Source organism: Malania oleifera, chromosome 4, assembly GCF_029873635.1.
Source record: "Malania oleifera isolate guangnan ecotype guangnan chromosome 4, ASM2987363v1, whole genome shotgun sequence".
In the NCBI taxonomy this organism is placed as follows: Eukaryota; Viridiplantae; Streptophyta; class Magnoliopsida; order Santalales; family Ximeniaceae; genus Malania; species Malania oleifera.
Genome location: NC_080420.1, coordinates 111195368 through 111267456, shown reverse-complemented (window position 1 = coordinate 111267456; position 72089 = coordinate 111195368). Strand labels below are relative to the sequence as shown.

General features: G+C 37.6%; 2 protein-coding genes across 4 annotated transcripts; one reads left to right on the top strand and one right to left on the bottom strand.

Annotated features, from left to right (window-relative positions):
- Window positions 1-34911: 34911 nt before the first annotated feature.
- Window positions 34912-38055, top strand: LOC131152928 (cytokinin dehydrogenase 1-like). Its single transcript, XM_058104891.1, has 5 exons — window positions 34912-35694; window positions 36060-36187; window positions 36298-36552; window positions 36635-36897; window positions 36985-38055. The coding sequence occupies exons 1-5, from the start codon at window positions 35037-35039 to the stop codon at window positions 37304-37306; spliced, it is 1626 nt and encodes a 541-aa protein (XP_057960874.1). The 5' UTR covers window positions 34912-35036; the 3' UTR covers window positions 37307-38055.
- Window positions 37598-64435, bottom strand: LOC131152929 (uncharacterized). 3 transcript variants are annotated; one of them, XM_058104892.1, is made up of 4 exons: window positions 64148-64384; window positions 40553-40649; window positions 38632-38700; window positions 37598-38137 (listed from the first exon to the last, which is right to left on the bottom strand). In XM_058104892.1, the coding sequence occupies exons 3-4, from the start codon at window positions 38654-38656 to the stop codon at window positions 37746-37748; spliced, it is 417 nt and encodes a 138-aa protein (XP_057960875.1). In that variant the 5' UTR covers window positions 38657-38700; window positions 40553-40649; window positions 64148-64384; the 3' UTR covers window positions 37598-37745. The 3 variants fall into 3 exon arrangements, with proteins under 3 accessions (XP_057960875.1, XP_057960876.1, XP_057960877.1); XM_058104893.1 differs by lacking the exon at window positions 38632-38700 and having other exon boundaries at window positions 64148-64435; XM_058104894.1 differs by lacking the exons at window positions 38632-38700; window positions 40553-40649 and having other exon boundaries at window positions 64148-64379.
- Between the last annotated feature and the right edge of the window lie 7654 nt (window positions 64436-72089).

Below are 72089 nucleotides of genomic sequence, written 5' to 3'. Positions count from 1 at the left end.
TAGAAGTACCTATGTACGTAGAACATGTTATGATTGGGCGGGGCATACTTTTCGCCAAAGGGCTTGCTGAGATAGGCGAGTGCACTAGTAGCTTCAGATGTGACAGTAGCTGCATAACGTAATAGGGCATAGGGAACCTACTTGTATGGACGAGTAGATTTCCTTATCTTTAGGGCCTGTGCCAATAAGCTATTGTTGAACGATGTGAGTACGAGATCAATCTAACACTTTAGGGCTTACTGAATAAGGTAAGTGCCCTGGTATGCTTTAGTAGTGACCTTAGGGTTACCTAAATATCAGAGCAGAGAGGTGCTACTTATATAGGCGGGTAATCACCCCTATCCTTGGATAATCTCGTGGGTTAAATCTTTGCATGTGATTGATTAGGTTTAGAGAATGATTTCAGTGTTATGTTAATGATTTGAAAAATGTTATTAAAATAATATTTATATACCTCATATTAGTCACACGTTGTTTTAATATATTGTTTGTTCCCTTACTGAGATGTGTCTCACCCGAATATGAATTTATCTTTTTCAGGATTTCCTTGAAATCGAGCTTAGAGAGCTTGAGGTTTTATAGCATTTTTGGGAAATAGAAAAAGAAAAGGGAATATTTTTATGTTAATTTTGAGGTGTATATTTTATGTTTTATGTTTTGTGTATTAAAGTCTTCAGATAGATGAATAGTTGTGAATACTGGTATTTGTGGATAATGTTTGGAGACATGTTTATATGTGAGTACAATTGGTGAATAGTTAATTTGGATTATAGATAGGAATAGTAAACTCTGGTATTATATAATTGGAGATTATATTTATGTTTTCCGCAGTGTACATGATATTAGTATGTGGATTATCAGGTAAATGAATAAACTATTAGCACTCCAGGCCCACGTAGGGGGCCGGGGTATTACAATGTTATTTCAGGGGATGGTATTTCAGTGGATCCCAGCAAGATTGAGACAGTGTTGAATTGGGAAAGGCCGAAGAATGTTTAGGAAATTAGGAGTTTCTTGGGACTGGTGGGTTATTACCGTTGGTTTGTAGAGGTTTTCAGCCTTATCAGGACCTCTCACTCGGCTGACCAAGAAGAATGTTAGTTTTGAATGGGATGAGGATTGTGAGCAGAGTTTTCAGGAACTAAAATAGAGGCTTGTCACTGCACTAGTGCTGATCATTCCATCTAGGAGTGATGGTTATGTCATTTACAGTGACGCGTTTTGAAAGGGCTCGGCTATGTATTGATGCAGCACAGTAAGGTTGTAGCTTATGTCTCCTGACAGTTGAAGAAGTATGAAAAGAACTACCCTACCCATGATCTGAATTGGCTGCAATGGTACACGTGTTAAAGATATGGAGGCATTACTTGTACAATGAGAGATGCGAGATATTCTCCGATTATAAAAGTTTAAAGTACTTATTTACACAAAAGAAATTGAATATGTGGAAAAGAAGATGGTTAGAGGTCATCAAAGACTACAAATGCACCATTAGTAACCACCCAGGTAAGGCTAATGTGGCGGCCGATGCAATGAGATGGAAATCATGGAATGTGGCTTAGTTAATAACAGTAATTCAGCACCCGACCATGATAGACTTGGAAAGGCTCGACATAGAATTAGTGGAAAGTGATCACCAAGCATTTATTGCCAACCTAGTGGTGCAGCCTACTCTACAAGAAAGGATTAAGACAACTCAAAGAGATGATGCAGAATTAGCAGAGCTGATAGCTAAGGTGCAGGATGAACAAGGAGATGAATTTGGTATTTCTGATGACGGCGCCTTGAGATTTCATTCCAGGTTGTGTGTGCCTACAGATGCTAATATCAGAAGGACGATTTTAGAAGAGGCTCATAGGTCCTTGTACACAATTCACCCAGGTAGTACTAAAATGTATAGGGATCTGCGAGAGTTTTACTAGTGGAGCAGCATGAAGAGGGAAATTGTCAAGTTTGTACAGCAGTATTTGACGTGCCAGTAGGTAAAAGCTGAGCAATGGAGGCCGGCGGGCCAGTTACAGCCACTTTACATCCCAGAGTGGAAGTGGGATCATGTATCTATGGACTTTGTGACAGGTTTGCCATCGACACCACATGGTCAGAATGTTATTTGGGTGGTTGTTGATAGATTGACGAAGACCGCTCACTTCATTCCTATTAAAGTCAACTACTCTATGGACAGACTGGCAGAGATTTATGTTTAGGAGATAGTCCATTCTCATGGTGTGCTAGTTTCTATAGGGCAGACCCAGAGCCACGTTTCACGTCACAGTTTTGAAAGATCTCACACAATGCTCTGGGGTCTCAGTTATCTTTCAGCACGGCGTTTAATCCTCAGACGGACGGTCGGACTGAGAGGGTGATTCAGATATTAGAAGATATGTTGCGGGCGTGCGTGCTGGATTTTAGGGGTAGTTGGACTCAGTATATGTCGCTGATAGAGTTCGCATACAATAACAGCTATTAGGCTAGTATTGGAATGACACCTTATGAGGCGCTTTATGGTAGGAGATGTTATTCTCCTCTGTACTGGGATGAGTTAGGGGAGGGCGAGTTGTGAGGCTAGAGTTAGTGCAGCAGGCATATGATAAAGTTTGACTCATCAGAGACAGAATCAATGCAGCCCAGAGCCGGCAGAAGAGTTACGCTGATACCTGCCGTAGGAAATTGGAGTTTGATGTTGGAGATCACGTATTCTAGAAAATAGCTCTAGTAAAGGAAATTATGAGATTTGGAAGGAAGGGTAAGCTTAGTCCTAGGTTTATTGGCCCATTTGAGATTTTTGAAAGAGTAGGGTCAGTTGCCTACAGGCTAACCTTACCACCCATTTGTTCAGAATACACGACATATTACATGTCTCCATGTTGAGGAAATACGTCTCAGACCCCTCTCATGTGATCAGTTATGGTGAGATAGAGCTCAGGGATACTCTGGCATATGAGGAGGTACCAATGTAAATTCTAGACAGGAAAAAATAGGAATTGCGCAATAAGAAGATTCATTTAGTAAAAGTCTTGTGGAGAAATCATGCAATAGAGGAGGCTTCATGGGAATTCGAGGAGCAAATACGACAGAAGTACCTTTATCTTTTCAGCGGGGATTAGTAGTAATCAGGAAAAGTTACGGGTAAATATATAAAATTTCTTTTGTGCAGCTTAGTTAGATGTAATAATTTTCTGGTAGTAAATAGTATTTTGGTTGTGGGAGAATTTTATTTTATATGTATTGCAATTTCCCAGAACCCTAAATGTAACCATGGTATTCCTCCACCATAAGTGAGGGTAAGTAATAAAATAAGTAGCCCATTTTCTTTAAAGGATAGTGTCAATACAGATAGTAAATTTCGAAGACAAAATTTTTATAAGGAGGGGAGAATGTAGAGACCCAATGAGTTATAGCAATTAAATAATAAAAGGAATCGTCGATGGGGACACGTGTCTCGTCGACGAGGAATTACTGAAAGAGCTATTTCAGGGCCTGAAATTCGTCGATGATGAATAAGTGTTCATCAACGAACTCTCTACTTGGCCTTGTCGATGAAATGACGTGTCTCGTCGACAAAGACAGGTGTATAAATAGCTCAAACTCGGGTTTTCAACGAGAAAACCTACATGCAAACCCTCCTTTTTCTCTCTCTTTGTCCTCCACCCCTTCTCAATAAGTTTTTGGGTCGATTTTTTGCTGGTTCAACGATCTGAAGCTGTCATGCTACTCCTAAGAAGATTCTCTTCATATCTATTAGAGTGGATCGTTGATTAGCCCTACTTGGGAACCATCCCAAAATTTGAGTAAGTTAGTTAATTTTAGTTTTATTAGGCTTTTGACGTTTTTAGACTGAGAATAATATGTTAGGTAAGATAATACTGAGATTTTGTTGGGAAAATATCAATTTCAAGGTGTCGAGTTGGGGACCACACGGGTGTGATTTTGGAGTAATTTGTAGGCTTTTTCATAAGTCGGGTGAGGGGATAAACTAAGTCAGGATTTTATGGAAATGTATTTATTATTTTACAGCATTTAATTTCAGATAAATATGTATATTGTAGGATTATGTTGGAAATAATGTTGTTGATTAGAAATATAGTTTTCATGTATAATATCAGAAATATGATTTTAGAACAGATTTTATGTTCTGAATATTACCCCTTTTGTGTGGCATACGTATTATTTACCATGGAAATTATGATGATGAAATATTATGTTTACAAAATAAGTAGGTTATTATTGCTTTCAGAGAAATAATAAAATGATACAGGGATTTTCAAACTAAGGACTTTATATGATATACCGGCGTATGGGCCGACAGTTTTATATGATATGCCGGTGTAAGGGTCGTGGTTTTATATGATATGTTATGCCAACGTAAGGGCCGTGAATTTTATATGATATGTTATGCAAGGTTTTATGAAAATATTAACATGACAGATATTATTATGAAATAGTCATATATCATTATTTGGTAATATACTATATGTTATCATAACTTAGTTGGCTTAGTTTAGGCTTTCACGAAGCATGGTACTATAGCTATATGATCACAATTATGTATATATTAGTGCTACCTCTTGCCATAAGGGGTAGTGGAGATCGACAATCGATGTGATTTTATGGTAGTGCACACGTCCTTCTGGTGTCCGGATCGGGAGGGGCAGACCCATCGTACTTACAGACTTATATTGATCTAGCGTGGTCGACCAGCCATTGCTAGGTTCCGCCTTCAGGCCACACAACCCAATCATCTCGGGGTAAGACATGACACCAGCCAACTATCCATCCAAGGTGACTTTCATGTATAGTTATATAAGATGATTTATATGTATAGAAATTCAGTATGCTATACCATGTTATGATAAATTATGTTTTCTCAAATATGGTGTAGACAATTTTATCAAGTATGATTTATGTACTGTTATACATATAACACGAAAATACTCATGTTGCCACATACTGATATTAGTTTATTTCCTTTACTGAGAGGTGTCTCACCCCAACTATAAACACATTTCAAAAGCCCCAGATAGAAGAGCGGATAAAGCTCCACAACGTTAGAGTTCGACTATTCTACCTTGTCTGAAAGGTAAGTCATTTCTAGGGTCTGAAGGATTTTTGGGTGGCGACCCTATTGCACATTTTTGATATTTTGGAATATGTGTATGTATATGACAGTTGTAGTAAAACTCTAGTATTGTGTTGGATGGATAGTTTGATATGTATATGATTTTACGTTTCCCACTGTTTAGGTATCAGTGTTATATTTCAGGTATATCCCTAGTACCCTTGGGTCCAGGTGGATTATGTTTTATCAGGTTTGTTATGTTTTAAAAATTTTATTGTAAAATAGCTAGGTCATTACACATTGACTACCAGCAAACATTAACAGTTTCAAACACACCAATTAATTTGAGATAACCGCATGGTCTTAATCTAATTCAAAACCATTGTTTTGACGGCTTTCACACTATTACATTTTAAAAGGCACCCACTTTCTTAATTAGTTAGGACCCCCCTAGTAGGTAACTGTTTCTAGTGCATGAATGTACAAAGGTGGCTTTCACGCTACTATGCTTTAAAAGGTACCCACTTTTTGTTTAGTTAGAACCCCAGTAATAGGTAGCTCTTTCCAATACACAATTGTTCCCCTCTTTTTATTTCCTTTTTTTTTTCTCTCTATTTTTATTTTTTTTATTTTAATTGATCCCTGGCTTGTTTCTTGTTGTCATTTGCTTCAATTTTCTTTCTTTCTTTTTTTTAAGCCATTAGGATATGGTTCAATAGAGTCTCAAACAACTGAAGTGAACATCAACCAAAAATGATCTACGGTAGTCTTTCTAAGTCTTCCAACCTGTGTAGTATGTGTACTAAGACTTTCAACATCCTTCTCTTAGTTACAACTAAATGAAATGGATAAAGCTTTCTTTTGATTCAAACTTTGATTGCACTACATCCTACATGTTCCATATTGTCACGCCCCGAACCCCGAAATGGGACCCAGGGGTGAAAATGTAACCTAACATATCCCTGTATCATACAAATCATCACAGATACAGTACAAATGATGAGAGTCCGACCCCGTGGGGTTCCCAGGAACCCTAAATACATCCAAACACAATCATATACGCAGCGAAAAAACCATACATACATATGCAGTACCATACTAGAGTCTATACAAGAGCAGAACATGGCTCTATCAAAACGTACAACTGGGTGCCCAAATACATCTCAAAATAGCTACCCAACAAAAATACAGTCCTAGCACTTACCCAAGCACTAAACGCAGTACACTGGCCACTACGCTCCCTACACCAGGACCCTAGTTCCGGTTACTCAAAGGACCTGTAAAAATGTACGTACAGCAGGGATGAGACACCTCTCAGTAAGGAAGAACACAGGTTATATCGATGTGTGGCATTTGAGTGTTATCATGATACAACATACACGTAGTTAAATGCATTCTAGTACTAATTTCCACAGTGCATGCACGCACACATACACATACACATACACATGATCAAAAATCCTCGGTGTCGTCACACCCTTCACCCGAAGCCGGTTCGCAACAGTCTGATGTTGGCCCGGCCAACCCGCAAAGTATGGCGCCACCGGCACATGGCTAGTCCTCGACTCCCATGGCATCGTACTGACGCATAACTGGTGGATCCACACCCTTCGGCCTGATCTGCCGGTATAGGCTCACACCCTAGGATATAGAGTGGGACACTCTTGCCTACGTGGCAAGCAATAAATACACGCCCTCAGATATAAAGCCAAACACTCTCAGTACCTGGAACAATTTCGGAACACACTTCCTACTAGCATTTCAACATATCACACACACATGCATGCTCATATAACCAAACAAACCACACCCATTTGGTAATCTAAATCATGGTTTTTCAAACAAATACAGTTTAAACAAGTCAAGGCACGACCATCCCACTATCACAATATAAATCACATATATACTCGGTTTTCAACAAAACCAGGGATTCAGCCCGACACTCCTTTTTTTCCAAAACTGTAATAATGAAAAACCCATAGTTTTCCTCGTTAGATCCCCCTAAATGAGTATCCAAAACACACACAGGACCATGGACCACAGTTCCACCGAGTCCGATTTCAAAAATAACCAATAGAAACATAGTTCCCCTTACCTTTTCCCCGAATAGCCAATCCCGAACTCCAAGGCCACTACATAGCGAACCGAGTTCCAAACCTACAAATCACAGTACAGAATATACTCACAAAACAGTTTCCTACAAAACTACTGGATTAGAAATGAAAACCGAGCCTTACCTCGATTTTACTCCAAAACCCAAAAATCTCTGAAACGAGATTCTGATCCGTAGAAATTGTAGAGAATCCTTCCACGATCCTCATGGTAACTTCAGATTTCTGATTCCGTCAACGATCAGCGAAGAAATCTAGAGAGAGAGAGTAGCGAGAGGTTTAAAGAGAGAGAGATAAGATTGAAGTTTCTTAGCTTGGAAGTAAAGCCTATTCTATTTATAGCCCTTTGACCTCGGGCAATTTCATCGACGAAATGGGGCCTTCGTTGACGAATCTTTCAGTACCTTCATCAACGAATCGGTGGCCTCGTCGACGAATTTGAGATCTTCGGTTTTTTCTGAGACTCCTCGGCTTCTCCTCGTCGACGAGTCTCTGAATTTCGTCGACGAGAAATGCATGGCCTTCGCCGATGAAATCTGGCTTCATCAACAAAATCTGCCAAAATCCCAATTTGTCCCTGTCTTTAATATTTAAACCCATTTATCACGGTTCAAGTTCTTACACATATCCTCAAAAAGAGAGAAAAAAAAAATTTCAGCATGTAACATTCACAATTAAGGAATTCAGCATGCTCTAAGCTCAATACCAGTATTTCCCAAATGTGGACCTAACCAACATGCAAACAAAAATCACATGCAATTTTCACATTGAAATTATTTTCACATCGAAATTCTATCACATGGAAGCACACAATATCACAAGCAAATTCTCTCCTCCCAACTAAAATGAGACATTGTCCTTAATGTGAAAGCACAGGGGAAATGTAAAAAGTATGCATGGGGGAAACAACCCAACAGGAAAAAAAAAATAGAACAATAGAGAGTCACAACCAACAAACACAGTAGAAAAAGAAAAGAAAGATGCAACTAAGAACAAATGAAACGAAAAGAAAAGAAAAAGAAATACAGTAAAAGAGAAAGGTCAAAGGACTCCCCTGGGGTCTTGTAGGAGCAAGACCTCTTCATGTGGATCGAATGGAGTCATGAAGGGCTTTAAACGCTGTCCATTAACTGTGAAGATGTTGTCATTCTTTGGATCTACAATTTCTATTGCGCCATGGGAATGAACTTTTTTAACGATGTACGGACCACACCATCAGGATTTCAGTTTCCCAAGAAACAGATGCAATCTAAAGTCATAGAGAAGCACTTGCTGAGTAGGGAAAAGTTGTTTGTCTTTGATTTTCCTATCATGCAGCAACTTCATCCGCTCCTTTGCTAAGCGGGCATTGTCGTAAGCTTCCCTCCTAGATACTTCAAGCTCACATACCTGCAATTTCCTTAAACCTTTGGCATCATCAAGTGAAAAGTTAATCTATTTTATAGCCCATAAAGCACGATGCTGAATCTCAACAGGTAAAAGACATGTCTTACCGTAAACTAACCTATAGGGAAACATCCCTAAATTCGTCTTGAATGCAGTTCGGTAGGTCCAGAGTGCATAGTTTTTCTGACCAGTCTTTTCGATTAGGATGCACCATTTTCTTAAGTATGATTTTGATATCTTTATTGGTCAACTCAACTTGACCACTAGTCTAAGGGTGGTATGGAGCAAAGACCTTATAGGTCACTCCATACTTTTGTATGAGTTTTTCAAAAGGTTTGTTACAAAAGTGTAACCCTCCATCACTAATGATCGCCTTAGGCATGCCAAAACGTGCCAATAGCTCCTTGAGAAAACAGATGACAATCCTGTGGTCATTTGTCCTACAAGGTATAGCTTCCACCCATTTTGAAACATAGTCCACGGCAACTAGAATGTAAAAATGCCCAAAAAATTTTGGGAATGGTCCCATAAAGTCAATTCCTAAACAGTCAAAAATTTCAAGAGTCAAAATGGGAGACATAGGCATTTCATTCTTTGCAGTGATTTTCCCTAGTTTCTGAAAAGCCTCATAGGTTTTTAAAAAATTCTCAACATTTTTTAACATAGTAGACCAGTAGAGTCCACTTTGCAAAATTTTTGAAATAGTTTTCTTTGCAGCAAAGTGGCCTCCACACGCTCCACTATGACAAAAATGCATCACAAAAGTAATTTCTTCATCGGGCACACATCTGTAAACCAATTGATCAGAGCAATATTTAAACAAATATGGGTTGTAAAAATAGTCTCTACAAGGAACTTATGCTTATCCTAAGTTACCTAATGGTCTGGAATTCGGTCGATGACAAGGTAGTTCACAATATTAGCAAACCAAGAAGCGTGTGACACTACAAAATGACGCTCATCAGGAAAATCATCATTTAAGGAAGAAAAGGATACAGACACATCAGGTAGTTACAAACGAGAGAAATGGTCAGCTACAACATTTTCGACTCCCTTTTTATCTCAAATGGTGATGTCAAACTCCTGAAAAAGTAGAATCCATCTTATCAACCTGGGCTTAACATCTTTTTTTGCCAACAAATATTTCAAAGTAGAGTGATCAGTAAAAATAATGACAAGAGATCCAATGAGATAAGAGCAAAATTTTTCTAAGGCAAACACAACAACCAACAATTCCTTCTCAGTGGTGGTATAATTTTTCTAAGCATCATTCAAAGTACGACTTGCATAATAGATGACAGAAGGCTTGTTATCGACTCTTTGACCAAGAACGGCCCCAAGAGCGAAATCACTAGCATCAATCATAATCTCAAACGGCAAGTCCCACCGAGGGGGTTGCATAATGGGTGCCATGGTCAAATACTTCTCCAGTGTCTCAAAAGCCTATTGGCATGCATCAGTCCATAAAAATTCAGTCTCAATTTGCAATAAAGAACATAGTGGTTTAGCAATACTATTGAAATTCTAAATGAAACGCTTATAGAAGTCGGCATGGCCAAGGAAAGAACGGATATCCCTCACTGTCTTAGGGACAGGTAACTGGGAAATCAACTCTACCTTGACTCTGTCAACCTCTATACCACACTCAAAAACTAAATGGCCAAGTACCAAACCACTACTTACCATAAACTAACACTTTTCCCAATTCAACAACAAGTTCTTTTCTTCACATTTTTCATAATAGTAGTCAAATTTTTCAAATAGGTATCAAAAGACTTACCAAACATAGAAAAATCATCCATGAAAATTTCACACATATCATCTAACATGTCAGAGAAAAAACTCATCATGCAGTGTTGGGAAGTAGCGGGTGCACTGCATAATCTGAATAGCATTCTGCAAAAGGTGTGAGTACCAAAGGGGCAAGTGAAGGTGGTCTTCTCTTGATCCTCTGGTGCTACAACAATTTGATAATACCCAAAAAAACCATCCATAAAACAATAGAAAGCATTACCAGTTACTTTTTCAAGTATCTAATCTACGAAGGGTAATGGGAAGTGATATTTTCGGCTAACCGAATTTAACTTACGATAATCAATGCTCCACTAGCATTCTCAATGACGGTGAAACCATATTTTTTTTTTTTGTACTACCTGTTTCGAGCTTACCCATTTGCTGTCAGAGATAGAATAGATGATGTCAGCACCTAATAATTTCAGCACTTCTTTCTTTACCACTTCTTTCATGGTTGGATTCAATCTCTGCTGCGCATCACAAACTGGCCTTGCATCTCCTTCTAGAAAGATGTTGTGAGTACAGATTACAAGATCAATACCCTTGATTCAATGCTGTCTCAATACTTGCAATAACTCAGTTTCCTACTTCAAAGTAAGATGAGAAAAAATTACCACCAGGAATGTGCCCTCAACTGGGCCCAGGAAAACATATTTCAAGTCCTCAGGTAGTGGCTTCAACTCAACTGTAGGGACTTCTTCTTCTGATGACTTCATGACTTCTAGCAAGTTAAGAGCTTCAAAAGTTGGCTTACGCCAACTATTCATACAACTTGCATCTAACAACTGAGGGGAACCATATATCTCTATGAACTGCCCCTCTTTTTCTGTCAACTCTCTAGACAAAGGAACTGTCTCATAAAAAACATCGGGCTGCTCAGGAGAGTCATTCTCAAATGCACTGTCAAAATCAAACACTGATAACAACTCTGAAATATCAAAATCATCTATCACATCAACTGCACGTACCTTAGAGTCATCACAACCACTCGGCATCTTGCAAGCATTGAACACGTTCATCTCTAATGTCATATTCCCGAATGTGAGCTTCAGTACTCCACTTCGACAATTGATCAACGCATTGGAGGTAGCAAGGAATGGGCGTCCAAGTATGATGGGTGCCTAGGAAATGGTGGAGATGGACTGCTACATATACGAAACCAAAAAGTCCACCGAGTAGTAAAATTTGTCGACATGAACCAATACATCCTCAATAACACCCCGTGGTACCTTCACTGATCTGTTAGCCAACTATAGCACAATGGAGGTCTTCTTCGGCTCACCTAACCCCAGCTGCTCATATATCAAGAATGGTAGCAAGTTCACCCTACTCCTTAAACCAAGTAGAGCTCTCCCAATGCGAGATTCACCGATCATAATGGAGATGATGGGAGAACCAAGATCTCTGAGTTTCTGAGGAGTTTATCTCAATATCAATGTATTAACCTGCTCTGTCAAGAAAGTCTTCTTCTTTACATTCAATTTCCTCTTCATTGTGCACAAGTCCTTTAAAAATTTTGCATACAAAGGAACCTGCTATATGGCATCCAGAAGAGGGATATTGATCTTCACCTGCTTAAAGTTCTCCTGAATCTCAATATGGTATTTCTTCTTCTGACCAGCTATCAACCTCTGAGGATAGGGTACCACTGGTCGGTACTCCTTACTAGTCTTGGCCTCCACATCAACTGACTTCTTCAATTCTGGACTTACTTCCTTCGATTTTTCTTTGGTCTCATCTGCCTCAACTTCTACTTCCGGTGTCGGGGCAACTGTTTGCCTCTCAGTGGATATCTCAGGTCGGGAGACTTATTTCCCACTTCTCAAAGTAATGACGGCCTTTTCTATCTCAATAGAATCCCCTAAAACATTATGCACTGGCTGCTGTTGTTGCCGATATACCTGAGGATTAGGCTGAGGCTGTGCTGAAAATTTCCCTTTCTCTAAGGTACTCAACTATGTACTTATCTTATTAATGGCGCCTCGCAGTTCATTGTTAGTTGTGGCCTGAATTTGCATGAATTGTTGAAGAGTATCCTCAAGAGACCTTTTCGGTGGAACGAGTGCAACATTAGATGGAAACCCTGGAGGTGAGTAATGCTGGGAAATCAGATGTGGCTAATACGAGTGCTGAGGCGGTGGTGCACAAGACTGGGGAGGCTGCTAAAACTGTAAAGAAGATTGACCAGACTAATCATTTCTCTATGAAAAATTTTGGTGATTCCTCCATCCCGGATTGTAAATGCTTGAGAAAGGCTGATTGAGAGCTCTGTTAACCCAATTTGCTAATTGAATCTGATCAGACCTAATCTCCTATACTACCTTCAGAATCGAACAATCCTAAGTCTTATGGCTAGAGTTGGCGCATAGAGAACACACCTCAACTAATTTCGCTGCTCTCACCTTCTCTAACTCCATAACCTCTACCCTTCTAGCTAATGCAACAATACGAGCCTAGATATCAATTTCCTCCTTTACCTCATAGTAATTTACCTCCACCACCATTTGCCCTGAGAGGTTGCACCGCCATTGGTGCTCGATCAGATCGTGTATTCCACTATTGTGCACTTTCAGTTAAGTAATCAAAGAATGCTAGTGCCTCATTTGGTTCCTTGCTAAAGAACTCCCCATTACACATAATCTAAACAAACTGCTTACAATCAGGAGTGAGGGCAGTGTAGAAATAATTTACCAGCCTCCAAAACTTAAACCCATGATGCAAACATATATTTATCAACTCTTTGAACCTTTCGCAACAAGCCCAGAAGATCTCATCACCTCTCTATCTAAATTGACTAATTTGCTCCTGTAGGAACTAGGTTTTTTGAAAAGGAAAAAATTTATGTAAAAATTCACGCTGCATGTCAATCCAATCAAAAATAGAGTTAGGTCTTAGAGAATTAAACCAAATCTTTGCTTTATCCTTTAAGGAAAAAGGAAATAAACGAAACTTAATGTATTCATCAGTTCCTGCTCTAGTAATGAAGGTAGTACATGTCAACTCAAAATTTGTCAGATGCTAATAAGGACTCTCAGAATCTATCCCGTGGAACTGAGGTATTACTGACAACATATCATGCTTAATTATGACATTCGGTGCATTATTTGGAAAAGTAATACAGGAGGGTGTGGTGGTGCGTGTAGGCTGCAAAAAGTATTTCAAAGTGCGTGGTGCAGGTGAAGGTGCAGGTGGATGTTCAGTCATAGTTTCCTCAAAATACTCTTCAAAAAGATCACTCAAATCAATTTCAGTGACCTCACTTACAACAGAAATAGGAAACCAACGACCTGTATTAGGTGACAGTTTGTATAACCTATGTGAAATGTCTCTAACCCAAAGCATCAAACATCAACCCAAATAGAAAACAGTCACCAACATAGCAGCAGACAAGCATGATCAAAAAATTTTTGGTTTTTTTTTTAAATATTATATTTTTGTGTTTTTTTAAATTATGATAAAAATCAAAATAAATAGAGAAACACTAATTTGAAACTAATTCTGGCACTCCCTGTCAACGGTGCTAAAAACTTGACTCACTTTTAAAAATGAGTAGCACTATGGCTATCCCAAGTATAGGAGTTACGTCGTGTAATAATTATTCCAAACAGGCCAGATCGTCTCCTCGGGAAATGTAGATTAGTTTTAAACTAGCGCAAAATAGGAAAAAGAAAATGAGAAAATAATTTTTATTGAACATGGTTCAGATTCGAAATCTTGGGGGTTTTGAAAATTTGTGGTGAAATTGAAATGATGTGAAACCTAAACTATGAACCTAACATGCATAGAACCAACCAAACAACTTACTAATTAAACACTCAAATAGTAAACCAAAAGCAAGAACCTCACTAGTCAGATTTAAATAAGGACCAACTAAACTTAAACCTCAATTATAACGTAAGAATAATAAGCTGACTCACACAATGCTATGAATAAACTAAATGAAAGTAAACTATGACTCAACTAGATGAATGCAAACTAACTTAAACAATGAATATGCTCAACAAAGTTTTAAATAAACATTACTAAACTTAAACCAATAAAGAAAAGAAATTCCAATAGAGTATTCAAAATATAAAATAAGACAACTAATTAAAAACAAGAAAAAGAGAGAAAACTTACTCAAAAATTTATCGAATAAAAGAGTTTTTCAACGACGAAAAATACTTAGCACACTAATTGACCTAAACAAAAGCTTAATCCCAACATTAACTTTAAATGAAGATAATAACTCAATCAAGTATTAAATTCCAACAATGTCTTGGAATAAGAACACAAATTGACTTTTATAATAATAACCCAACAAATACTTAAGTTCCAACAATGAGACTTTAAATTAAACAAAATTAAAATTAACCATGCAAATAACTTAACCAAATATTTAAGTGCATAAGAGAGAGAGAGAGAGAGAGAGAGAGAGAGAGAGAGAGAGAGATAAACCCAACAATACTGTAAATGGAAATATTCAATGCATTAATCAACATTAACTCAACATTAAAATATCCATTAAGATAACAATAAGGTGCACAACAAGTAGCTAAACAGATTAATTAAAATAGAGAGAGAGAGAGAGAGAGAGAGAGAGAGAGAGAGAGAACAAAAGGAATGGCCATGAGAGAGAGCTGGAGGTGCTCAGGCAGTAGTTGTCCAGCGGTGCAGCTCCCCAGGTACCAGCAAAAGACTCCACACACCAAAACCCCTAGCTTCCTAAACCCTAGCTACTTCTCCCCTTTTTTGTTTAACTTTCTTTTCCTTTTTACATTTTAGTCCTTCCCCCTCCTACTAGTGTGCCAGCCTTCCTAAGACTCCCCTCCAACTCCTACACCAGCTACTTTTCATTTTTTTTACCTTCATGCCCTCACATCTTGTAGCTCCTAGTGCCTCACACCTCACACACACAAGGCCGCCCCCCTTTGTTAGCCTTGCATGGCCGAGTCACATCAAAGACCCAGCCCACTCTTCTCTTCTTTTTTTTTCATTCTCACTCACACACACACGGACCTCTTTGCATGTTGAAGCCCAACGTGTACACAACCATACTTTCCTATTGTTGGTCGAAAATCTCACACACGTTAAGGTCCACTCACACAGTTTGTTTGCTTTCTTTGAAGCCCAACGCATGCAACTTCTATATAATTGCTAGATAATATTTTTGGAAGCCCTGTCCATCATTGGTTTGGGATAGTCTTCTCACTTTGCAATTTTCTTTATACGTAGAGTTTAACCATCGAACGAATATGGGTACACAAACATAAGGCTCTTGGCTTATAATCACATCCCATGCAAAGTCTCCTTGTCACATGCATGCCTCGGCGTTCAGGGCCCTCATGCAACTCCAATACACGGTCTTTATGCTCCATTGATTCTCATTTAAATGTCCACAAGAGCCTTGCAATAATTAAATTTAAAAACCCGTAAATTATCAAATACAAATCAAGTATTTTAAATTGAGCGCAATGTCAAAATATTGAACATAATCATGCATTTAATTAAAATTATGATCTTTAATGCATGAATTAAATGCCTAATTACGCATCTTTGATGCGTAATCATACACCCCTTATTTTTTGTAGACCAAGGAAACCAAATTATAACCCTCATTTTCTACGAAGAGAAGGAAACTAAAACAACAAAGTTTTACAAGAGAAAATTCCTCACAAGGAAGGACACACAATTAAAGCTAAAAAAATAAACTCTCAAAAAATAATTAAGTTCATAGGTATCTATCAAAGATTGACAATATAGAGCACAGAGAGAGACTAAAAGAGAATTGAAAGTAAGAGCACTTGGTAGTTCAATTTGGATAGCTTCTCTAATGTTCTCAAGGCTTAGGAGGGCATATATATAGAGTTTGGATGAAAACTAGCCTTTTATGCTTGTTGGAACCTTTTCTCTTGCCAAACTAGTCAATCGCTTATAGGGTCCAATCAACTACTTACTAGTTGTTGAAGAGGGAAAAGTAACTGTTGGAGGCAAAAGTTGCTAGACTAATTAACCGCCTTCAAGGACCAGTTAACCTCCTCTAGCCTCTACTTTAGGCTGGTTGATCACTTTCGGCACAAGGCCAGGGTTCAGCCTTCCTTTTGTTCCTATTTTGCCAATCTAAGCCCTTATGTGTTGCGTCTTACATTTTCTCATAGTTTTACAATTTAAAATACGTTACAATTGAGAGAAAAACAATACAAATTAATCAATAAAAATCTTTAATAATTTCTCTTAATTCTTCAACCTTAATGGCTTAAACCATATAGAAAAAACTTAAGTACAAAGTCAATATTTCATAATAATTTGTTATCATCAAAAATCAGGTTAATGAAACCATAAAGCTAGCACATCTATCAATGCTATTATGATAGCAAGGCATGCTCAATATAAATAAGGTGTTCTTGAGTTAATGGCCTTATTTCACTATCCACAAATTAAAACTAAAGTCTAAAGGTTTTGGGCAAGGCTCTAAGCTGATAATTTTTCCTTTGCTAGCGTTTAGTCTTTATATGCTTAGCTTGATTCCTAAAAATTGTATTTTGTTAGATGATTATATTATAAACCTTGTACTTAATTGGGTAATTAGCCTTTTTTTCCTCCTCGTTAATATATTGGGTCTAGATTCATCCTTTTTTAAAAAATAATACTTTTCTAAATTAAAAGTATACTTTTTGAAAAGTACCTAAAATTTCTTATTCAATAAAAATATTACTTAAAATCTAAATATTTGATTAATTGTGTAAAATATAATATATTTAGACATTTTAATTTAATAATTTCTCTTATCCCCCACTTGGAAGCGCGCGCATACACACACACACATACATATATATATATACTCCTCAACTGCTGATGCATGCATCCGATTTTGTTTATATTATTATTATTAATTATTATTGTTATTGTTGTTGTGGTTGTTGTTGTTGTTGTTATTATTATTATTATTATTATATATAAATTTAATATAGCTTTTTCGTTAAAATAATTTTCTTTTGTCCGTGATAACTTTGTCTATAGGACAAGATTCTCGAGAACCTGAAGGATATACAAATTTTTTTAATAAATAAACTATGTTTTTCGAGTAGCTGTTGAGAGCAACTCTTATCTATCATCTTAATAATAAGTAATAAATAAATGATAAATAATACCTATAAAAAGTAATAATAATAAATGAACGTCCGTTTGGAATAGATTTGATTTTGTTTGGAGGGGAGGAAAAAGCAGGAAAGGAAAATGTGTAAAGTGGATACTCCTTTACCTATGGTTGTTTGTTAATTGAAATAAAATAAAAATTAAAAATGATTATCTTTTAAATTAATGGAGAAGTTTATGTGTATATTAAACTTTTTTTTTTTTTTTTTTCTCATAGATCAATCATTTTTGAGAAGAGCAAAAGTGGGGGAAACACTCTTTCAATCATTTTCTCTTTATTTTTTTTCACCTAAACAAGCTACAAGAAATTCTCATTTGTCTTTTACTAGTTTCTTTTTTTTCCCCTTTTTCTAATTTTTTTTTTATTCACAAATCAATATTATAAAATATAGAAAAATAAACGAATCTTATATTTGTGTTGCTTAATGTTTTTTCTTTACGTGTGATTATGATAGATGTGTGGAATTTTAAATATTCTTAAAATTAATCCTTTACTTTTATTATTTCGTTCTCTTACATAACATATCTTTTTACAATACACTAAACCCAATCCCACATCAGCAAGGAATATTTTGTGTGGCATACATAAATATAGAAAAATAAACTTATAAGAGTCAACTTAATGTTTTGGGTTGATCACTAATCTAAAAATTCTTGAAGGATTTGACTTAAAAAGTTATATTTTAAAATAAAAGTAGTACTAGAAGTCACCTCAAAAAGTTGTGTTAGTTACTTTTTCTCATTTGGTGAAACTTCCTCCCTTTCCTTCCCAATACTTATTTTCTATTCAATTATTTCCTAAGTTTGGTTAAGAAAAAGAAAAGTTAAAAAAATGGAATACTTGTTTTTCCCCTAAATCCAAAAGAAATGAAGATAAATTATGAAACAAGATCGCCGAGTCAAATTTGCTCAAGTAGTAAGGATGGAGTTGAAACTCGGTGATTCTAAGGTCTAAAATTCAATTTCAGAGTTGTGATTTGTCTGGTGAATTATCAGAGATATGTCAATAAGCTGACAACAATATTTTCATCCCTTCAAATAAGAGTTGTATGGTGCGTCTAAAGAATTTGCCCAAATAGCAGTTCCGAGTTAATTCAAAAAAAAAATTACCAAACAAGATCAACTATGTTAGACGACAGTTCTTGCATCTCCCGATTCGATGTTGTCTGGGTGAATTCAAATAGCTTGTCCAAGTAAGAATTTCAAAATTATTATGAAACAAGATCAACTATGAACAAAATTTGGCGAGTTCTTTTTTTCCACAGAAAAACAAAAGAATTCCCTCTCTTTTCTTCTCTTCCGTTCTTTCTTTGAGAAAAATAAAAAAAAAGAATTCCCTCTCCTTTCTCCCCTCCCGTCCTTATTCAAACCTTTCTGTTTCTCACCAACCAAACGGAGCATTACAATATAATATATCCCTTCTTCCATCAAATAACTCTAATGGAACATCAATGGAGTTGGTGCTGCTTGCTTTGAAGTGTCACCATGTGGCGCTGCAGCAGACACGCAAGCATCCAACGCTTGGCAATTCACCCTTCTCCCATTCACCAAATCAATTGTAACCCTCTTCCTCCCTCTCCCCACCACCCATCATGTGTTCACCTTCTTCATTAAACAACGCAAAGCAAAAACAAAACACAGAGCATGGGGAAGCCACTGAACTCTTGACCACAAAAGCCAGAGAGAGAGAGAGAGAGAGAGACAAGAAGACAGGGTTAGAGAAGAATGTAAGTGGAATAGGGAACAAGGGCAGGCCCATTGGGCTTTTGCCCTATTTTTTTTCAATATCTTTTAGGGTTTAGATTGCAGACTCCCCATGGACACACTTTGTGCCCTAGCAGCCCCATTATCTGCACGGTGATGACGCCTGACGTGGCATTCTCACGATGGCTTGTGACCTCGGGGCCCCACCCACCCGGGTTACAGTATCATAATTTCCTCATTTTTTTCACCTTTTTTAATTTATTAATTAATCCCACCATTGACAAAGATTTGTCAAAGGCTAGGAAGCCTAGAAGCTATGCCCTCTCTGTCTGATATGGTGTCGTTTTTAAATATTATTGTTTGGCTAAACTTGCCCTCTCTTCCTGCGACCAGATGGCTTCTCTCCCACTTATTATTATAGAATTATTATTGTTATTGCAATTATGGTTAACCTAATCCGCTTTTCTTTTTTTCCAACTGGTTGGTCTCTTCCTAGAAAGCATCTAGGTTATTTTTGGTTGTCCACATTATCATGAATGTTGGAACGTGTGGCATAACAATTTTTCTTTTTTCCGTTTGATTCAAGAAATGACCGTAAGTAAACTTTACTGTTACATAGAAACGAAATAAAATAAGATAGTTTCTCTCTCATTTCATATATGAAAATTATAAAATAATCATTGTTAATCAGAAGTCATTGATCCAACTCCACGTTTTGAAATGTCAATTATACTATGTAACCTGAAAAAGATTAACTCAAGCCTAACCTAACTTTTTTTATATTAGCTAGCCTAAAACTTCCTAAGATACAAAATATTTCTTAGCCCAATTTGGTTTCAAGTTGGAATTCAAGATTTTTTTTATCAATTTTAATGAAAATAATGGTGGACTGTATTGACGTTAATTAAGACAATATTCTTGTCATGTTTATCAACATTTTTTTTCTCTAACTGCATTTTTTATTACTTTATCATTCAATTTTTTTCTCGACCAAAAAGAACCCTATTGTATTTTGGTTTTCCTAATTTTTATAACATTTTTAATTAATTTTACTACTATATGATCAACAAAAGTATAAATAAGTAATTCATTTTGCAAGAATTAAATTATTACTATCAAACATAAGAGTTAAAAGCACAGTAAACATAACCACAAAAAACTCTTGCTTTAAATATTACAACACAAATATATGAACAAAAATTTCCTTCCTTGACTTTCATGAACTCGAACAAAAAAATCTAGATACCTTAAATTTGAATCTAATTTGAAGAGTGCAAGCCAAATTAAGAATTGTGTTTCATAAAAAATTCTTATTATTTTTAGTATAATTACTTTAGTAAAAGTATAGATATATTCTAGTATTATGTAATTGCGAATACGCATTAGTAAAAAAAAATTGTTAATCAACTTGGTCAATGAAATAGGTCAAATACTTGAGACACCGGTTGTTATCATCAAAATCATTAGAACAAGCAAGAAATTTTTTGTCAAGTGATAGATATATATCTCAATTAATGTTTTTTATGTTCTCACACGAAAGACATAATTGACATCAATCACTATATTTCTGATCATTATTTTCAAATAACAATAATATTTTAGTTTTTAACATAATCATAATTTTTCATTATCTAATTGCACTATCTCGCCTTTATTCAAACTTTAGGTTGAACATCTCAGAGCTCAACCTAAGATGAGGGTATCAAGAGAGGTTGTGATGCCTTATAATTCAACACAAGCTTAGGATTGTAAATAATTAAGTTGGTACAATTAGCAAGTTGTTTGAGCTTGGTTTACTTTATAGATTAATTTGTGTGGAAACTATGCATAAACTTGGTTTAAGATTGATTCCTTTGCTTGAAAAAGCATAAAGAAAAGCCTTGGATTTTAGGCTTTACTAGTAATCAAAGTGTCATATTCAATCTTAAAGTATAAATTCACTTAACCTCAAACCTATCATTAAAATTCTAGGCATAATCACCCTTGCATTTACAAAGAGATTTTAGATTTCAAGCTTATATAATTTAAGCCCACTAGTTCATACTCAAATCAAGTTCAAGATTAAATTTATAAAAATAAAATTATAGTCTTCCAAACCATACCAAGTCCATCATATATGTGACTATGCTTAATCTCAATTTATTTAAAAAAAAAAACAAACAAACCCATCTCTTTTGCCGACTTACTTTTATTAATTTGCATATCAAATAAAGCTTAAGCTAATAAGCTCGATGCACTAAGTCAAAATTATTTTATGAACATTTCCGCTTTCTTGCAATCTTATCCAAACCATGCATGTTCCACCCAACTTACCAAACGTCTCAATCAAATCAACCTATAAAAAAATAAATAGATTAAATATCAAGATAAATGAAGAGTGAATAAATACTTAAATGATTTAGTTTATAAGTTGATATCACGACTGAGAGATGTAACAAATCTTATTATGCATCAAAGGAAGACACATGTATAGATGGATACCACTCGAATCTTGAATATAATCTCATTACGTCAAATGGACTGAAATGGAGATACAATACTCAAAACCCTACTAACATTATATATAATTTAGATCCCTATTACAAGTTAAGGACTCTAGTACTCCACTCCAACACCCTAGGCTAACTACAAATTTTATATTTGTAAACAAAGTAAATTCAACCATGGCAATCCTACCTCTTGTTAGATTGCACTACACTGTATCTAACTTGGTGAAGGTATTAGAATTTAATTCTACTTATGAGAGTTATTCTACGTTAAAAAAGACGGTGATGGAGGACTAACTGTTGAAAATTAAACTTGATTGGGGATGGCCGACAACCCACCTCTGCTGAATGTGGGTAAGAGTCGGCCACCAATCTCACCAACCGGCCCACCATTATTGATTATATTGTTCTAGAAATTGCTATAAATAGATGTGTGTGTGTGTGTGTGTGTGTGTGTGTGTGTGTGTGTAATGTAATGTTAGGTGTAGAGAGGGTGAATAACCAGTGAGAAAAGAGTGCGTATTTAGAATTCCTCTGTAATATTTTTTTTTCATACTAAAATCAATTGAGTGTATTTGTGTGCAATCCTCACTGAGTTTCAATCATAACCAGCGATTGAGTGAGTCTCATCCACCCATCAATGGTATCAGAGAGCTCAAGTTCGCTAAAATTTTCCAAACAGAGGCGAACAGAGAGAAATTCAAATTTTCTCCCAAATTTGAAATTGCGCAAAATCAAAAATTGAGTATATTATTGTGAAATTCGCGCCGAGATGAGTCCAGAGGTGAAAATCATGCTTCAAATAGTGTCTGGGAGCCTCTACACGTGCTCACATGCGCCGACAAATGAAACAGCGTCCTTCACACGCACCGCACATGCCAACGAGGAAACTGACCGCCGATGTCACGCCCGCATGCGTCTTCTTCACCCGGCTGGTGAGATCCGACCCGGACACCCAATCCGCAACCCAGCCCAGCTACTAGCAACCCGGATCCTGACCTGCGAGCACGACCCTACCTGCGTCCAATTGGGGACACGCGGCTCACCCAGAAGCTACCACGTGGCCATAATGGTAATTTCAAATGTCATTACTATCCATTAAGTTAAACCGGCCTAGTCAAACAGGTCCAGAATTGTTTTGTAGCTAGTTTAGTGTCATTTTGACCGATTCTTTGCAACCCAAAACCGGTTCCTAAAGTTTTTTGACCTCCTAAACACAGTGGTGGCATCATATTTGCCAAAATCGATCCCCATCACTCTATTTTTTGATATATTAAACCTAATGGCTAAGGGTACTATACAAGTTGTTATTCCAAAGTTGACACGCGCGGGAGAATTATGACAACTGGTTTATTCAAATGAGAGCCCTACTAGGTGTTCAGGATGTCATGGACATCATTGAAGATGGGTACAAAGAAAGCCCATCAAAAGAAGTCGAAACAACTATGTCTGACGCTCAAAGAACGATCTTACGAGCTGATCGAAAGAAGGATTGTAAGGCGAAATCGATAATCTACCAAGGCCTTGATGAGGCCACATTTGAAATCATCGCTTCCGCCAAGATGTTTAAAGAAGTTTGGGACTCTCTCCATCGAACACACAAAGGTACAGACAAAGTGAAGATGATTCGTCTTCAAATATTGCGAGGTGATTTCGAATCTATAAGAATGAAATCCACTGAATCTATTGCTAACTACTATATACGAGTTATGGTAATATCAAATCAATTGAGAAGAAATGGAGAGACTCTCAATTACGAGAGAATTTGTGAGAAATTTTTGTGATCTTTGGATCCAAAAATTGATTATATAGCTGTGACCATGAAAGAAACAAAAGATTTGGAAACCATGTTCATAGAAGAACTTATGGGCTCACTCCAAGCCCATGAGTAGAAAGTCAACAGAATGAGTGATGATAAAGCACTGGAGCAAGCTCTCCAAACAAAGTTGTCTCTCACTACAGACAGATACGACAAAGGGGGGACGTCACAGGGAGGAAGAGGATGTGGCCAAGGATATCGTGGAAGAAATTATAGAAATTTTGACTCTAGAGAAGGTGGCAGAAGCGGAAGAGGTCCCATTAGAGAATGACGCAATCAACAAAACTATGTCCCACGAGGCAAAGAACAATGAAGAAGAGGGGGATACAATAACCGCGCCAACGTAGACAAAAGAAACGTTCAGTGCTACAACTACCACAAGTACGGATACTACAGTAATGAGTGCAGAGGTAATCCTCAAAATCACGAAGTAAATGAAAATGCTAACTTTGCAGAAAAGGAGAAAGCCGAAGGAGAATCGTTGATGCTGATGGCACACAATTCAACCCACTAGGACCAAAATTTTTGGTACCTTGACTCTAGAGCTAGCAATCACATGACTGGTAGAAAGAACCTTTTTAATGAACTTGATGAGAAAATTCAGGGAGAGATATCATTTGGTGATCTCTCTAAAGTCCCAGTTCGAAGAAGGGGGAATGTCCTAATCAAGAGGAAGGATTGAGACCATACTTTTATCTCCAACGTGTACTATGTGCCAGCCATGAAGACTAATATACTTAGTCTCGGACAGCTTGTGGAGAAAGGCTACCAAATTAGCCTTAAAGATAAACAGATGGTGATAACAGATGCTCGAGGTAAGCTTGTTACTTGAGTACAAATGGCAAAGAATCGAATGTTTCTACTTGCCATTCAACATGATACACCAAGGTGTTTGAGTGTTATCATCAAAGACAAAGACTGGCTATGGCGTCTTAGGTACGGACATTTGCATTTTGAAAGTTTGAAATAGTTAGGAAACAAGAAGATGGTGAAAGGCTTACCCAACATCTACCACCCAAATGTGATATGTGAAAGTTATGTTGTAAGCAAGCAACACAGAAACAGCTTTAGAAAGCAAGTCGAATAGAGATCTACCATGACGCTCCAACTAGTACACACCGACGTGTGTGGTCCATTGAGGCCATTTTCAAATAGACAGAACTGATACTTCTTCACCTTCATTCACGATTACAACAGGAAGACTTGGGTCTAAATCCTAAAAAGGAAGTCAGGGGTGTTTGACAAGTTCAAAGAGTTCAAAGCCTTTAGGAGAAAGAGAGTGGCTATCGCATCAAGTCACTCCGATCAAACCAAGGAGGAGAGTACAAGGACGAAACTTTCCTAGAATTCCTTAGGCAATAAGGGCTTCAAAAACAATTCACACCAACCTACACCCCCTAATTGAACGGTATAGCTGAAAGGAAGAACCACACGATCCTTAACATGGCTAGGAGCATGTTAAAGGATAAGAATGTACCCAATACTTTTTGGGCAGAAGCAATATCATGTGCAGTTTATCTGCTTAACAGGTGTCCTACGAAGATTCTTGACACAAAGACGCCACATGAAGCCTAAAGTACTCACAAGCCCAGTGTGAGTCATCTTGGAGTGTTTGGCTCCATAGCCTATGCCAAGATTCCAGAAGCAAGAACGACAAAGTTGGAAAATAAAGGAGAGAAGTGTATCCTTGTTAGATATGGCGATAGCACCATGGGATATTGACTATACAATCCCATCAACAAGAAAGTTATTCACAGTAGGGATGTCATTTTTGAAGAAAATGAATCCTAAAAGTGGGACCAGACTGAATCTTCCAAATATGCGGAATTGACACTTGAAAGAGAAGAATCCACACAAACAAGAGAAGTGACTATCGAGTCACAAGTTTCAAAGCTGCAAACACCTCCACACGGTTCACCACAAAGGAATGAATCTCCATCACCAATTGAGGGTGAAATCTCAGACATGAGACCTAGAGGAGCTTGTAATCTAACTGATATGTATGAAACTACAGAACCAATAGAAGAGTATGCTACATTATATTGTCTATTGTTGACTAGCGACCTGATTAGCTTTGAGGAGGCTAACGAAGAATACAAATGGAGAAAAGCAATGGATGAGAAGATTCAATCTATCAAGAAGAACAAGACTTGAGAGTTGACAAATCTCCCGAAGGGCCGCAAAACTATTGGTGTGAAATGGGTCTACAAGACCAAGAAGAATGCTCAAGGAGAAGTTTAGAGATACAAAACAAGACTTGTCGCCAAGGGCTACAAGCAGAAAGACGGGATTGATTATAGAGAAATCTTTCCCCCGATTTTCAGGCTTGAAACTATCAGATTACTAATTTCACTAACAGCACAAAATGGATGGAAGATTTACCAAATGGATGTGAAATCAGCATTTCTGAACGGTTTTTTGGAAGAAGAGATCTATATCGATCAACCACATGGATATGTGAAGAAGGGAAAAGAAGAAACAGTGTACAAGCTGAAGAAAGTTCTCTATGGTTTGAAGCAGCCACCTCGTGCGTGGAACATGAGGATTTATGACTATTTCCAGAAAAAATGGATTTGAGAAGTGTCCCTACGAGCATGCGCTATACGTGAAGATGGGGACAGACGGAAGCATGCTAATTGCCTACCTATATGTTGATGATCTAATTTTTACCGACAACAATCCAGAGATATTTGCCGCTTTCAAGAGGAGCATGGTTAAAGAATTCGAAATGACAGATATTGGCTAGATGGCTCATTTTCTTGGCATAGAAGTTGTGCAAAGTAAGAAGGGAATCTTCATCTCCTAGAACCACTATGCAAAAGAAATACTAAAGAAGTTTGGGATGGACAAATGCAACCCTGTGACAATTCCAGTTGAAATAGGATTAGAATTGAGAAAGAATGAACAAGGAGATGTTGACCCCCCATATATTTCAAGAGTCTGGTTGGAAGCTTGAGGTATTTGATGTGCACCAGATCAGACATACTCTATGGAGTTGGACTTTTCAGTAGGTACGTGGAGACTCCTAACCAGTCCCATTTGACTGCAGCGAAGAGGATACTCTGCTATGTCAAGGGTACCATCACCAATGGTACGTCCTATTCATCAAGAGGTGATTGCAAACTTATCGGCTATTCAGATAGTGATTGGGGAATAGATCTTGATGAAAGAAAAAATATGACTGGATTCACATTTTTCATGGGAGACACAGCGTTTACATGGTCATTGAAGAAGCAACTCATCATAACATTGTCATCATGTGAAGTTGAGTATGTTGCTGCCAGTTCAACTATTTGTCATGGTATATGGATCAAAAATGTATTGAAGTATCTGAGATTTCTTCAAGATAACCCCATAGAAGTCTACATTGACAACCGATCGGCGATTGCACTTGCGAAAAATCCAGTATTCCATGAAAGAAGCAAGCATATTGATACTCGGTATCATTTTATCAGGAAGCATGTCAAGAAGAAAAAAGTAGAGTTGATATCTTGCAGAACGTATGATCAGATTACTGACATTTTCACGAAACCACTCAAACATGTGTATTTAAGGCCTAATGATTTAAACTTTCAGCAACTTGATACTCAAATACCCATGTATATAAAACTTACATATAACTCTCCTACTACTTACAAGTTGTATCAAATCCAATGATTCGTGACTGGACAAGCTAACAATGATAACATAAATCGAAGTGTAACGGTTATTATCTTGAGATGCTAATAACAGTAGACAAAGTGTATAACTAAGATCAATGAAGATCAGATTAATTGGGTAAGAAAAAAAGAATAGTATCAAGACTTAAAAAGTATGATTGAATTAAAAGTACATGAACTTCTCGTGAGTAGAGAGATGAATAAATTCTGTTTATGGGAGAGTGCTAGGAAGAGATTTTTGGACAAAAAGAACACATATTAATGGGTTGGAGGTTATAGGAATTCGACACATATATCCACCAAAAAAGAAATTAAAGCCTTATTCATAGGAGAAATCAGGAGTCGTGGCCACCACTCTTATTGGGTAAGCAAGAAAATGTAATTAATGATTGCTAAATTGAAAAGTGTGTGATGCTGAGTCTGAGACACACAACTCTCCATCAGCATATTACAATATTAAACACAAGAAAATCCCCTTCTTCATCACCCGTTCTACACGTACATGATCGGGTTTGCTTTAATTAATGATTAATTCATGTGCAATGAGACAGCCATGACCACAATCCCAGAATTGAATCATTTGGTTTTTAACCAATACTCCCATCTCTCTCCTCCGTCAAGACACATGCCCACCCACTTTCTATAAGCTATTTGAAAGTTTAGATTTCGAAACATGAATTTAAATTTATTTAGAGTTTAAAAAAAACTTAATTAATATAATAAATTTGTCCAAATCTATATAAATTCAATTTCAAATTTCAAATTTCATGCTTCCAAACATAAGGTTACAAGTTTTCTTTTCTTTTCTTTTCTTTTCTTTTCTTTTTTCTCCCTCATTCCTGTCTCATTCAAAAGAATTATCCGCTTAAGTCCGTCAAGGTAGATGGCAAGATTTTTATTCAAAATACAACATTCTTATGTTGTTGTGTGAGTGTGTTAGGGAGAAAGTTTTCACATACAAGTTAATTATCTGCAAACATACTTGTAGTCAAAGGTTAAAATCCTAAAAAAAAGGGTTTCCCATGATCATAAGGCTCCCTGCTTCGCGAGGGTAAGGGGAGGGTTATCACAGTGTATGTAGCCTTACCCCTACTCTTATGCAAAGAGGAGAGGCTACTTTTTCAGACTCGAACTCATGGCCAACCGGTCACAAAGGAGTAACCTTACCATTGATCCAAGACCCACCCTCAAAATTTTCATTGATAATATAGTTAAAATTTTGATGAATATATATTGCTATGCATGTCTACATGCCTACATAATCCTAGGGCGTTTTTAATTAAATGAGAAGGAGGAATCAACTTTGTGGTGAATTAATTAAGCTATATCCTAGGACTTTTGTTTTCCCCCTTCCGGGAAAGGAATCAATACTTCTTTTACCTGGGGGTTGTCTTTAATGATCAAACCATGCAAACAGAAAATAATGTATTTGATCCAAAACCCTTCGGCCCCAATTACAAATAACCATGAACTAGCACTAGTCTCTGTGTGTATCTATATATATATATATATATATATATATATGCAAAAGTACTGTTTTCCACTTACGACACGTACAAGTATGGTATCAGAAATGAAAAAAAGAAAAAAAAAAACATTAAAACACAAAAATAAAAACAAAAAAACACAAAAGCAAAAACAAAAACAAAAAACAAAAGCAAAAAGGAAAAAAACAAAAACAAAAAAGCCTGAATTCTCGTGGATACAAACGCAAGCTATGATTGCAGTATATTGAGTAAGTCTCTCTTTTCTGGGACATGTTATGGAACCACCAAAAATACCAACGTGAATTAGTGAAAGCTAAAGATGCTACAAGATTCAAGATAACACCAAATGAGTTGTGTTTTATTTATTTTTGTTTTTCTCTATTTTTTATTTTATTATTATTTGGTTACCAATGATATGATGTGCTTTTGAGTACATCCAATTCCTGCACGGAGCTGAGTTTAAGGTGCTAAGAGAGAAAAATAATGCTAAAAGAACCCTAAAAAAAGGGGTATAGTAACAGTGTTCAACCTAAAAATTTGGCTTTAGGGTTTGAGAAGATTTTTGTCCCTAGCATTGTGAAAGAGACCTTTATCATTAATTAAAACCTCTAAATATCAATTTCAAAGGTGAAACTATTTGAAATGATAGATTGTTGGCTGCACTTTGTGATAAAACATAGATAATATAAACTTGGTCACCGTGCATACTTAATTAAATTTCACATTACGCATGCGAACGGTTGTTATCTACTTCAATAATTAGGACAGTCTATGACTACTCTGTGTCATCAGTTGGTACTTGTGGAATCCACTAGCTTACATTACTACCTCGGAATACTACGAGACCCACTAATTAATTATTAGAATAGACAAACACTCAAGCTAATAGTTGTAATTTGCCCTAGTAACTAGAATGGTCCACTATCATTAATAATCTAACATGATAATCCTAAGTACACATCCATACTAAACTAGAGTGCATATATGGATACCTATGCTAGGAGTTGAAATCTTTTCCACTATCACTTAGGGTTACCATCAGCATTTGTGGGATCAAGCAACATGTCATGCATCCCTAGAATGATAATATTAAACACTTAATTATTAGAAATAAAAATAAATAAATAAAGCATTTATTCGAATAGCTGGAATCTGCTCAAGCAACTAAAACGGTATATTGTCGTTAAAGAGCACTACAAAATTAATATATATTCATAAAACCCTAGCTTTGAACCTCAAAATAATACCATACTAGATCATACAGGAAAACTCATGTGATTGTATGTGTTTTTTTCTTTTTTTGCATTTTTTTCCTCAAAGGAGGGAGAAGAAGGAGTAAGATTTAATCAAATTGTGACTAACCACTTCTAATCAACTCTCCTATTAGGTAACTTTTCAGCTCCACTTAACCTTTTGCTTGTGAGCATAATTCTATGTCTCATACCCTAATTTTACATTGCATTTTATTCAAACCTATGACATAAACCAATTCAAAGTCCGACTCAAACTCCCGAGTTAGAACTTCTGATTTCAAATGAAAAAACATTTTGAGTACATGGATGCTATCCACAGAAGTTTCTTTATTTAACAAAAAAAAAATGAAGTCTTCAAGATGACAAACCAGGCATGCATGTGAATACTACATGCTTCACATTACATATATAGTCTTTATTTATTCATTTACGCATTTATTTTGTAACCAAAGTTGTCGTGTACTGCTTTGCATATATAGAAAACTGAGAAAAGTCCAAAAATGGCTTATGAAAACATAAATACTCATGCAACTGGTGCACAAGAACAAGACTCAAATAGACTTTAAAAAACCTATAAGGAAGAATTGGGTTATAACCTTTCTTAAAAATCAAAATAATTTGGTTGTGACCTCACGATGTATTGGCTAGCTTCTATGGCTCAAAAGGCATTGTTCTCATACATGCAATTAATGGAATCAAGTCGACTCGTCCTGGTGCTGGAATCTAGGAGTACTCCTGATAATATGGGCTAGCCTTTTGGCTCGACACTCTCATTTTGCTTTTCCTTTTTAGTGGTGTTGTGCATGGCAAAATGTCAATTTCAATTTGAAAATTGGAAAAGACACCCCAAGAAAAAAAAAAGTGCAAAGCCTTCTTGAGGATTTGACATGATCAATGTGCTCACTTCTTTATCATTTCCATACTCCAAAGATGAACTCCTAAATCCAATCTCATCTAGTGGTCTTCTATCAAGTATCTAAGAAATACATATTCCCATTTCAAGCTTTTTCCTTTAGTTTTTCTTTTTTCAAGGCACTAAGCTGAGCTTGAAATCTCTCCTAAAATTCTAGCTTGAAGATCCAAATTGAAATGCCAAATGACAATATCCCCACTTCTTTAATAAATGTTTATACCTCAAGGCTAAAAGAATCTAACTCAAGTGCAAGAGAATAGAAAGGTACCATTCAATATTATACCTAAAGAAATTAAAGTAAAAGGGTCTCTTCGGAGACATCTCGACAAAGAAGATAAGAGGATATACTATTTGAACGTAATAAAGTGATCAAGTCCTGGAAGTTATAAGGATCTGTCAAAAATATCATCTTTTATGTTATGTTTTCTTCTGTTGGAGATGAACTTAGTATCTTATTTTTCTCAATGGTAACAAGGCTTGGGATCATCGCTCTTTTTCACATACATCAGGAGAAAAGGCTTAGGAGGATGGCTAACCCCTTATTTTACCTTAAAGATCCCTACTATAGTAGGTGTACTTTTTAGACTTTTTAACAAACAAATTATAATCCCAGAGCATAAAGAAAATGAAATAATATCTCATTTGTCAAAACAAGAGACCAGAAGAGTTTATTCATTCTACTTGATTCTATTTCGTCAGATGGAAAATATTTTTCATAAAAAAGTATTCTTGTTACTAATTGGAAAAAAATTATTCCTGTTTTTCACAAAGATATTATCCTACTCTCAAATGAAAGATATATGTTCTATCAAAATTTTTTTCTTTTTTTTTAGATACAGTATAAAACATAAGAGAATAGAATATATATATTTCCAATCAACCCAATAGGCCTATATTGTGTGCGTGTGTTGTTTTTCTTAAAGGGACAGTAGGATTATCCTTGGTGTTGGCCCCACTCAAAAGAGATTATTGTCACAAAAGTGTTTAAACTACAAATAAACACATGTAACGAATAATATTCTGCCAGACTGAGCTTCCATATTTCATGTGCTTAACATGCATGAAGAAATAACATTCGTAGTGGCTTTATAAAATATTACTCCACAAAGGGTTTTCTGATGAGAAATATATGAATATCAAAATCTACCAAGCACAATCTTATCCATGCACCCAGTTAAAATTCCTCATATAGTGATAAGCTTACTTGAGATTTCATGCTTTCAAAGGTTGAGATTTGTTGAGCCAAGTGAGTTCATGCCCACCAACTTGTTTTAAATAGATGAGCATTACTCCAAGTTTAACAGATGTTTTGGATTTGTATTCCAAGTGTGTATTGAACTAATCTACTTCTCACTTCTTGATCCCATTCAAATTCATCTAATACCACAATGATTCTTATATTTACCTTTGTCATACACTTGCTCCTTCAACAATTATAACCAGTAGAATTAACTAGTCTTGTAGTTTAAATTACCTTATTTCCCACCCAATCGCAAATTGTCAACTCTAAATTTGGTATTAAGAGAACTGTATTCATGCTTCAGAACTTAATATATATAGATGATTACCACCTTAACTTAAAAAATAATTAAGTCACTAGATGTCCCCATCCATGTATATGAGTCACTCAGTCCTCAACTCTTTATTCTTAAAAAAATGACTTAAGAGGTGAAATTTTCAACGAAGAATGGAAGGCAAAATTTTTGTCAGCTTTTTGATCTCTTGCTTAGTAGGGATGACAAGTTTTAAGGACAGAATGAGTCAAATCCAATAGCATTATAAAATAAAATAAAATAAAATAAACACATCTAAACTCATGAAAAATGACTTACTAGCTTGGAAGCTAACTCCACCCTTCCCCTTGTCAAAGATTCTAAATGATAGGGATGCTGCACTTATTTATGTACTATTTTTTTTCTAAAAAGAGGGCAGACAAGCAATGGTGCATATACTAATATCTAAGTTTTTTAAATTTGCCATATTCCAAAGGAGTTGCTGAATTGAAATGGGGCGCCCCATCAGGTGCTAACAAAAGCAAATGGTGTAATAATGTTCGCTATAGTAGTTTGTTTGGCACAAAAAGTGATATAATATATAAATATTTATATTATAATTTAAAGGAAGAATCATTTCTGCCTGTCTCAGTGCTGGGATCTAAGACTCCAGGACCAATCTAATTTATAGGTTTGCCTTTTTTTAGTGTTTCCCTTATTCAAACTGTCATCCCCATGTCCACTTTCTCTCCTGCCTCAGCCTCTCTCCCTAACAAGGGCACCGAAGGCCCCCCTCTCTCATCCTCCTCCTCCTCCTCCTCCTCTCCCCAGGCCCCTACATACTCAACACCAGAGAGAGAGAGGGTACTATTGCTTACGAATGGATGCACAGATCATTCACACCTTTTGAGGTTAGATGGTGACACTTGTTACTGTACATAAACCCTAATTAGCAGTCTGCAGGCTAGTCTCAACCTCAAGTGATCACGCTGTCCGTACATTGTAAAAAACAATTAATGTTGATGTTGATAAAGCATGGATCAGACTTGCCGTGCATGCTCTCTGAAGTTTCAAAACGCAACAAACCCAGAACCACCGCAATCTGTTTTCAGATAATGTTAAGAACTTCTCACCTAACAATCATATGACACTTCCTTTTCCCTCCTAATCAAGCAAAAGAACAGAACCAAACCAAAATAAAATCACAACAAAGAATGAAGATAGAGATGCAAGCGGAGGAAAATAGAGAGGGAGAAGTCCATAATAAAGAAGCTTAAAGTTAGTATTGTTCAGGGGGTCAATTTCTTATGAAATGTGTTGTCACTCTGGACCTAACTTGATTGCATTAATATTAACTGATGAGGGCCTCAAGGACCCACTGCCATGCACCCTTAAATGTTCCATAAAACATAGCCTTGTGATCATCACGTGTCTAGTGGGATCACTAAGCTCATTCATCTCCTTGAGTTGGCTAGTCATTGAGATCTCTTGCTACATCATCATTACTAGGAAGAACAAGATTGGTCCAAGAACAAATTGCTCAATAAATTATTTATATTTGGTAGATATAATATAGAAAATATCTAGCATGAAAAAATGTCAAATAAAATTTTAGTTCCATTTTCATCCTCTAAAATCAATTACATAAGAAAAAATTAGTTAAGAAATCATAAAAACATAACCAGAAATTCTAGTAATCAATGACAAACTACATCAACTGATTTATGAGATTTTTGACATTTTTTTTTTTTGTGTTTTTTCAAAAGGATTGAAAATAAAATATGAATATTGTTTTCAACTACTAAACATCCTTGAAACGTTCTATAGATATTATGATAGCATGCAAAATTTATGGGAGTACAGAAAGCTATAACATGCGGCTAAAAGAAGAGGAACTAAACCCATCAAACATGCCCTTGTGAAGACCACCAGCCTGACAAGGTCCACAAATCTGACTCCTTTCTTGGCTAAACCACACTTATCCATAACAGCATGCAACTCAGTAGGGGCCAACCCATCAATCACTCCCCAATTGGAAAATAAAAACTCATTCTCCATTGAATGAGAAAAAAATTCTGCATATGTACAAAAATACAGTAGCAAAGTTACCATAGAGGATCCAACAACAATTCAAAAATACAAAAAATACTTCCATATTTACAAGATCATAGTTTACATGACTAACTATTCAAGTAAATTGCTAACAAGAGTTTATTATTGAAGTCTAAATTAATTATATGGGGTTACTTCAAGAGAGAGTGTAACAAAGTTGCAGCTATTAGGAAAATTCATATATAAAAAGCCCTTGCTTGAAGCAGCAAACAATGTTTGCAAGAGGATGCATGAAAAGAAGAAGGAAGGAATATGAATGCAACAGTGTCTAAGGAACTGAAGATTTTCCTTTTATTTAATTTTCACTTGCTTGTGACTTTTCACTTCCTCAAAAACTTTTTAACTCCAAAAAAGGAGAACCAAATGAAACTGGCACATACGCAGTAGTCAAAGCAAAGTGGTAAGGCAGTCTCCATACGGAGCCCCTCCACTAAACATGTGTTGACTTGCCGCCCAAACCTTCCCTTTAAATTCTCCTGCCTACCCGCTACATCAATTGCTCTTCTGCACCTCTCCATGTTCTAATTTGCTCCACAAAGAAACAATCAGCTGAAGACCTCTCTCTGTCCCTCCCTCTCTCTCTCTCTCTCTCTCTCTCTCTCTCTCTGCGTGAAAAGAAAAATAAAATAATGGGTTCACCACCTTATGGCTTTCTCAGGAAAAACATCAGGTTCTTCAAATTTTTCATGGTTCTGTTCTTGAGCTGTTTCTGCTATAAAACGAACCTTTGTTCTAAACTTCCGCCTGCCTCCCAAAGTTCTTTAAACCTGGAAACACCGGCAGGCTTCCTCTCACTGGAAAAGCTACACATAGATGGGTATTTCAGCTTTGTGGATGTAGATTTTGCAGCCAGTGACTTCGGCAACATGTCCCATAAACTTCCATTGGCAATTCTGTACCCACAATCAGTTCTTGACATTTCCACAACCATCAAGCTTATTTTTGGCCTAGGTACATACACAGAATTGACGGTTGCCGCCAGAGGCCATGGTCACTCCCTCCATGGTCAAGCACAAGCCTCTAGAGGCGTAGTCATCAACATGGAGTCACTCCGGGAACCAGAAATGAAAGTTTACACCGGGAAGCCGCCTTACGTCGACGTCTCCGGCGGTGAACTATGGATAAATGTTTTGAATGAGACTCTCAAATACGGGCTCGCCCCAAAATCCTGGACGGACTACCTTCATCTCACCATTGGAGGCACTCTATCGAATGCTGGTATCAGTGGACAGGCGTTTCGGCATGGACCTCAGATCAACAACGTCTACCAGCTAGAGGTCGTCACAGGTATGCATCAACAAATCATTGGAGTTCCATGCACCGGGTGCACAATTTTGTTTACTGTGCAGTACCCTTTTTCTTTTCAAAACGTTTATTGCACCATAATGGAGGAAAGGAATTGTAAACGGGCAAGGGCACTTTGGTCATTTCCAACTATTTCTAGTTTTGATGTAATGACAACAGAAACTACCATAGTCTCATGCCCAGTTTTGGGTTGCTATGATGGTGAAATGAACTGAACTGAACTGAACCCATCAAGATGACTTACCATAGAGGACAGATGCACCAGCAAAATGTACACCAATTCTGTTTTAACTTGTAGCTCAAATTGATAATACAAGCAAAGGGTAATGAAACATAAATACGTGCAGGTAAGGGAGACATAGTCACCTGTTCGGAGAAGCACCATGCTGACCTCTTTTATGCTGTTCTTGGAGGGCTTGGACAGTTTGGCATTATCACCCGAGCCAGAATTGCTCTTGAACCAGCACCCCAACTGGTAGAAAATAAACTCCCTCTTCAAAAAAATGATATGCAGAAATGCAGACAAGTTCTTCACTTCTCGCTGTGAGCCTGTTTTTTAATGATCCAATCTATGGATTCCAACAGGTCAAAGTGATTAGAGCTCTCTACCCAAATTTCTCCAGCTTTGCCAAGGACGAAGAAGAATTGATATCCCTCAAGGATGCATTTGACTATATCGAAGGATTTGCCTTGGTGAACAGAACTGACCTCCTCAAAGATACGTCCTTCAATCCCGATGAATTGCTTCAAGCCAGCCAATCCAGTTACGATGGAAGAACTCTCTACCGTCTGGAAGTGGCAGCATATTTCAACGCAGATGATAGGGATGCCACAGACGAGGTGAACTACTAAAATATTATGCCCCAGCACAATGTTCATTGGGTGAATTTTTCTCATGGCTAATCACTGTTCTGTAATGCAGAAAATAAACTCTTTGTTGCCTGGGTTGAATTATATTCCATCAACGCTTGACATTTCGGAAGTCTCATACTTAGAGTTCCTAGAGAGAGTGCATGATTCTGAGACGCAACTCCGGAAACAAGGTTTATGGGAAGTTCCTCACCCATGGCTATGCCTTCTCATTCCCAAAAGCAAAATTCACATATTCACAGAGGAGGTGTTCGGCAACATTCTTGAAAGCAACAACAATGGTCCCATTTTAATCTACCCAGTTAATAAATTCAAGTGCGAATCTATGGCGACGCATTAATTCTCCTAAGTTCTCAAACTTCCATTTTTCTCCTCATTTATTATTTGGTTTTTGTGTTGCAGATGGATCAAAAACACATCTCTGGTTACTCCAGATGAAGATGAGATCTACCTAGTATCATTGCTACCCTCAGCAGTGCCATCTCTTGCAGAAACAGATGGCTTAAACCGCATTTTAGCACAGAACAAAAGAATTCTAGAGTTCTGTGAAACAGCCCAGCTTGGGGTGAAGCAGTATCTGGGGCGCCACAGCAGCCAGCCAGACTGGCAAGCTCACTTTGGCAATGGCTGGGAAGTTTTTAAGACGAGGAAATTGACCTATGATCCTCTGGCAATCCTTGCCCCTGGCCATGGAATTTTCCAAAAGGGAATACCCATCTATTAATTAATAATGGACTCTGACATATGGTGTAATTTACTCTTACATAAGCCACATAATACACAAGGGCCATAAAGACATGCAGAAAACCACAATGCCAATTACAACTTGACCAATAATTTGTGGGATACCCCACAGCAATTAGTAAGCATCCAAGGAAGTCTATGGCTATGTTCACATCTCTGTACCTTAGTGGAGAACTTGCATGAAAGCTTCATGTATGTAGTTTACATGCCAGGTTGTAAGCAGAACTACAAACGGATTAAACAGAGAATTACAGAATGATTCCATAGACCATATGCAAAATCATTTTTTACTCTTATGAAGATAGCAAATAGCTGTTTTATAAAATAGTTCATAGCCATAAATTAATATTTTACAACAGAACTCAGAGTCTTGAGTGCTCTGACTGCAACAACTTCAAACGTAACAGTATCAAAGCATATTATTTTGAATCTGTAGCTTCAGTCCAGCCAAGACCTGGTCTATGTGTTGCAGCCTCTGGCTCTTCGTAGTCCCGCGCATTCCGAAGTGAAGCTTCGAAGTCTGTAAAATCACTTGCGACAGGAAGAAAACTACTTATATCATCTCTAGCCCCAAAGCCTCCAGCTTGAATAACATCATTGGATGCTATGGAGGCCTCCATGTTTACCTCCCCAGGGCTACCCGTATTTCCAAGAGTTGCACCATGTTGTACACTGGAACCATCTTTAGAAACATCTGTATTAACTAAACTGTTTTCTGAAGAACCCAGCTCCTGTTTAACTACATCTTTCCCCTCCATTTTGGGAGGATTGGGTTCAGCCAATTCGTCCTTTATGCTGTTTTCCTTCTTATCTGTGGCATTCAAAGCAATCCCAGTATGAATAATGCAATGTAAAAACCCTAACATACTTGTCTAATTATATATTTAATTGCTCTTGAATACATTAAAAAATAAAAAAAAATCAGAACCTCAACCTCAAAATGAAATGAGGAAGCAATACCTTCAACATCAACTGCATTCTTGGCATCTTTACAGTCATAATTTTTTATAGTAGAAATGAGGAACAGGGAAAAGCAACATGTTTGAAATTCATCTAAAATATTTGTAGCATGGTCTACTGCATATAACTTTTTACATACATTTAGAACATTAAGCTTCTTTAGCTTATTTGTCAAATTATGAAAGAAAAGAAAGTTCAAATTTGTATCAATGGTACATGATGCCCAAGCCCAAAGCAAAATGATTTCCACAACTCAATGAAATCCATCTCTTTGATCCTGTTCATCATTATTAAAGCTACTTGGTTTTCCTTGCATCAACTTGGTAAAATGTTGTAAGAGAATACTTCCACGTTCACTTCTCCTTTGCATTTACACATAGATGTGCACCACTACCGCTGTCACCACCACCACCACTAACAACAACAACAACAATGAGACATATGGTAGCACTTGTCTAACACAACTTTTTAAGTGTTAATATAGTTTTCTATACAATTTTACACTCACATGAAAATGTTGAAAGAGAATGCATAGTTGTTCACTGTACTCTGCATTTACACTAATAATAGTCTTGAACCACCAGTACCACCATCACCGTAAGGTCCACAATCAACAATAAAGATATGGTAGCATTTCTCTTACAAACACTTCAGACACTGATTTAAATTCCAACAGATTAGCTCTCCTGTCTAGGCACTCATTTTGGCATTTATGAGGAAAATCTATTTACTAGTAAAAATCAAATGTTGAGCTTTCCAAATGGTTTGTCTGACCATTCGTTTTCGAATCTTGGTAACTCACATAACTCTTAGAGATATCTTCTTTGGAATTTATATGTTTGTTCCTCCGCACTCAACTTTTTAAACTGACCCAAACACAAGGATCTTTATAAAAGATGTTAGTCATCCACGACTAAAACACCAAAAAGGAAAATAAATAAAGGACCCAAAAAAAATAGTGCGATCAACAGTAAAGCTAGTGAAGACCTGCTCCTATCAAAGACATTCCTCTAAAACTGTTCTGGGCACCAGAGTGAGGCCAAGAACACCAACCTACACCATAAAAGACCAACAAGGATACCCTTGAAATTTTAGGGTTATGCTCCACTATATGCACCAAATCACTGCAAACAATGCATTTCTCCACGAAGCTTTCCCACCCTACCCTTTTTCAGAGCCTCATTAAAAAAAAAAACACACATTCTGCAAAGATGACAAACCTAATGCTCCCCAAAAACACTGAACAATTTATCCCAGATCTCCAAAGAAAAGAAGCAATGCAAGAACAAATGAGAAATTGTCCCCCAACCCTGATAGTGGGCATGCACACATCAAGAAAATAAAGCCTTGTTTGGCCTTTTCCATTAAAGATCACCACTCTTAATTCTTTCAATAACTACAGTTCATAAAAACAGATCTCTGTAAAAGATATTGTGCTCATTGAGGTTGCAAAAAGAGAACACAAATAATATGGATATTAGATTTTTCACAAAATATGGAAGCTATCATAAGAAGGTTATTTTGTTAAAATTTATCACAGAAAAGGTAATCAACATCAAAGATAACATTTAATTTGGTCTGGATCCCAAACTTGTAAGAAAACTAAAACAGGGGCACTGAAAAGGCAATGTGATTGCGACTTTTGACAACATTGAGACCCTTAATGTGGTTTACTTAGTGGCTGGAGCATTCCATTACTCCATATATCACTGAATAAAGCCCCAGACTCCATTAAAATAATGTCCATTCATACACATTTCAGTATCTAAACTGATCAACATGGTGCAAAGTGAATTTATGAAGTAACTCACAAGCTAAGTGGTGAAAAAAATTTTCAAACAAAAACTCAAATCAAAATCAAGCACATAATTTAAGGCAACAGTTTTGCCCCATGAAAGGCAAATAATTGAGTTCTCAATGGCTTTAAACAAAATACTCTTATTTACCTATCGAGTTAAAATGCAGCTTTTGATTATAATCCAGTAAGAGTGAACCATCAAGATAATAACTCCAAAGAAGCTTAGAAAATTTAAAATCAATAAATAGTGAATAAAAAATTTGAATCTATCAAAAGAAATGGTCCATGATCACATAAATTGACGGAAAAGGATTCATATAGCCGACCCCACTTAGTGGGACTAAGGCTTGGTTTTGTTGTTGTTGTTGTAGTGAATAAAAAATTTACAGCAAAGGATGCAAATGAATCCATTAAAAGCTTTGTGACAGTGACATATAAGCTAGTGTAATGAAAAATTTTCACACTCACATTCCATGATGGATCAAACTGCTCAGTCGTTAAACAACACAATAATCCTTGCAATATTTTCTGTGGACAATAAGAACCTCTAGAAACTCCTTTTAACCTGATAAACCAATAATAAAATTTATTAAAATATAGTAATATGAAAAGTAAATAAATATGAGGAACTTGGTACAAAAATTTAATAAGAGACCGAAACAACAAAACTGTCCAAGTGACAACTAGTAGCCTCCAAATATCATACGTAATACTTTTTTGTAAAATGAACACAGTAGCCCTCATCCTCTTATATTAACAATTCCAAGACTTCCCTCAAGCCCAGGCCATCACGCAAGCTTTTTCTAAATTTTGTTAAACCAACTTTTTACTGAAGTTTTGGAGAAGGCATTGCAGTTGTGCTTATAATAAACTTGAAATAAGTACGGGTGCCCAATTTTCAGAAGACATTCTCACAAAGCTAAAAAAGAGAAGATTCCTACACCAAAACTCTCATTATAAAGTAGCAGTACAGTTGAACAACCACCCCCCACCCCCACCCCCAAAAAAACACAGGAAAAAAAATAAAAAACAACGACGACGACGACAACAACAACAACGAACAGAGTAGCCCTCATCTTCTTGTATTAACAGCTCCACAACTTCCCCTCAAGCCCAGGCCATCATGCCAAGATTTTTCTAAATTTTATAAAGCCAACTTTTTACTGCAGTTTTGGAAAAGACGGTGCAGTTGAGCTTGTGATATGCTTGAAATACGCATAGATGCCCGATTCTCAGAAGACACTCTCACAGAGCTAAGAAGATTCCTACACTAAAATTCTCATTATAAAGTAGCAGTACGGTTGAACAACCACCCCCCCTCCCCTCCAAAACACACTAAAAAAAACAGCTGGAACAACAACAATAACAACAACACCACATGATAATAATAATAATAATAATAATAATAATAACAATAACAATAACACGAATTCGCACTTGACAAGATTACAGGAGATCCCGACATTTGTAAACGTTATAAGTATCACTGTACATAAGCTAACATGCTAATGGGCCAAAAAGGGAGTTTACTCAAATGAGCACTTGCAAGACAGAGGGAGGAAAACAAAGAGGTAACAAAGGTCAAGTAGGAGGTACAAAACATGGAACTTGAGCATGATCAATATATGGTTGATTGTGATGGTAAGGAAACAGTCATAAGGAACCCCTGCCACTGGGGTCCAAGCCACTTTTAACAAGAGTGAAGTGTGGTGCAATTTTTATAGTAAAACAAACTGTATTAAGGAAGAAACGTATAAAGAGATGACAAACATAGAAAGAGAAAGGAAAAGAAATCCTCAAACTTCCAAAGAGAGCAAAAACAGCTAAAGAAAAATAAACACTCGGAAAATGGATAAAACTAACAGCAACTAAAAGCCCCTCTTTAAACCCCTGCCATAGTAATTCATAGAACACTGCAAGGTTGCTAATTCCTGCCAACCTTTTTTGACTTTCCTAGTCCAACCATCCAGATGAACTTACTTTCAACTAGAGAGCCACAATCCCATCTTATCCAAAAGTTGTTCGGCTTCTAAATCTTTCCATTAATCTCATCCACAGGAAGAAGTAAAATCCCATCTTTGATCTTTGCCTAGTTCCATCTTCCTCAAAAACAGGCACTCCCTTCAAACATTCCATTGGAGATGGTGGCACATACAATAAATCCCCAAGTCTAAAGATTCAGACAACCATATTATTCTCAAAAATATCCAATAACAAGCTGTCATCACAGGCAAAATCACTAGCAACATCACTCTCACCACCTGACATATCTCCCCATTGTTTTTTTCTGCTTTCCCTTCCGAACCTTTTCAACTTCCTCAAAAATAGGCACTCCCTTCAAACATTCCATTGGAGATGGTGGCACATACAAAAAATCCCCAAGTCTAAAGATTCAGACACAACCATATTATTCTCAAAAATCATCCAATTACAAGCCGTCATCACAGGCAAATTCACTAGCAACATCACTCTCACCACCCAACAACATATCTCCCCATTGTTTTTGTTTGCTTTCCTTATGAACCTTTTCATCCGCATCCCCTTTTGAACATCCAACGAGAGCAAACCTTGCCATCCCCTCCACAACATCAAGCTTAACCACAACATCAACCAGACAACCTCCCTATTTCTTCATAGTCCTTCCCCCATCAATGGAAATCCAAGGATGCTCATTGGCCAATCTCTCATTAAAACCATGGTTATCACCCACTGAGGAATCAGATACATCACCGGAACTGCCCAAGCTGCCTGAACCACTTTTGAATTTTACCAGAACCTGATCCCCAAGCCCCATGGACCAAATAGCCCTCGTTTGCAATGAAGATTTAGCCGACAACTTCTTCTCCTAATGCAGAACAACCCTTTTAGGGAGGCTGGAACTATCATTCATCTGTGACCCTTAAAAAACATGGCCTCCAATGATCACACGATCTTTTCAAAAGAGCTAAACTCTCTTTAAGTTTAGAGCTAACTTTGGGTCGCAACCCTTGAGTTACTAACTTAGGCAAATTATGGACCAAAATACTAGTGGAAGCAATGGAGTGTGTGTGCTCCAGAGTGTAAGTGGCTGGCTAACTAATTCCTGCCCATTTATATTCTGGATCCGAGTTATACCCACCCAAGAACTGGCCCAGATGCAGTGAAATATTAAGAGTGCCTAGCCTCACCAACTCCATGCCATCTCCATTCCTCTTCTGGATTCGCAGGCTCCATTCTTCACACAACCCAGCCCACTCTCCATCTTCTCCACACGGCCATCCTCAGATGAAGCCCTAGCTGCATCTGAACCAATTGCTGTCCCCCTCAAGCCCAAAGGATTGACTACTGACAGGCATCACAACCGCCCCCCCCCCCCCCCACCCCAAAAAAAACCAATTGCTGTCCCCCTCAAGCCCAAAGGATTGACTACTGACAGGCATCACAACCTCCCCCCCCCTCCCCCCCCAAAAAAAAAAAACACACCAAAGCAAATCAGGTTGATTCCCGCTGCTACAACCTTGTTCCATGAACAAGTATTGTTCCGTAGCCCCACACCCTTCAGAAAATACAATTCCTTCGCCATTGCACAAGATTCCCGCACAAATTCTCACCATCCATCTTCTTTTAGACAAAATCAGAAAAGACTTACCTGAAGTCTAAAAACTTGATATAGTATATGCTCCAGGGGGGAGTGTTACTGGTTCGTGTAGTGATTTAGTGTTGTTGTTGTGTGTTACAGCTGTGCTACTAAGCATGAGTGCCTTAGTAAGGGTAATATGATCGCCCTAATGTACTTGGCATATACGATAAATAAAGGGAGAGACCTATCATTGTAATTAGGTCTTCCATTTCACCCAATATTCTTAACAGCAAGTAAGAACTTTCAGTTCATAGCCTCTCACGATACCTTTCATAATCTCTTATATTGAAATTCATTCAACCTAATATATAATGCGATGGGTATTTAGAAAGCAATGTTCTTGGTATTAAATTAGTGTCTCCAATAAATTTGGAAGGTGAGTTTATATTTTGGATATGTCTAGAACATTATTTGGATTTTAAATTGATGGGATATGGTGTCATCAAATAGATCTTCCACTGAGCTTTGAATTTTTGGTAAATGAAGGTTGTATGCCAAACTTTTCAGCACATGCTCTTCTAACACATATATCTTGTCTTGCTTCGTATTGAATTGAATTTATGAAAAAAAATTGGGGAAGAAAATTGGAAGGAGCTTGATGTGAACCTCAAACGACACGCGTTGAGACCCAACAACCAATATTGGAATGCTTGCCCAAGAAAGCTAAAATTCAGATTTTTGGATAGATATGAATGGTAGACCTCGACCCGTTGTTTACGACAAACAAGAACTTTGGTATATACGACCTCAACCCATTGTTTAGAGCGAAACACAAACCTTGGTATAAGGAAGACGCCACAAACGGTGGTGGAAAGCCGTTTGATAAGTCATTGGTGAACGCCACGGGAAATCCTGATAAGTTCGAAAAGTTCTTCAAAAGAACCAAGAAGAAACAAAGCCTCAAAGCCTCTCATTTTTATTCCCATCTCTTCCTTCTTACAATGGTGAGATATATATAGCTAGTATAGGAGACAAGGACATTAAACACTTAACAATTCCCACACAAACATGGGAGACAAGAACATTAAATACTTAGCAATTCCCATACAAACATGGGAGATAAGGACATTAAATATACCAACTTACTAGACACATTAATGACTCTCACAACTTACTAAAATCCTATGCAAGCTAAGTTGCCTTGCAATACACCATTAAGTCAAATCCCATATTTGAATTAGCACACAATTATTAATAAGGAGATTAAAGTCATTAAGCAAGATTAGCTCCATCACAAACTTGAATTAAGTTTAGTAAGTCTTCATCTTTCTTTGGGCCATGCTTGGAGTGCCCCATTTTTGAATAAGCCCAAATATCTTGAATCAGCCCGCGAAGTATTTCTTTGATTTTCTTGGATCTCGCTCTAATGATAGGCCCAACTGAACACATGTAATGGAACCTTCCATGGTGCTTATTGATTCTCATCAGAGCTCAACATTTTTAATCACTCAAGGTGAACATTCAATTTAATTTATTCATTTATATAGTATAGATTAAAGCCTCCAAATCATCCATCATTGAGTGAGCAATTGAAATTTTGAGTTGTACGGGTGATGACTTGAGCTGCTATGAACCCAACGAACTTCTCTCTCTTGTTGTTGATAGAGTTCTCTCCAGTCATATTATGATTTCTTCTAGAGAGATGTGTTTGATGGTCAAGACACCAATAGGAGATCATGAGGGTTTGTGTTGGGAACCAAGCATTCCGTTGTGTGTACAATGCACCACTGTATAAATTCAAGTTGAAAGTGGGAATTTCAGGATGAATTCCTTGGGACTTGGGAGCGGACATAGGATGGTTGTGACCTACCCACTATCATCTTGTTTGTCACTCCCCATTCTCTCTTAAAGTTTGTCATTACATGTATTTGTGTGTTTAGTTTGCTGCACTTAGCTTTACAATTTTTAAACACCCAATTACCCCCTTTTGAGATTTTTGATTAAATGAATGACCTAACACAAAGATAGGTCTCTCCCTCTATTTATAATACATATCAAATGCATTTTAATAACAATAACAACCTTCCTAACTCTCACTAATTAACATCACACTAACTTAATAATACAAAAAGCTAAAATAACCATTAATACTCCCCCTCAAGTTGGATGCTCCTAGCTTGTTACAAATAAATTTAATAATGAGCACTCCCCAAAGCTATGGTAAACAAATCAACAAGCCACATATTGAACTTCACATAAGTAGTGGTAATGAACTTCTATAGAAGTTTCTCTTGAACAAAATGGCAATCGATTCCAATGTGTTTCGGTTGCTCAAGGAAGGCCAGGTTGGAGGCAATATGAAGAGCAGCTTGATTATCACACATCAACTCCATAAACTAAGAATGTGAAAAACCCAATTCTTCCAAAATGTTTTTCAACAAAACAAGCTCACATGTAGTGTGAGTCATGGCCCTATACTCTAACTCAGTACTTGACCTAGCCACTACAATTTATTTCTTAATCATCCAAGATACCAAATTATGAACAAAGATACAGTACCCATTTATCAACCTTCTGTTTAAAGATGATCCTTTGGCATCAATATATCCCTAAAAATATAAGTGTGACTCTAATCTTGATATAAGAGACATATCCCAAGTGCACCTTTGAGATATCTTAAGATGCAAATACAGCATCCCAACAACCTATCCTCGAAGAATCTAGGAATTGACTCACAACACTTGTTGCGAAAGATGTCTAGCCAAGAGACTATAAGACAATTCAAATCTCCAAAAAGTCTCATGTGTTGTCCAGGATTAAGAAACAAATCACCCATATCTGGCACTAACTTGCTGCTAGGATCCATGGGTGTATCAACAATTTGGATCCCAATAGCCCAGTCTCATCCAAAAAATCAAGAACATACTTTATAAAAAAACAGTTCTCATACAAGATCTAGATACTTCTACACCCACGTAGTATTTCAAAGGTCCCAAATCTTTGGTTTGAAACTTGCTCTTTAGAAAATGTATAAAACTTTGAATACCTTGATCAACATCACTTGTAATTACAATATCATCCACATACACAATGAGAAAGATCCTACATGACAAAGTATGATGATAAAACACAAAACGATCCATTGCACAACATCGAAGGCCAAACTCAAGTTACAGCACTAAATCAACCAAACTATGCTCTTGGAGAATGTTCTAAGCCATATAATGCCTTCTTGAGCTAACACACTAAGCTTGACTCCCCTTGAGGGATAATACTCAAGATTACCATGCAAGAAGGCATTCTTCACATCTAACTGATGCAAAGGCCAATGACAAGTGGTGGCCAAGGAGATGAACGACATACTAATGTAAGTTTGGCAACCAAGGAAGAAGTGTCGAAATCATCTAAACCATACACCTAAGTACACCCCTAACAACAACATATGCTTTTAGATGAGCCACAAATCCATCAGGGTTGACTTTCATTGGGTACACCCAATGACAACCAACAACAGATTTTTCAGGAGGAAGAGATACTAATTACCAAGTGTCAATGTCCTATAAAGCTTTCATCTCTTCAACCATGGCATTCCTCCACCTAGACTAGGCTAAGGCTTTCAAAACAAATTTAGGAAAGGCAGTACATGATAGAGTAATAAAAAAATAATAAAAGGGTGACAAGAAATCATAGCAAACAAAGTTGGATATGGTATGTTGTCTACATATGCATTTACCTTTCTAGACAGCAATGGGAGGATCAACATCATGGGGAATATGATCATCAAATGAAAAAACCAAAGGCATGGTAGTAGAAGCCAAAAGGGGACTCACTTCCTTGGAGTCGCCATCATGAATACACATGCAAATTAGGATGATCAAGACGATGAGAAGAACTCAAACTATATGGAGACACAAGTGGATGATTGGGTAAGGATAGCAAACTAGAACCTGGAAGATTAGGCAAAGGAAAAGACTCGTTGATATCAGAAGCATTTATCGAGTGTTTATGGTGTAGACTCAAAGAAGATAACATCTGCAGAAACAAAAAAGCGATGCAGAGTAGAACTATAACTATGATATTCCTTTTGAGCATATGAGTAGCCTAGAAAGACTTTATAGCAAGAGGATCCAACTTGTCCACCCTAGGAGTTTGCTAATGAACAAAGGACACACGCCCTCATATACGAAGAGGTAAAGAGAATAGAGGATGTCGTCCTGTTGATAATATAGCAAGCAATAAGTACAGCATCACTCCAAAACACTTTAGGTACATACATTTAATAAAGCACGGTATGAGTGATTTCAAGGATATGTTTATTTTTCCTCTCTACAACCCCATATTGTTGTGTGTGGGCACAAGATGATTGATGAACAATACCAAACTAAATCGTATAAGTAGTGAAGTACTGAAATACTCTTTTTACCATTATCGCTCCGCCATATTCGAACTAGCAAACCAAATTGAGTCTTTATTTCAAAATAAAAGGCACAAAATATATGATATAACTCAAAAAGATCTTTTATTAATAGTCAAGTCATCCTTGAATAATCATACACAAAGGTTACAAAATACCAAAAACCCAACTTGGACACAACTCTACTAGGACCCCAAACATCAAAATGGACTAACATGAAAGGGCTTGCAGACGTTTATTGACTCAAGAAGCAAAAGGGACATAATGGTGCCTTCCCAAGTCCCAACTAACAAGACTCACAATCAAGACTAGACACAAAACTCAAATCAGGAGCTAGACATTCCAACTTTTCCAATGAAGGATGACCAAGGCAATGATGAATTTGAAGAGGTGTGGTAGCAGCAATGTAGGCAATAGAAGGAGATAGCAGCTCAAAGTGCTAAAGTCCACCAGCTTCACGCCTTCCGCCAATCGTCTTCCTCATTTTCCTAAATGACCACAAAATCAGCAAGATTGTTACTGAACAATTCATGGATTTGGTAATCTTACCCACTCACATAAGATTGAAAGAAAACTTGGGAATATACAAAACCGAAGGGCGAGGAAAATAGAAGAAGTGGGGTTTACAGTCCCAATTCCCTTAGAGGTAGTGGTGGATCCATTGGCAAAAGTAACACATGGTAAGTTTTCAGGATACTAGAGAGTAGAGAAGAAATCAGGTATACATGTGCTTTGAGGCAACGAAGTCTATAACCCAATGAATAGGATGAGAAGTACTATATGATAGACATGTCAGGGGTTATGTGTTTGGGCAAGAGATGCAATGGCAAGAGAAGCTTGCAGTGACATTTGATACTACTAAACTTGGAATACTCTTCTTCTAACATAGATACAATATGTTGCCCCACACTTGGCCCAAAAGGTGTGGAGTCAATCGCAGTTGCATTGGCTGCCCCCAGAGGTATGGAGTCAGTGGTGGCTGCATAGGCAACACATGAAGGTTTACTGTGAAGATCCCAACACTGCTCAATAGTAAGATTATTTCGTCCGCAATGAGCGCACTTGCGAGGAGTGCCTCTACCTTATCCATATCTACCGCCAAGACTGCTCGAACCACCTCGATAGCTTCTACGACTACTTGGTTGAAAACTAGAATCACCATCCATGGCAAAGGTTGTCCTCTCAAAGCCAGATGCAAGAATAGGAGAATGTGTGCTGAAGGAAGCATGAAGGACGCGAAAATAAACATCGGCAAATAATGGCAACTCTGCACTACTAAATATCTAGGACCAAAGTCATAGAACTACCTCAAATTCTGGTTTCAAACCCGCAAGAACCCGAAGAACAGTCATCTATTCCCTCCACTTCTGCATCTCACGAATATCAGCAATTATAGGTTGCAGTGTTGCACGATGTTAAGCTCCTCATGAATACGCTTCATCTCTCCAAAATACTTTGGAACGTTCCTATCTCCCTATTGTAACTAAAAGTACTCGTGGGATAAATTATACATATGTGTAATGTTTCTAAAATATAGAAGCTTGGCATATAATTTGAAATCTCCCTCTGTACAATCTAGGGCTCCATTGAGTTCCACAAGAGGTAAACGATCAAGGAATCTTCATGAATCCACATTTCTTTTCTCTTCATATCAAAAGGACCATATTGGAACAAGTGATCAAATTTCCTTAATCTTGCTAAATAAACCCTAGCAACCTTGGACCACTGAACATAATTTTTTCCATCCAACTTTTAGGTTGTTATCTGTGGCAGCAATAAAGGAAATATGTTTTTGGCCATCCCAACACTCAAAAAAACAAGAGGGACAATCAAAACTAATTGAGACAACCACAGACAAGGTGAACCAACAAATAACCACAAACAAGGTGAACCACCAACAAACAGATATAACACTGCCACAGCCTGACAAATCAACTCATGAACACTACCACTGCTCCAAGAGACTCACAAATAGCCTTTAAAAAAACCAAACAACAACTAACAGATTACCATGAGTGCAAGGTCGAAAAAGGTCGGACCTTTGAGCAAAACACATGCCCAATAGCTTGCTAATATGGTTTACGGAAGGAATCAGAACATGCTGGCGGAAAAATCAGAAAAAGACAGCCCAAAACACTCTCATGCACCACCGTATGGAAGTCGGGACTGTAGGCAGTTTGCTGGCGCATAGCGCAACGGATGGGGAGGGGTTTGGCAATCGGATTTTTCAGGGCTCTAGTTCAGAGGGTTCTATTTATACTATATGATTGTGAAATATTGAAAGGTTTAGGTTGGATCTTGCTCGAATACTATGCTGAGGTTTTTTATTAAAAGAATTACCTAACACAAAGATAGGTCTCTCCCTCTATTTATACTACATATCAAATATATTCTAATAACTATAATACCCTTACTAACTCTCACTAATTAACATAAGACTAACACAATTAATAATACTAAAAGACTAAAATAACCATTAACGCCCCCTCACTTACTTCAATGCCTTCTTTTTTTTTCCTGACAATAAAGAAAAAGGTACCCACTAGTTTCACTAAATACAAAACATATAATCTGAATATCCAAACCAATTACCTTATATGGCCTCCTACCTGCAAGAAATCATTACTATTAATACTATTTAGAGCCAAAGACCACACAAAAAACATGAACTTGAAAGAAGCAGAGAACTAAAATATTTCAACAAATTAGAGGAAAAAAAGATTTCATAGTAAAAGATCTAGAAGCATTTTCAACCCAAATGCTTGGATCATTCCTCATTTGAGGAACAAAGAATCCAAAGTTATCAACAAAATAGTAAGCTCATCAATTTCTCTTTGAAATCCAAGAATGACAACTACTCTCTAATGAATTAAAGGAACTAATCAAGTCATTATGAACAAAAGACCATCTAAGAATATGGGAATCAATAACTCTAATGAAACCTCACCCACCCAAATATTCTCCCAAAACCAAATGAGATTCCCTTTACCAAATAAACTTCCAAGGGCTCGCATGAGAAACACTACTACTTCCTCTAGTATCACAACCATTCCAATGCAAAACATACAAACCATACTTACTCTGATAATCTTGTGTCATAAAGATTTATCCTCCAAGGGGAACCTCTCCAACTGTTAGAGGCTATTTATGTCTTTTAGTATTATTATTATTATTATTAAGCGTGTTAGTATGCAAATTGGTGAGAGTTAATAAGGGTATTATTGTCATTAGAATGTATTTAATTTGAATTATAAATAGAGGGAGAGACCTATCTTCAAGTTAGGTCATTCATTCTAATCAAAATCTCAACATGGTATCAAAGTGTGATCCAACCTACACACAATTCTTCTCAGCCATTGCCAAAAAATCCATTCCCACAACTGTCCTTCTCAGATCCACCTCCACCCCTCATTATTTCACAAAACCAACCATATACCCAAACATAGAACCCACCAAAGCCTAAGCCCACAAAACCCCAAACACATAACCCTTTTGAGTATTTCAATGCACAATTCACTACTTATATGACTCAGTTTGGTATTGTCCATCAATCATCTTGTGCCCACACTCCTCAGCAAAATGAGGTTGCAGAAAAGAAAAATAGACATATTCTTGAAATCACTCACACTTTACTTTATGAAATACATGTATCTAAAATGTTTTGAAGTGATGATGTACTTATTGCTTGTTATCTGATCAATAGGATGTCATCCTTTGTTCTTCGTGGTAAAATTCCCTACTCCATTCTCTTTCCTAATTCACCTTTATTCTCTCTCCCTCCTTATATATTTGAGTGTGTGTCCTTTGTTCATCAACTAGCTCCTAGGGTAGATAAGTTAGATCCTCAAGCTTTAAAATGTGTCTTTCTGGGCTACTCATGTACTCAAAAAGGGTATCATTGTTATAGTCCTGTGCTACATCACGTCTTTGTTCCTGCTGATGTTACCTTCTTTGAGTATACACCTTACTACACCTAGTCCCTGAGTGCTTTTGAGCTCAATTAGTCTCTTCCTTTACCTAATCTTCTAGAATCAACTTTGCTGTCCTCGCCTAACCAACCATCTGAGTCTCTATGTAGTTCAAGTCCTCCTTATCATCTTGATCATCCTAATTTGCAGGTGTACTCATGACAGCGGCTCCAAGGAAGAGTCCCCTCTAGTTTCTACTACCATGCCTTTGGTTTCCTGGAATGATGATCATACTCCCCATGATGTTGATCCTCCTATAGTTGTTCACAAAGGTAAATGCACATGTACTCAACATCTCATTTCCAACTGTGTTTGTTTGACTCCTTATCACCCTCCTATTATTGTTTTGTTACTACTCTATCATCTACTACCCTTCCTAAATTTGTTTTGGAAGCCTTAGCCCATTCTAGGTGGAGGAATACTATGGTTGAAAATATGAATGCTTTGCATGACAATGGCACTTGGGACTTAGTACCTCTTCCTCCTGACAAGCCTATGGTTGGTTGTCACTAGGTTTACATTGTGAAAGTCAACCTTGATGGTTATGTAGCTCATCTAAAGGCCCGTCTTGTTGCTAAGGGATATAGTCAGGTGTATGGTCTCTAAGTGCTTCTGAGCTCAATTAGTCTCTTCCTTTGCATAATCTTCCAAATTTTGCTTTGTTATCCTTGCCCAACCAACCATCTAAGTGTCCATGTAATTCAAGTCCTCCTCATCATCTTGATCATCCTAATTTGCAGATGTATTCATGATGGCGACTCCAAGGAAGAGAGTCCCCTCTAGCTTCTAATACCACACCTTTGGTTTCCCCATCTGATGATCATACTCCCCATGAAGTTGATCCTCCTATAGCTGTTCAGAAAGGTAAACGCACATGTACTCAACATCCCCTTTCCAACTATGTTTGTTATGACTCTTTATCACCCTCCGATTATTGTTCTGTTACTACTCTATCATCAACTACCCTTCCTAAATCTATTTCGAAAGCCTTAGCCCATTATGGGTGGAGGAATGCTATGGCTGAAAAGATGAATGCTTTGCATGACACTGGCACTTGGGGCTTGGTACCTCTTCCTCCTGACAAGTCTGTGGTTGGTTGTTGCTAGGTTTACATTGTGAAAGTCAACCCTAATGGTTATGTGGCTCATCTAAAGGCCCGTATTGTTTCTAATATACTCAAATATATGGTCTGAATTATTTTGACACTTTTTCTCTGGTTGCCGAACTTACGCCAATACGTTTGTTCATCTCCTTAGCTACTACTTGTCACTAGCCTCTACATCAATTAGATGTGAAGAATGTCCTCTTACATGGTGACCTTGAGGAGGAGGTTTATATGGAGCAACCACCTGGGTTTGCTGCTCAGGGGGAGTCAAGCATAGTGAGTCCCCCTAGAGCATAGTTTGGTCGTTTCAGTGCTATAGTACTTGAGTTCGATCTTCGACGGTATGCAATGGATCATTCCGTGTTTTATCATCATACTTCATCAGGTAGGATCCTTCTTATTGTTTATGTGGATGATATTGTTATTACAAATGATGAAAATAAAGGTATTCAGAGTCTTAGACTCTTTCTACAGACTAAGTTTCAAACCAAAGATTTGGGACAGTTGAAATACTTCTTGGATATAGAAGTATCTAGATCTCGTATGAGAACTATTTTGTCACAAAGGAAGTATGTTCTTGATCTATTAGATGAAACTGAATTGTTGGGATCTAAACTAATTGATACACCCATGGATCCTAATAGCAAATTAGTGTTAGATATGGGTGATTTGCCACTTTATCTTGGGCAATACTGGAGACTTGTTGGAAAATTGAATTATCTCACTCACTCGACCGGATATATCTTTTGCAACAAGTGTTGTGAGTCAATTTCTAGATTCTCCGAGGACAAGTCATTGGGACATAGTAATTCGCATCTTGAAATTTCTTAAAGGTGCACCTGAAAGAGGTCTTTTATATCTTGATCAAGGTCACACTTATATCCATGAATATACAGATGCAGATTAGGCTGGGGTTGCCTTCCAACCGAAGATCCACGACTAGGTACTATATCTTGGTTGGGGGTAATTAGGTTTCTGGGAAGAGTAAGAAACAAACTGCGGTGGTCAGGTCAAATGTTAAATCAAAATATAGAGCTATGGCTCACACTACTTATCAACTTGTCTGGTTGAGGAACATGTTGGAAGAATTGGGCATTTCTCATTCTCAACTTGTGAAGTTGATGTGGAACAATCAAGCTGCTCTCCATATTGCCTCAAACCCGGTCTTTCATAAGCGGACAAAGCACATTGACGTTAATTTCCACTTTGTTCGAGAGAAACTTGTGCAAAATCTCATTACTACCACTTATGTGAAGTCTAATATGCAGCTTGTTGATTTGTTTGCCAAAGTGTTGGGGGCTGTTCATGTTAAATTTATTTGTAACAAGCCAGGAGCATATAACATTTATGCTCCAGGTTGAGGGGGAGTGTTAGAGGTCATTTATGTCTTTTAGTATTATTATTATTAAGTGTGATAGTATGTTAATTAGTGAGAGTTAATAATGGTATTATTGTCATTAGAATATATTTAATTTGTAATATAAATAGAGGGAGAGACCTATCTTCAAGTTAGGTAATTCATTTTAATCAAAATCTCAACACCAACAATTTCCCATATGTTGTTAGGCAACAAATTATCGGCGCCCAAACCTAGACAGGGACTTAAATTTCCCATAGGGTGTTTTGGAGTGATGCTGTACTTACAGGCTAGACTCCAAATAATCAGAACATGTCCACTTCCCTTAATCTAGATTCATGATGGAATAAATATTAAGAGAAACTCTATTAATTAAGTCTTTCACTAGTCACCACTTTATGATTTCTATCACCACTATTATTACCCAAACTCCTACCTCCCTACCATAATTAAAAGAGGCAAGAAATCTAACTAAGCCTCTATTAAGCCTTGAAGCATTTTTAATCTGGCCAATAGCCCTTTTGCCAATGCTAACAACTTCCTCGCTAGTTGCTAGGGTTCGCAATACCGAGGACTAATTCATCAAGAAAAGTAAGCATCCTAATTGTCCCTCTCATCACCTAGAAGTCCCAAAGTATGGAATTCTATTCATTGATTAATCCCTTTTGGCACAAGAAAGATTTGAAACTAGTATTAGGATGCATCGAAGTGTAAATAATACCTTCAGAAATTGCAACACTATTAAATAGAGGCCAATGTTGTTCTTCACCAAGATCGCAAGCCACATCATTTAGAAAGGAATCAAGAATTGAACTTGGAATCACAAAAGGAAAAACATATGGACAAAACCCAACTTTATTTAGCTAGGCCCATCCAAGATCTAAAACACATTTGAAATTTTAACTCCTTGTTAGTGATAACACAATGCTTATCTAGCAAAGAGGCCTCAAAGTTCAATCCCTCCCCTCCCTCATATATTCCTTGGAACTCAAAAGATTTCATCTTGCTAGTTCTTAGTCACTATGAAGGTCCAAACTTTCCTTACCTTGCAGCTACTCCAATAACAATCCGTCTTCCTTGACATTACATAACTCAAGGGATGGATCCTCCTTAATCTCTTCTCCATCGCAACCCCATACCTTTGTCTACAATGTTGCAGCCTTCGCAGATTTCCTTCAAATATCCTCCTTGCCTCACAAAATCATCAAATTTTGATTGCATCAAATTGTGTTAAATAGCCTTTTTGTTGTGAGCTAACAATCAAGGGAGATGAAGAAAGCCTAGCATTGTCATTGTGAACCCATATGAACCAAGCCTAGGTTCTCTAGTTCATTTACGGTAGACTCGTTAGGTTTTGATAAATAATGGCTCCTTATCAAGTGCATTAGATGCATGGTTGGGCCTATATTACCAAGCCCGAGACCTATGAAGTGTAATCCAATAATTTCCGTTTCCAACATTATAATGTCAGAAAAGACTATTCCAAAAGAGGAATTTTGTGAGGCACATGCCTCATCCAAAAGGCACAAAAGGCATACATCTTCAACATGAGGCATATGCCACAAAAAGTGTTTGCCTTTCAGGAATTAGGCATTTTTGACTAAGCCTTAACCCATTTTTGGTACGCCTTGCCCTAAGGTGAACCTTGATCATGCCTTTGAAAACATCACATCAAAGTAAAGCCAATATACATAAAAAACTATACTAAATGTGTGATAACCATACCCTTTAGTCATGGTAATTTTAAATTCATTTCATAAGGTGCTCCACTTTTGTGTTGATTGAATTTGCGCTGAGCATCTTATGCATTACTTAAGAAGAGACTAGTATGTATTCTTTAAGCTAATATATGTAGGAATTTTAATAAAATTGTTAGTGGTAGGAAGCGCTTGGATAAAATGAAACTATGACAGTACATGTTAAAATATAAATAACATGGGAATTTGGAGCAAAAATTATTGAGTGAGAAGACATTGCTGAAGCAGGAAGAGACACCTGGAAAAACACCAGGCAGCACACTTTAGAGCCCCCTGGCAGTGAGCTGCTTCTTGTGTTGCTACTTCAAGCTAAAGCAATGCCAGCAAAAACATAGTACGCGTTGTACACCCTATTTAGAGAGAGAGAGAGAAATGGGGGAAGGAGGAGAGAGAAAATTCTGCAGAAAATCAAGGAAACAATCAAGAAAAATTCATAGAAACATCAAAATATATTGGAGAGGCTAATAATCAAGGTAGGCATCCTTAATCTTTAGTTATTCATCTAGGTATTTCGAGTAAAAATTGAATTTCTCAAGGAAAAGTGTAGACACATGTATGTAATTATATCCTAATATGAAAGAGTTTCTAAGTTGTTTATGTGTTAATTAGGGTGTGCGTGTGTGTACATACATATGTACGCACATGTTGTTCTCTTTGATTTTTGTTAGGACCAGGGGAATCCTTATACAGGCTTGATATATATGGGTAAGCACCAATTTGGTCAAAAAGCTTAATCCATTAGGTCTTTGGCCCAATTATGTATATAAGAATCCATCCTCCACTATATTTTTTTTCCAGTGTGGAACAAATTCACAAGTGGAGTTCTCAACAATCTCCCCCTCACTTGTGAATTTAAACCACTCTCTCTTGAACAGAAGTCATTCTTGATCATTCCATGCCATGCAAATAAATCGGAAACATTACTCAACCCCCCTTAATTGTGCACCGTCTCCCTTGTGGGAGCCAGCCCAATTCCCCAATAGCTGCTCAAGTGAGCAATACCCTGCGCCTTACGTGCCTCAGATTTGCATTCTACATTCCTTCGAATCAATCCTACTTCTCACGTCCTGAACCTATTTGGATCCATCTACCTAGAGCTTAGACAATCCTTATTGGCCTTGGTGTCACGGGCCAAACACTCCACGCCTTATGAAGAGTCATACTGCACTAGCTAAAGCACTCTTCCTTAACTAGTTTGCCAAAAGTATACCATTGTTCACCACAAAAACATATTCACAACCAATGAATGCAAAGTAAACAGAAGCAATAAGCAAAACATGTAAGCAAATGAAAATCACATGGTAAACATTACACCTTTTGGGGATGTGGATCATTTTCTGAGTGGAACACATGTACCAAGGAAAGCATCATGAAGCAAGGGATCTAAAGAGAGTTGCAGGGTGCAGCCATTGAAGGCAAACCATCAACGGTTTGGGGTGTAACTGTCAACGATTTCAAGTAGTAGCTGCAAGGTGTTTCTTTCACTCCAAACCGTCGATGGTATCAGTAGACGCAGTTACAGATTTTTGAATCCGAGATCAATGGATTGAGCTAATCAGAGGGATTTCCTCTGGGGATTGCTATAGAAGTGTTTTAGATCAACCACAGGTCTTCTCTACGCATTAGATTGTTATATAATTAATTATTATATAACCCTAGAAGAGATTAAGCTTCAGCTTTAGAGCTTGTAAGCTTCATTGTTCATAGTGAAAACAGTCACTGCTCTCATGGACCTAGGCAAATTGCCGAACTACGTAAATTCTTGTGTTTTGATTGTTGCTTTCATTGATTCACATTGTTAAGTAATTGTTAGGTTCGTATAGTTCATCATCGAGTACTTGCTTGCTTGTTCATTGATTGTTCGTGAGCTTGTGTGAAGTCTTCCTCTGCGCACATTCGGCGCCGACAATTGGTTTCTGAGGGCTGATTGTTGAGAACAACAATCGGTATCAAACCCGGGTGATTGTTGGTGTGGTGAACAACAATTGGTATCAAAGCTATTAGTTCTCAATGGCTAGGATTTCTTCTGCAAGGTTCAAGATTGGTAAGTTCGATGGAACGGGGAACTTCAGGCTGTGGCAGAGGAGGGTGAAGAACTTGCTGGTGCAGCAAGGGATGGTGAAGGGTCTACACGGAAAGAAGCTGAAAAGCATGGACAACGCAAGTTGGAAGGAGCTAGAAGCGAAAACTATGTCCACTATTAGATTATGTCTGGTCGATTACATGTTGTATCACGTCATGGATGAGGACTCACCGGCAACGGTTTGGCTGAAACTAGAGCGCTAGTACATGTCCAAGTCATTGACGAACAAGTTGTATCTTAAGCAAAAACTTTATTGGCTTATGATGGCGGAGGGTTCGGACTTGGATCGGCACTTCAACACATTTAATCAGATCATTAGTGATCTAGGGCGAGTTGATGTCAAGTTCGAGGAGGAGGATTAAGCGTTGATGCTGTTGAATTCCCTACCTACATCGCCTACATACAAGAATTTGGTTACGACACTGACTTGGGGGAAAGAGACCCTGGAGTTGGAGGACATCACGAGTGCATTTCCGGGGTTCCATCAAAGGAAGAAGGCTAGCGATGAGGATTCACATGGTGAAAGGCTCGTGGCGAAGGGTAATCACGATTATGGGAGAGGCAAATCCTGGAATGGATCGAGTGATAATAAAACTTAGTCCAAGATGAGGAAGGACATTCGTTGTTTTAAGTGTGGGAAACTAAGGCACATAAAACAAGAATGTCCTGAGTGGGAGAATGGGAAGGCAAAAGCTCAAGAGGGTTCGTCAAAATCTACAAATGTAGTGGAAGAAGGGGACTCAGGGAGCAGTGATTGTGAGATGTTTTTTGTTTCATCGGGTTCAGAACGCCTCACGAGTTCTTGGATCCTAGACTCGGGATGTTCTTGTCAAATGACGTCCAACAAAGCCTAGTTCACCACTTACAGATTGATGAGTCCTAGTTCCGTTCTGATGAGAAACAGTGCGGCCTACAAAGTTGTTATAATGGGGGATATCAGGATCAAGATGTACGATGGTGTGGTAAGGACGTTGTGTGGGGTAAGGCATATACCCAATCTACGGAAGAACGTGATATCAATGGGTGCTTTGGATTGTAACGGGTATACTTATAAGTCTGAAAGCGGGACAATGATAGTGTGTGATGGCGTATTGATGGTGATGAAGGAGCAGAGGATAGCAGGGAATCTCTATACACTACAAGGTAATACAGTTGTAGGTGGAGCTGCAGCAGCGAGTTTTGAGTCAGGTAATACTGTTTTGTGTAACATAACCACACGCAAAACAGTGGGTATTCTGAACTACATTGTTGTGGATGTTTAGGGACTGGTGAGGGCAGCATCATGGGTTGAACATGGGTATTTCGTGAGGTTATCACGAAAGGTCTGGGGGTATCTCATGCGGCACAAGTTGGAGATTTTTACCAGGTGTAACTTGTGACTAAGATGGAGTACCAAACCGAGAGAGAGTTCCTCAAGTCAGATATTGGTTTTGAGTACGTTGGTATTCAATAATTTTTGTGAGCAAGACATGGCGTATACAGAGCTTGCAAGGGACTTCTTGGTGAAGTCGGCGAGTATGACGTGTTTCTCAGTTAATCGATCACCAAAGGTATCACTAGATGGGAGAATTGCAGGAGAGGCTTGGACTGGTTATGCGGTAGACTTTGGAGGTCCAGCTACGCACGTTTCTAGTGAGGTGGAATCTAGGCTTGGTGTGATGTCTAGACAGTGCATCTTTCTGGTATATAAGAAATATGGGTTCAAGCTGGGTGATCCAATGGCAAACAGGATGATGATTGATGGAGACATAATTTTAGGTGTTAAAATCATGGGACAACATACTCAGGTAGATGAAGAGAAACGAGTGCTAGAAAGCTACAGTAGCAGCAATGAGCATGTTGTGCAGGTGGAGTTGGAGACTCAGGGCAAAAGTGTAAGGAGTTCTAACTCAGGAGACTTACAGTATCACAAGATAAACTGGTGCAGAAAGGAGATTGTGATGCAGGTTGAGTTTCAGACTCAAGACAGAGATGACATTGGTCATAATGCAAGGAGTTCAAGCTCGAGAGACCAGTGGGATCACAATGGGCTCAAAGGCACTATCAGGCCACCGCCTAGGTGTGATCTAATGCCTAATGCAACCACTGGAACCAGAAAGGATCCTACTACCTTTCGAGAGGCAATGCACGGTCAAGAGAAGGGTAGGTGGACAGGTGTCATGGTGGAGGAGATGGAGGTATTGTATAAGAATCAAATAGGGGGGGTGGTGGTGCTCCCAAAAGGGAAGAGGGAGATAGGCTGCAAGTGGGCAAGTATTCTGTTGTTTTATGTAACTGACATGCCGATTGCTGGGAAGGTTCTGATTGAGGTAAATCAGTCGGGGACTTTGTCGGGAAAAGAAGTTGACATGAAGGTGTTGAGTGCTGCCAAGAGTGTACTTGGGTTGGAAATTCACACGAATAAAGTTACAAGGAGATTGAGATCATCTCAAAGTGACTTTCTAGTCATAGCCGCAAGGAGATTGGTGCTATCTCAGGGCGACTATATAGACAAAGCTACATGGAAATTGTGGTTATCTCGGGCGGTTTTGGAGATCAGGTTTTGAAGACGTTTAGTTTGGTTAATGTTAAATTGGTCACCGATACACCGTTGGCGAATCTAAGTAAACAGTCTACCGCTTATACTCGAGGACAAATGATGATGTTCGGGTCGTGTCAAAGGTTTCCTACACCAGTGCAGTTGGATACTTTGGCGGGCAACAGAGGATTTCATCAGTTGTGAGATTCGTATGTGGAGACTACATAGGGGGCTTGGATGACAAGAGGCTTACAACAGGGTACGTTGTGGGAAGGCCTAATTGTTGAAAGTCCGAGGTACAATCTCAGGGTGCACTAATTACAGCTGAATCGAAGTTCTTGGCAGAGAGGCTGCCAAGGTAACATTGTGGTTCAGAGGATTGTTCAAGGAGTTAGGTGTTCAGCTAGGTGGAGTTCCTGTTACCACGGTCAAGTTCAAGCGTGGCTTTGACTTGATTTACGTCTCCAGGTGTTAGACGGGAGGCAAGTCCTAATCTACTGGCTCAGATGGAGCAGCAGGGGGATTATGCTTTTAAATTTCTCCTAAGTGGTGAATATTTGCCAAGGTGGAGATTGTTAGGGATGTGGCTCATATTCTAAGTGGAACGCATGTACCAGGGAAAGCACCATGAAGCGAGGACCAAAAGGGAGTTGCAAGGTGCAGCCATTAAAGGCAAATCGTCAACAATTTGGTCTATAACCGTCAACAGTTTCAGGCAGTAGCTGCGAGGTGTTTCTTTTTGTTCCAAACCGTCGACAGTTTCAGTCGGCTCAAGTTACGGATTTTCAAATCCGAGATCAATAGATTGGGCTAATCGGAGGGATTTCCTTCGGGGGATTGCTACAGAAGTGTTTTAGATCAACTATAGGTCTTCTATATGCATTAAATTGTTTTATAATGATTATTATATAACCCTAAAAGAGATTAAGCTTCAAGTAAGCTTCAGAGTTTGTAAGCTTCATTGTTCATAGTAAAAACAATCACTGCTCCCGTGGACGCAGGCAATTTGCCGAACCACGTAAATTCTTGTGTTTTGATTGTTGCTTTCATTGATTCACATTTTTGAGTGATTGCTAGGTTCATATAGTTCATCATCGTGTGCTTGCTTGCTTGCTTGTTCCATTGATTGTTCGTGAGAGTTTGTGTGAGGTCTTCCGCTACACACGTTCGGCGCCAACAATTGGTTTTTGAGGGATGATTGTTGAGAACAACAATTGGTATCAGACCCACGTAATTGTTGGTGTGGTAAAAAACAAAAGCAACGTAATTCATCAATACCGCCTCCCTAGGCAACGTGTGTTTAGCAAGGAAGGCAAGTAGATTAAATGCGTTTATAAATGCTAGGGAGTTTTACAATGATAGATGAATACTCACCCTCTCCTAAAGAGTTTTATATGCAATTCTAGCTCTGACACTAGGAAGCATCAAACTAACTGAGGAGTCATACTCCAATTTTACACAAAGGCATAAACATAATGAATAAAACCTATGCTACTTTTACATGATGGCTATCCATTCCTTATGCACAAGGCAATTGGTCACAGGCAAGCATAATACCCTGAACAAGGTTGGCTCATGACACCATGCCCCCCAACTTTGGACCAGAACACTCTACTCCTTGGAGCTTAACCAAGGAAATTTTCATTCTCCTCTGCTTGGAACTCTATTAGGAACGTAAACAACCTATAAATTGGTCTGGAGTCATTTGGTTCAAATACTGCATTCCTTCACATCAATTCATGAATTGCTTTCATATTGCACACATGAACTAGAAATCTTTAAGAATTCAATGATCTTCATTAATCTAGCCTCAAACTTACGACTTGATTCACTTTTAAATTTCTACAAAATAGAACGACCAAAAGATTAAAATGAGATAGACTTGTAATACATTCTTGTTTCTAATTGTTTTATTAAAAGATACAGCCTAATAATTGCAAGCAAGGATTTATATAATAACAATAATAATAATAATAATTGCACACAAGATCAATTATATTGGACTCTTAAGGATCAATATAAAGAATTAATAAAAATTAATTCTAGCAAGAAAATCATGGTGGATCTTAGTAGCGATTGGTTTCAATTAAAACTCTTGTTTACTCCACATAATTTAGTAAAGTCATACTCCAACAACTAATAGGAGGTCAGCCACATATCTTGTTCATCCCACAATCTAGGGCTGCAGCTGCTGCTGGGTTACTAAAGCATCATCTCTTTATTGCCACACCTTGACCCACCTCATGCTCAGCTTTCTCGTCCTTGTAGTGCCTTGGTCTAGAATCAATTTGACCCCATCACCGACCAACGCAATAATTGTTTTTTGCCCATGCCTCAATCATCTTAACCAACTCCTTTATATCTTGTTCTTGCATAGTGCTGCTTCCAACTTACTATATATTTAAAAAACAAACAAACAAAAAAAACAAAAAAATTATTATTTATATAAAAAACTCACTATGAATGTTATTATTTCCCATTATTTCATCATTCCTTGCACATTGTATGGAAATTTTCTTATCTTGACAGTCCAGTAATACAATGTAAAATTACTGACAATAGTCACAGAATGCAACATCCATTCTTCTCCACAAAAGCTTCCTGTGTGTTCATCAACATAGTCTTTTGTTAGGTGTGAGACTCCACCCCGACAACTTAATTGGATAGAGGGAATACCCCAATTGATGATCAAGCCTCTATTAGTTGGTTGATGAGAATATAACTGTATTGTTGCCACAGCATTATCAATTAACACCCACCTTTAAAAATTCATAAGCTTATCCTAAATTTCCTGTTCACATATAAAGATGAATGACTCAACCCCTCTCCTTAATCAAACCCTGACTTGGTTTCACTGAAAATTGAGCAATGCCCATCCGTATAAAGACTTAAAGAGTCTTATATTTTACAGTAAAACATAGTATATCCATCCGTACACATGCCAAACAACTACCGACTGCTCATCGGAAACCCAAGATTCTAAAATTAAAGGATGCCCATTTTATAAGGAAAAATACAGAAAACAAGCAATATAGAAACGTGCTGAGTTGAACCGAGATAAAGATAGAACAATAATCATCTTCCTAAACCAAATGGATATACATGCCTTATCTGAAGACTCAAATTCTCAGAAAAAATTACAACATCAGAAATTAATGATCAATACAGACTTGTTTACCATGTTAAAAGAAACAGCCTATGAATCTTCCAGAGATTTCTACATTGAAAAACTACTGCAAGAATTTCAACACTATATCTTGCATACTGAAAAGAAAAAAGTAGAGAGAGAATGGGAGTTGTACCTGAGAGAAGTGGAGCTGGGAGTGAAAGCACTACCCTTTGCTACCGGCACTCCGCCGAGCGGGAGTGTTTGGAAAGTAACTGTACTATTTATAGTGAGTGTTCAAACATGTATACACGCGGACGCCAGAGCAATGGCCACGAGTCCCCGCCAAGGAAGAATCCTTATTGGTCGACCTGGGACGAGCCGGGCCGGGCCGCGCGGTGGGGCCGATTAACGAAACTGGGGACAATCTGATGGACCGTCAAGTTGAACCCATAATTTGAGGGCCAACCTTAAGGGCCATTTTGGTATCAGACTGAAAAATTAACAAACTATGAAATAGAAATTAAAATTAAAAAATAATAATCTTTGCTTAATTAATAGTTTTAAAATTTAAAAAAAAAGGATTGTGTCTAATGAGGGATATAATATTTACAAAAAAGAGATGAATGAGTTTTGAATTTCATAACTATGTACCTTACACTTTGGATTCCATTATGGAGTTTTAATAATCTACAAAGTTCCAAAGAGATACAATTGTTTTCTTCCCTTCCTTGATGTGTGACTTTGATGGGGTATGTAACTAAGGGTGAAGGCAAGATCTCTCCTCGTTGTTTATATATTGGCACTGGGAAAGCCCTACCCATCACAAGCTCCTTGTGCAAACAAGGCCCAATCACAATATTGTACTATAGATTGGTGTTTAAGAACCATAACAATAATATTGTGATCACTTACCATAAAGCCTTTTAATTTGTGCCCCCTTAATGTCCAATATTCAATTTTAATCTAGGTTTTTTAATAGAAAGAAAAAGCTTTATAAGTCCATAAAGAATTCTAGTAAACTCCCACTTGGATGACATTGTTAAGTTTTATAAAGGTAAAACAAAATAAAGTTCTCTGGATTAAAATACACAACATATGGCTAGAGCAAACACCATCCAATATAACGATCCATAATGAGATTATGTATACCCAAAAGTGCAGAGAATCATATATGTGATACCCCGTGAAAGAAAGGTTTAAAAAGGATTGATGTTACTACCCATATCAACGAGGTATACATTTCTTTTCGAGAGCCTTTCCATAAGAACTCTACGATTAAGCATGCTTGGCTTTGAGTAATTTAGGGATGGGTGACCTTTTAGGAAATTTTCTTAGGAAGTGTGTAAGTGAGAACAAAAACACATTGAAAAGGACACGTGTTAGTCTGTGGGACCAGTCATTAGTCTGATAAGGTCCGCTCCCTATTGTTTGGTCTAGGTGGAGGAGGAGAGACGCAGTGCTCCCTTACAGACCCAGGTTGGGGTGTTACAAAATGGTATTAGAGCAATTACCCAACTGGAAGTGTGATAAAATTCACATCGCCCGGGTTTGGAAATGTGGGTTCACAATGAGGATGTTGCGTTGTGTAAGTGGGGGAGAATGTTATACCCCGCGAAACAAAGGCTTAAAAAGAATTGATGTTACTACCCATATCAACAAGGTGCACCTTTCTTTTCAGGAGTCTTTCCATAAGAACTCCACGGTTAAGTGTGCTTCGCTTAGAGTAATTTTGGGATGCATAATCTTCTAGGAAGTTTTCTCAAGAAGTGTGTGAGTGGGGACAAAAACACAGTGAAAATGACACATATTTGTCTGTGGGGCCAGTTATTAGTCCGATAAGGCCCGCCCCCTATTGTTTGATCCAGGTGGAGGAGGAGAGACGCAGTGCTTCCTAGTAGATCTAGGTTGGGGCGTTACAATATCTAATAAGGTGCTAACGTTATATATGTCAAAATACGCATAATATTGTGAAGGTCCATGATGAAATCATGCACGCCCAACAAGGCAAGTATAGATACTTTAAAAAAAATAAAAAATAAAGGCATTAACTATACATTGTCAAAACATAAGCAATCTTGTGACCATCCATGCAACATGGGAGTATAGTCAAAACAAGTATAGCAAAATGTGATCAACATGCCTGTTTTGTAAATAGTCCAAGCATTTACCCAAGATGTTCTAACTTCAAAGAAGCTCATTGAGACTAAACTAAAATAATGTCTTGATGCATCACATAATGAGACTAGTAAATAATGTCTCCCATAGCCTTAACATCCTTCACGATGTATATGCTTGTTATAGAAGTATATCGAAACCATATCAAACATATCTTTAAAACATATTATGATGAGACTAAACCATAATGTCTCTATATTTCACAAATAAGGCAACAATCTCAATCTCAACATATATATATATATATATATATATATATATATATATAAAATTTCGTAATATGGTCATATCAAAATTTATATAAGTGTACACATGTCATAACAAGTAATCATTAAATTGATCAATTTTACTATTCTCGAGAATAGTACAATCACGGAGACATAATTGGAATCTATCATTATAATGCGCTCCCACTCTAAGGCTATGTGCTTTAATATGAGTCTGTTTATCCCTGATTTTCTATCTAACAAACAAATATTTGATGTTTATATGTTCCAACCACAAAGAACTCATGTTATTCAAAGAGAAACTAACAGCAGCAATATAATCACAATATATTAATAGTAGTCTCATGATATAATTAATCACACGAAGTCTTGTAATGAAATTCTACGACCACAAAATTTGACAAGCCGCCTCATAACAAGCAATAAAATTTGCCTTCATAGTCGAAGTGGCTGTAAGAGTTTGTTTAACACTCTTCCATGATACAATTCCTCATATAATCATGAAAATATAACCAAATGTGGACTTCCTATCATCCAAACATCCAGCATAGTCAGCATAAGAATAGCCAATCACCTCAAGGTAATCTAATTGCCTATAAGTAAGCATGTAATCCTTAGTGCCCTGCAAATATCTCATAACTCTCTTTGCAACCCTCCAATCAGTCACTCCTGGATCATTCAAATATCTTACAAGCACACCAATCGCATAAGCAATATCAAGACATGTGCATACTTGAGCATACATAAGACTGCTAACAACTGAAGAATAAGGGACCTCTTTCATTTATTTCTCTATCATCATTATTTTGAGGAGACTATTTTCTTGATAGTTTCTCACCCTTTGTAAGAACCCGACCCGAGATAGTGTATTAAATAAATGAGTAAAAGAGAAGGAAAATTTAAAAGGTAAAAATCTGTAGGGCTAATCGATGAGGCTTCTTTGCTCATCGACGAAGCCTCTTGTTTTGTTCAGCGACAAGATTTAGTAGCTCGTCGATGAGGAGACGCCAAGAGATTTTGGGAAATCTTGAAATCTTAGGCTCGTTGATGAGGCCACCTTGGAGTCAACGAACTTCCTTCCGTGGCTCGTCGACGAGGACGCCGTCTTGTCGACGAGTCTGATCGAGTCAACTTGTTTATAAATATCCTTAGCTTTGCTTAATGGTTAAGAAACCAAATCTCTCTCTCTCTCTCTCTCTCTCTCTCTCTCTCTCTCTCTCTCTCTCTCTCTCTCTCTCTCTCTCTCTCTCTCTGTAACTTGGATACTCTCTCTCTCTCTCTCTCTCTCTAGGATTTCAGGTCGTATGTTGCCGGAATCAATGATCTAACATTACCACGTGGATCAGGAGGAGAAGCTCTATGTTTATAGCAAATCGAAATTTTGTTTCGGGGATTTTCGGATTTTGACCCAAAATTGAGGTAAGGGTCTGATTTCATTTTCGTTTCGGTAGATCTATAGAGCATAGTATTGTAAGGAAATATTGTTCTTCGTCGTTTAGGTTATGGGAACCCGGTTGGTAGTTTTAGTGCTGTAGAGTTTGTGTTTTGGTATTTGGGTTAAGGTAAGGGGATTTTGTTTAAATCAGTTATTTTTGAAATTGGAATCGGTAAACATGTACTTTACGATTATATGTATGTCTTGGCTACTTATTTGAGAAAATCTATCGAGTGAAAATGTAGGATTTTCGGTTTACAGTTTTAGGAAAAATTTGGGGGTTTCGGGTATCATTTTATTTTTGTTGGAAAACCGTATGTTGTATAAAACTGTAGTAATAAGATAACCATACATGTATTTGTATTAAATTGTATTCCCGAATTGAAAACGATATGATTTGTTGTATACTCAAATAAGTGTGGAATGAATTGTTGTATGTAAAATGTTTCAGGTTTTGTAAAATAGCTGTGACGGCTAATTACCGTAAGCTGGTGGGTATAGGAACATGAGTTCCAAAATTGTTCGAGATTTTATGAAATTTTCTACGTCTAGGCTAATTACCGTGGGCCAACGCCATGTATCAGCAAAATACCGTGGGCGAGAGTGTCTGGCTCTATATCCGAGGGTGTGAAATATCGTTTGTTTGTTCCAATTGGTCACCGATGGGTGTGAGTGGACACCATATTAGCAATGATATCGCTATAAGGCTTCGATTATTGCAGGGTATTGGGTGCTTGAGTGTGACGACACTGACCTTATGTTTGGTATCGTATGTACTGGAACTGGATTGTGAAAAATACTAAAACTGTATTGTGTTATGTTTTACGTTGAAATAACACTTGTATGCCACATACTGATATCACCTTTTTCTTCTTTACTGAGAGGTGTCTCACCCCGAATATACAAATATTTTTCACGTCCTTTGAGTAGCCGAAACTAGCATCCTAGCATTCAGGAGCATGGGTGTCAGTTAGCTATGTATAGTACTTGAGTAAGTACCAATTTTTGTAATCGGGTTGTCATTGTTGGGTTTTGTAGACACCCAGGATATGTACTGTATTTTGGAGCATAGACTCTAGTCATGTATAGACTCTGGTATGGTATGTTATATGTATTAGAAAGAATATTTTCGTTATGTATTTGAGGTGTATGTATGTGTATGTGATTGTGTATAGGGTTTACGTGTACCCGACGGGGTTAGACCCTCATTCAGCTTAGTATCATGTATGTTTTAAATAATACAGAGACATGTTAGGTTACTCAAATCACACCTGGGGCCCATCCGTAGGTTCGAGGCGTGACACCTTTCACCACGAGCGTTGTGTACAATGAACAGGATTGCATGTTAAATATACTTTGAACTCTTGCAATATATGTTTTTTCATATAATCCAAGAACACCCCTTGATCTATCATGATGTATTTGTCTTCCTAGAACAAAAGAGGCATCACCAAAAATCTTTCATATTAAACTGTCATGACAACATCCTTTTTGTATCATTCAAAAGACCTACATTTATTCAACTTGCACAACAGGTGTTTGTGTTGGGTGGTCCAAGACCTTCTCAACCCCAAAAGCTAGCTCATGGGGTGAGGATTTCCTTCACACTTAATAACTGACAACCAGCCCCTTTTGTAACGTCCCCATTTCGGGCGTTGTCACTTTCCTTATGGGTCTTGCACCGGTGGCAACAACGGGTACCTATCAGAGCACTCATTGGGATTGAGGCATTATGTATTGCCATCCCTCAATTCAACAAACTTCCAAGCGGAGAGTCTTACTTTGCCACAATCATTCATAAGTGAGAGTTCGCGGGGATTGGGGTAACTAGCCCTTTGCTCTGATACCAAACTATAATGACCTGCTATTAATTCAACATTTTTTTTCTATCTATAAATCTTAATACCGTCTGTCTGAAATACTGATAATAATATCCCAGGCCCAAAAGAGCACTAAGGAATTTCTATAAATCATACATATCTAAGCAACGGTACACAAAGCTGGGAACTGCTATATACAATACCAAAAAACTATAAAGTTCTGAAATATAATTACAACACAAAACACCCAGTGACAACATCCAAAACAATCTACCCCAACCCACTAGCATCAAAAATACACCTACCCTTCCAACTAGGGCAGCTCAAGACAATCTCTAACCACGAGCCTGATCTGCTCATCTAGTGGGATCTCCTGAAAAATAATAAGTCACTAGGATGAGACAACGCTAAGTAAGTGGAAATATGCTATTACTAGTGTGTGGCGGCTGAGTTAATCATTTAAAATACTAAAATAATACTAATACTGTAATCTAAGAAACTTGATAAACTGTACAGAGTATATATCTATCATGTAATCTTTAAAATATAACTATGTATCTGAGTTTGCTATCTGAAGGTACTGCTAATATAATAATATAAATTGCTGTTGTGTGATATATTTGTACATAGGAACTTCTGTTATACCCTAGGATCTGTATATCATGATATATCCCCTCATGATAGGGTTGTGCAACCCGTAGGCTAGACTTACTCTGGTCGGCCCTCCAGGTAGGTCAACCTCTATCATCCGCCAATCTGTAATGATCTATGTAGATCTTAGCCCACTGCAATCACTCCGGGCTATCTCAAACCTCTGTCATCGTCTAATTGGCTACCTCAACCCAGCATGCTGGGGAGACTGCAAATCTCTCCTAACACGGTTAGACGGAATCCACATACTATTTGAGTCATGTGGTTACACATGTCTGAAACTAGCAACGGTACCGTGCTCTTTTGTATATATATATATGTCTATAATTTACACAGGGATATGATATCGTGTAATACTGTATATACATATATAAATATATAATCATCTTGTTGCTTTTAACATGATTTCAAAAACAACCATAACACTATAATTCTGAGCTATATTATCTGAGATATCTAACTAAATATATATATATATATATTATCTGTCTGTAACATCTCTATTTTCTGTCTGTACTATCTGTAATATCTGTATAAAATATCTTTATATAATATATGTATACTCTGTGTATAATATCTGTATACTTTGTATATCATATCTGTAATCTCTGAATAATCTGTTGTAGCATGTTGATGCTATAACTGTATTATCTGTCTGAATAAACTGTATGAGTGTTATGGTTTAGAAATCATGTTTTTATCTAGGAAATACTGTAAGTCTCATTCATTGGTAATAATCTGAAATATCTGAATATCTGCATATCTGTAATACTGTAAAATTTATATATGTTGTACTGTAATAAACTCATGCCACACATTTGAGTAAACACAATCTCATGCTCAATTCTATAATTCTGCTATAAAGATAGTATTTATAATTCTCTGGAATAATAATCTAATCTACATGCTTGTAAATACACATTTATAATATTTTGTATACATATTAGAAATTGCTAGCATAGCATATTTCCCTTACCTTAAATCTGAAAAACCCCTACTAAATTCTGGCCCTATATCCGCAAGGTTCCTAACTCAACATCCTGAAAATAATATCCCCCAAAACAAAATATCCGTATTTTCTTACCTATAACACTTCTTATAACTACAAGGAAGGCATAATCTGAATAAAATACCTTACCCTGGATTTGGGATGAATTTCAAACCAACTTTCCCCATGATCTACTCTGGCATACTTGCAGAGAATTTCGCCAGGAGCATCGTGGTAGCCTCAAATCGTCAATCCGGCGAGAAATGGGGCCAAGATCAAAGAGAGAAGGGGAGGGGGTCGTGAGAGAGAGAGAAAGAAGGGTTTCTGCGCTGAAGATTTTGATTAAAAATCTGAGTTTTCGCTATTTATAGGGCGGGATTCGTCGACGAGACACATCACCTCATCGACGAGTCCTATAGAAAGTTCGTCGACAAACCTGCACCCTCGTCGACCAGTTTCAATCTACTTTAAACTCTCTCTCGGTATCTTCTTGTTGACGAGACGGGACCTTGTCAACGAGATCCTGAAGAGCGTTCGTCGACGAAACCCCTGTGTTCGTCGACGAGTCCTCAAATAATTTCTTGGGTTATTACACCTTTCACAACCGATGTGGGATGACCCCAAAAATCTCCCCCTCACACATTGGGCTCCAAATCAACGACACCACATACCCAACATCATAGGGAAAATGTTGTGCCATGGCTCTGATACCAGTGTTGGGTGGTCCAGGGCCTTCTTAACACCAAAAGCTAGCTCATGGGGTGAGACTTTTCCTCACACTTAATAACTGACCACCAGCCCCTTCCACAATCGATGTGGGATAACCCCAACAGTTCTTT

Coding starts and splice junctions, on each gene's coding strand:
- LOC131152928 (XM_058104891.1), top strand. CDS start 35,037: ATGGGTTCACCACCTTATGGCTTTCTCAGGAAAAACATCAGGTTCTTC. Junction 36,553..36,634: donor ATAGGGATGCCACAGACGAG/GTGAACTACTAA, acceptor TCTGTAATGCAG/AAAATAAACTCTTTGTTGCC. Junction 36,898..36,984: donor TACCCAGTTAATAAATTCAA/GTGCGAATCTAT, acceptor TTTGTGTTGCAG/ATGGATCAAAAACACATCTC.
- LOC131152929 (XM_058104892.1), bottom strand. CDS start 38,656: ATGCAAAGGAGAAGTGAACGTGGAA. Junction 38,138..38,631: donor AAGGAGAAGTGAACGTGGAA/GTATTCTCTTAC, acceptor TGAATGCCACAG/ATAAGAAGGAAAACAGCATA.